This window comes from Schistocerca gregaria, chromosome 9 (genome assembly GCF_023897955.1).
Source record: "Schistocerca gregaria isolate iqSchGreg1 chromosome 9, iqSchGreg1.2, whole genome shotgun sequence".
Classification (NCBI taxonomy): domain Eukaryota; kingdom Metazoa; phylum Arthropoda; class Insecta; order Orthoptera; family Acrididae; genus Schistocerca; species Schistocerca gregaria.
In genome coordinates this window covers 213,793,163-213,865,251 of record NC_064928.1, presented here as the reverse complement: position 1 = coordinate 213,865,251, position 72,089 = coordinate 213,793,163, and positions in this window count along the sequence as shown.

The window sequence follows — 72,089 nt, the reverse complement described above, 5'->3', positions numbered from 1 at the left end:
TGAAATTCTAAACAGAATTGTTATGAAAAGTGATGTAAAATTGTATATGGATATAGCAGATAGCATTGGAAGTTTGCTTGATTTTAGTAATCAAGTTGTTGAATCTAAATAAAAAACTGAAGCTAAAGGTGTTCCTAAAATTATTCTGTTTGAATTGATCAATATAAATTTAAATCTCGCTGATGGAATGTTTGTAAAGCATACTGATCATTTTCAGAAAGAAACTGATATTATCACCTCATTCACGTCTAATGCAGAATTTGGTGGATCAATAATTCACAAACCACATTATCCTATAAATATTCCTATTTTTGTTCCTAATCAGGACTTAGGAACAACTGTAACTGATGAAAACGATAATTTAATTGTGCTACTGTAACAGTTGAATTAGAAATGTCTTAATTAATTTTTTCCTTTATAAATCACGAATAAAATTGAGAGTTATCAGTTTTGGTCCTTCCCTGTGAATGAGAAAACTAAAAATAATTTGAATGCTTCAAATAAGGATACAGAGATTGAAATAAATAATGGCGATGTGTGGCTTCATCCAAATCATGCATAATTGTACATGAATTTCAGTATTATTGGAACTGATGGAACAGATTATCCAACATACGATGGGAAATCAAACAAGTGGTTAATCGATAATTAAGTAACAGTAAATAAAGGGAATAATATTTTATCTAGAATTGAACATCCTTTTATTTCCTCATCAGTTTTACTACATCTGACTTTATCTGTTACTGGCAAAATAAACTTTGAGGGACATATTCTTAATACTGGAAAAATAAAGAGTAAGAGAAATGAAGTTCTTCACCTGTCGTCAATGCTTGGTGGGTTTTGTAAGGATTACAAAATAATTATGTGGGAATGAGGTTTAACTGTAGTTTTTACGTGCAGTTCGACTTCTGGAGACGCAATTCTTCGCTGGACTGACAGAAATGATGGTGCAATTAAAATAAAGGACACTCTTCCAAAAGAAGGTAAAATTGTTGTAGAATCTATGGAGATTCGTGTTCCTATTGTTAAATATGAACCTAATAACGAGCTTGAACAACGAAAAAATTTTCTGAAAAATCCGAAAATTGCGATCTCTTTTTATGAACTTCAAACTGAATAAGTTGCTGGACTGAGTGGAAAGAACAAGTTAGATATCATGAATTACTATAATACTGTGGAGATTGATATTTCATATTTCGTATTTGTTATGTTTCATACAAATCTCAGAAATAATCAATTAGTTGACTATTCATTATTCGATCACGTTAAACTACAGAATATATATTTGAAAAACGGTAGGAACGAAATTTTCCCACAGGAGATGTGGAATATTAATCCACCAAATAATTTTCTAAAATCATATGACGCATTTCTCGATTTTAAACGAATTACTCTACTTTGTGACTGACAATTCTCAATTTTTCACAAAATCAACTTTTATTAATGTAAGTTCAAAAGGTTGATGACTGAACATACAAATGAAAGGTAACGATAAAGAAAAAAGTCTCCTAATTGAGGCAACAAAAGTTCACTTCTAATTTTCCACAAAGGCTTGTGGTAACACTCTCACACACTAGTCACTGTCCAATTCCGAGACGAAGACGCAATCTGCAATGGTCGCCGTACACGACGTCGGCATCCGGCGTGAACTGAACTACGGGCCTCGTTCTAGCCCCTAAATAGCTGTCTCCTGCAGACCTTGGCTCCAGCTCCCCTTGCAGGAAGTAGTGCTCGGCATGTCTGTTTCCATTATCTTGTATGTAAATAGCTGTTGTTTACCATGGTGCTTTTGGGTACACCTTGGGCATAGATAACCTCGTCCTCTATGGTGTTATATGGGTCGCCGGCTCTCAGGAGCTACCTTGTCTCCAGTTTAACACTCTACTAAAATCAGATATTGATATTAGACCATTTAGTTTCATAACGAATTATCTGACTTATGTAATCAATATGACTCGTAGAAGGAATGCTGTAACTACCCAGAAAACGACTATGAAACTTTGTGCAACTTTTAACGATAAACTTCCGAATGATACACTTGCTTATGTAGTTACATATGGTAAGAAGAATCTTACTTACAATGCACAACATGGAATACTTACTGAAAATTTTTAATTATGTAACTGAATAGAAAACTAGAAAAAGTTATAGAGACACTGGCGTCGTGTTTACATTTCATTTTGAAGTGTTTTCGGAAAGTAAAAATTGAAAGGAAATAATTTACCTTTGTTAACCAATTTAATTTCTTACGTTCACCTAGGGAAATGAGTCACTAAATTTATTTTCTTAGATCCACCTTTTATATGAAATAAAGAACTCAGAAATCGTTTGGTGAACGAAAAAATGAGGTAAAGAGCTAAAATCGGTGGAGTTATTAAAAAATTGAGGTATTGAGCTAAAGCTCAAAATCGGTGGGAATGATTTAAATAGACTGAATTTAACAAATCGGTTGAGTTAATTAGAAAATGCTGTGTTGAACTAGTTAGTGAGCTGGAACCTACAAAACATATCTACTCTAATTAATATGGGTCAGAGCTTTGTCTATGATAGAGTGCAGCTTTTTAAATTCAGGGCATTTTGATATGCACTTGTACTATAGTTCTCGTCATGTAGGAAAGCGGCCCCATTTTCAGCCATTCTGCGTATCCCTGACCATTAACTGCCAGGAGCCAATAAGATTCTTTCTCTCACGGAGAGGCTAGCCGCGAGCTACAGACTAGACTGCGAGAATCTTTCTCCCGCACGCTGCGCTTTTGCCGAATTTCGCGAAAATGGAGTTTGATTCACAGTGCTACTTTCTTGTAGCCGTGTAGCTGTGAACATGTATCTGTAAACGTATTGGTGTGATTTCCAAATGAATTTGTCAGGCGATGGCAATAAACTTGAAGTTTCTCATAGGCAATGTTACTGGAGTATCGTCTTCATTGTGCGACCGGGATTCGTGATTTCCTGTCAGGAAGGTCAGAATATGTGGTAATCGACAGAAAATTATCGAGTAAAACAGAAGTGATATGCGGTGTTTTCAAGGCAGTGTTGTAGGCCATCTGCTGTTTCTGATCTAATAAATGATTTAAGGGACAATCTGAGCAGCCCTCTTAGACTGTTTGCAGATGATGCTGTGATTAACCGTCTTATCGAGTCATAATATGATGAATACAAATTACAAACCTATATAGACACGACATCTGTGTGGTGAGAAAAGTGGCAGTTGACTCTAAATAATGAAAGGTCTGGAGTCATCCACATGAATAGTAAAACAAATCTGCTAAATTTCGGTTTATGGGATAGAATACACAAATCTAAAGGTTGTAAATTCTTCTAAACGCTTAGGGATTACAGTTACGAATAACTTAAATTGCAACGATCACGTGGATTATGTTGTGTCAGAAGCAAACCAAAGACTGCGATTTATTGGTACAACACTTAGAAAATGCAACAGGTCTATTAAACAGACTGCTTACACCACGCTTTCGCCCTCTTCTGGAGTATTGCTGTGCGTTGTCGGATTCACAGCGTGTGGGACTAATCGAAGAAGTTCAAAGAAGGGCAGCACGTTTTGTATTATAGTGAAAATAGGAGAGAGACTGCACAGATATGATACGCCAACTGGGATGACAATCATTAAAACCAAGGATTTTTTCGTTGTTGCAGAATCTTCTCATGAAATTTCAGTCGTCAACTTTCTCCTCAGATTGTGAAAATATTTTGTTGGCACCCACCTACATAGGGAGGAATGATCATCATAATAAAATAAGAGAAATTAGAGCTCGCAAGGGAAAAGATTAATGTGTTTATGTTTCCCGCTTGCTGTTCGAGAGTGGAACGGTAGAGAAACAGCTTGAAGGTGGTTCGATGAACCATCTGCCAGACACTTAATTATGAATTGCAGCGTAATCATGTAGATGATTCGCAAGCAGTCGAGGAGGTTTATGATCCGCGTTTACAACTTTTTCAAATGTGAATCTGAAAGCGATACTTCTATTTTTGACATTCTGAAGATTGTAGAACGCACTGCAGAAGCACGTGTCGGCAAGAGAATTACACAGGGAATAGTAAATAAAAGTGTCGGAGCTGTAGAAATATCAGGAAAATTTGTTTTCGTGTCGCTTGGAAAGCATCGAAATCGCAAGAAATCTGTAACACAAATAGATTGTTTTAAGAACGATATTTTTGAAATGCGGGTAAGAGGGGAATATCTGACATCACAAAACCTCACTACAGTTATGCCTGAGCAAACTGGCATCGAAGATAGCTCTTCGCCAATGCAAGGAATCTGTTAAGAAAAGAGTTTTTAATTGAAAGAAGTGACATAGTAGCAGCACCAACCACGTTCATTATAAAGATGCACAATACAAGAGGAGGAGGCAGTTTTTCAGTGTATTACTCTGATAAAACACGGGTGAGCGAGAATCATTCCACGGATACTTGCTGAAAATGAGTGATGGTACTGGTGGTTATAAAGTTCGCATAGGAAAATGTTCTTGGGTATTTATTCTGCATGCTGGCCCTTCTTCTGACTTGGTCGCTAACACTAAACTTGTATTTAGGTGTAAGAAAAACAGTACTGTGTACCATTCGAAGGTAAACGCTGTCACGTTCAAAAAGTGGTTCACTGAACAATTCTTGCCCTACCTGGCTTCGAACCCGGTCGTCGATTACAATGACCGACTTCGAAGCAAGGTATGGCAAGAATTCTTCAGTGAGCCGTGCCACTTACCATTCAGTTGTTACAGAGAAAAGACCTAGTACAAACACCGGGAAAGGGGATCTTGTGATCTGGCTGATAAATAAAAATATCAGTACAATCCCATAGAATTAATTTGTGCACAGGTTACAAGCTATGTGGGGAAAGCAACAAAACATTCAAGATAACAGACACAGAAACGCTTGTGCGCGAAGCAATAGATGGCAGCCCCCTTCGGCGTGAGAACACTACGTGGGGCACGATGAAAAGTTACAGAAATAAGACTTTGACAAGGAGGTGAAGAAGAATAAAAGCCTTGAACCTATCATCCTAAATTTACAATCAGATAGTGTGGACGTGATATTACGATGTAGACGTCTTGGTTTTAAAGACTAATGGTTTAAAATGCTTCCGTCAACGTATCAGTTGCATACACAGTAATGAGAACTTCTTAGCTTTTACTGATTAGGAATGTGTAGCCTACGAAGCAGTCAGACGATAATTTCAACGTGTTGCCCAAGGAGAAGTTTAGCTTTTCCCGCCCTCTTGCGTGTTCTAATTACTCGCGAGAATGCGGCCAGATAAATTTGTAAATAACTCCAATACTTCGACAAGTAAACCCGTGTCATTTTCAATTCATGAGTTGGAAATTGCCTTAAAATGTAAGGGAGGATTAGCTGTCAAGATGTCGGTGGTAAGCTCCGCGGGATTAATAGAGCGGTCTCAGGCGCTGCAGTCATGAACTATGCGGCTGGTCCCGGCAGAGTTTTGAGTCCTCCCTCGGGTGTGGGAGTGTGTGTTTGTTCTTAGGATAATTTAGGTGAAGTAGTGGGTAAGCTTAGGGACTGATGACCTTAGCAGTTAAGTCCCATAAGATTTCACACGAATTCGAACATATTTTTTTTCTTTTTTTTCCTTTTGTCGGTGTTATTCCACATTATCCGTCAGCATTCCATCGAGTTATTCACAGAAGATGGTTAATTATTTGCTTGTTCAGTGGATCATAAATCCGTGCTTCCACTATAATGTCGAGCGAATTAGCTTAAACTCATTATACCTGTTGCCAGCGAAAAATACGTTAACATTCGAACAGTTTTTACGATAGTCTTTTGCACTAGTCTATGTTTATGCATATTGATTTACGTTGAAGGGCAGTGAACCACAGCCACATACGCATATTACACACATTTAAAACCATTATATGAAGTAGAAGCAGTTGTCAAAAAAATAAACCGGGTGATCAAAAAGTCAGTATAAATTTGAAAACTGAATAAATCACGGAATAATGTAGATAGAGAGTTACAAATTGACACACATGCTTGGAATGACATGCGGTTTTATTAGAACAAAAAAATGGTAGTGTTTATTTATGACATCATGCAAGTGACATAAGAAATATTTAAAACGTAAGACACTGGAACTAGTATTCAAGGAGTTTAGTCCAATAATACATAGACATCATGGAATCAATACTTCAGAAAAATATGCATTATACTTAGGACTAGAAATATATCTTAAACTGGTAGCATTATTTAGTTGTATACTGGTAACAGTAGGGACTGGCAACAATTTTTTTGTGCTGGCAATGCATTGCGTTGCGATCGATAGTCAATTGCTGGGGCATGAAAATATTTCCTTATGACTTATTGCTGGAAATAAGGATTAATGACGTCATTCGTCAGGAGTCAGCTGTAGCATATGTAACAAGTAGAGTATATGTGGTCACATCTATGAACGATACACACAACTGGGTAAAAAATGCAAGTATTAGAACAGGTTCCATAACTAAGTGCATATAGTATATTAATATCATGAAAATCTTCTCCTGGAAAAAATATAAAGTGGATTATTGAGCTGAAAGAACAAATGTATATTATGCTGAAAAGTAGTAAACTTCGAATTAACAGGTAATGAAGTGTTTACTTAATATGTATGTACTCTAGCTGTCTTCCCCAAAACATTCAGTCATTATAGTAAGTGACATAAGACATACTGTCAAAATGAACTTCAACAAATACTTAAATAACTACATGTTGTTGTTGTTGTTGTGGTCTTCAGTCCTGAGACTGGTTTGATGCAGCTCTCCATGCTACTCTATCCTGTGCAAGCTGCTTCATCTCCCAGTACATACTGCAGCCTACATCCTTCTGAATCTGTTTAGTGTATTCATCTCTTTGTCTCCCTCTACGATTTTTACCCTCCACGCTGCCCTCCAATACTAAACTGGTGATCCCTCGATGCCTCAGAACGTGTCCCACCAACCGATCCCTTCTTCTGGTCAAGTTGTGCCACAAACTCCTCCCCAATCCTATTCAATACCTCCTCATTAGTTATGTGATCTACCCATCTAATCTTCAGCATTCTTCTGTAGCGCCACATTTCGAAAGCTTCTACTCTCTTCTTGTCCAAACTGTTAATCGACCATGTTTCACTTCCATACATGCCTACGCTCCATACAAATACTTTCAGAAACGACTTCCTGACACTTAAATCAATAATCGATGTTAATAAATTTCTCTTCTTCAGAAACGCTTTCCTTGCCATTGCCAGTCTACATTTTATATCCTCTCTACTCCGACCATCATCAGTCAGTTTGCTCCCCAAATAGCAAAACTCCTTTACTACTTTAAGTGTCTCATTTCCTAATCTAATTCCCTCAGCATCACCCGACTTAATTTACATTCCATTATCCTCGTTTTGCTTTTGTTGATGTTCATCTTATATCCTTCCTTCAAGACACTATCCATTCGGTTCAACTGCTCTTCCAAATCCTTTGTTGTCTCTGACAGAATTACAATGTCATCGGCGAACCTTAAAGTTTTTACTTCTTCTCCATGGATTTTAATACCTACTCCGAATTTTTCTTTAGCTTGCTCAATATACAGATTGAATAACATCGGGGATAGGCTACAGCCCTATCTCACTCCGTTCCCAACCACTGCTTCCCTTTCATGCCCCTCGATTCTTATAACTGCCATCTAGTTTCTGTACAAATTGTAAATAGACTTTCGCTCCCTGTATTTTACCCCTGCCACCTTCAGAGTTTGAAAGAGAGTATTCCAGTTAACATTGTCAAAACTTTCTCTAAGTCTACAAATGCTAGAAACGGAGGTTTGCCTTTTCTTAATCTTTCTTCTAAGATAAGTAGTAAGGTTAGTATTGCCTCACGTGTTCCAACATTTCTACGGAATCCAAACTGGTCTTCCCCGAGGTCGGCTTCTAAAAGTTTTTCCATTCTTCTGTAACGAATTCGTGTTAGTATTTTCAGCTGACTTATTAAACTGATAGTTCGGTAATTTTCACATCTGTCAACGCCTGCTTTCTTTAGAATTGGAATTATTATATTCTTCTTGAAGTCTGAGGGTATTTCACCTGTCTCATACATTTTGCTCACCAGATGGTAGAGTTTTGTCACGACTGGGTCTCCCAAGGCTGTCAGTGGTTCTAATGGAATGTTGTCTACTCCTGGGGCCTTGTTTCGACTCAGGTCTTTCAGTGCTCTATCAAACTTTTCACGCATTATCGTATCTCCCATTTCATCTTCATCTACATCCTCTTCCCTTTCTATAACATTGCCCTCAAGTATATCGCCCTTGCATAGTCCCTCTATATACTTCTTCCAACTTTCTTCTTTCCCTTCTTTGCTTAGAACTGGGTTTCCATCTGACCTCTTGATATTCATACAAGTGGTTCTTTTTTCTCCAAAGGTCTCTGTAGGCAGTATCTATCTTACCCCTAGTGAGATAAGTCTCTACATCCTTACATTTGTCCTCTAGCCATCCCTGCTTAGCCATTTTGCACTTCCTGTGGATCTCATTTTTGAGACGTTTGCATTCCTTTTTGCCTGCTTCATTTACTGCATTTTTATATTTTCTCCTTTCATTAATTAAATTCAGTATTTCTTCTGTCACCGAAGGATTTCTACTAGCCCTCGTCTTTTTACCTACTTGATCCTCTGCTGCCTTGACTAATTCGGCCCGCAAAGCTACCCATTCTTCTTCTACTGTATTTCTTTCCCTCATTCTTGTCAATTGTTCCCTTATGCTCTCTCTGAAACTCTCTACAACCTCTGGCTTAGTCAGTTTATCGAGGTCCCATCTCCTTAAATTCCCACCTCTTTGAAGTTTCTTCAGTTTTAATTTACAGTTCATAACCAATAGATTGTGGTCAGAGTCCACATCTGCCCCTGGAAAGGTCATACAATTTAAAATGTGCTTCCTAAATCTCTGTCAGAATCTCCAGGCTTCTTCCATGTATACAATGTTCTATTATGATTCTTGAACCAAGTGTTAACTATGATTAAGTTGTGCTCAGTGCAAAATTCTGCCAGGCGGCTTCCTCTTTCGTTTCTTACCCCCAATCTATATTCACCTACTACGTTTCTTTCTCTTCCTTTTCCTGCTACCGAATTCCAGTCACCTATGACTATTAAATTTTCGTCTCCCTTCACTATCTGAATAATGTCTTTGATCTTATCATACATTTCTTCAATTTCTTCGTCATCTGCAAAGAAAAACTTCATTATTCATCTTACCATATTCTTCATGTAACTATTCATCATCATTTATTATCATCTGCAGAAAATAGATACTTCATTGTTCATTATTCATATTCATATTCCCATTTTCCTCATACAAATATTCATTATCATTCAAAACTTCATATATTATAGAGTTTCTTACTTCTATCATATTTCATCACTAAAATTAACATGTGTAGTTCTGTCTGACATCCTGAAATAATTGCCTCGTATTCTGAAAGAAAAATAATTAGTCAAGACTGCTTTATACAGTGTGTATAGTATATTCTTGTTAATTCTGATCCATTTACTCTTCATGACAAAGTATTGCATCTTCTTTCTTTCTTTGTGGTGGTAAATTTTCCATGTCATAGAAAAACAATGTGGTTGTATAATTTATTTCCTTTACATGGTATTGTTTTCTGAAAATGATGAATATGGATTAACATCTTGCATTTAAATCACATACCCATTAAATGAAAACTTGTTTCTAGTCATATAACTAATCATACAGCATTGCATGGCAGAAAACTTATAAGGTCAAAAACATGGACAGTTTTCAAGTGCAAAAATGTACACACAATATCATTACATAGTAGCAAAAAAATCTAGAATAGTCAAGATATTGAGATATCATAAGGCAAAATGTCAAAGTCATCTGGTGTTCGTTATATCTTCAAGTTTTCATAGTGCATACAGACAAAAATTCTACTTTCGGTAGGAAAACAATCATATATACATAAAAATGAAAAATGTGCACGGTCTGATATATAATGGCAAGAAAAGTGACCTGCTGACCTTACCTTGCCGGGCACTTTCCAAGAAAAAATATAATCATCATCAGTAAATGATCATATAAATATCTGGAAATGGCATTACAGTGTGATAAATCATGAAGTATGTTCATTCAGTAAAGGGTTTAATATTGAAAATATGGTGATTGCCCTTGGTTTTTCTGGTTCTCAGAGTTTCGACATGTACTACATTGGGGTGAGAAATGCTGTGAATTATATATGGACCTGCGTATAGAAGCTTACATTTACTACATCTACTTTTTTCTCTGTTGGTTAAATAATGTGAGCGTACTAATAACTTCTGTCCAATGTGAAAGTCACGGCATGTACAAACCTGTTTTTGCTGTCTTCTCCGGCGCTCTGCGGCACGTTGGATGTTGTTGAACGCAATGTCAACTATTTCATGGAGGCGTAGTCGACGAGATGTAGGAAAAGATACTAATTCTTTAATTTTGTTGAGTAGTTCAACATTTATTAATATAACAGTCGGAGAAAACGTAGTAGATTCATTTGGTATGGAGTCAATTACATCCTGGAACGAGAGTATGTGTGTGTCCAAATCAATATGTTTTTCATGGCTGTATATTCTACATAGTTTACCTATTTCTTTCATCAGTCGTTTAGAAGGGTTCGAAGAAGCGTGATACCTGGATATATAGATCGGAGAAATGTTTCTAGCTCGTAACATACGTGTCCATATCGCAGATCGAAATTGTGGTCCATTGTCGGAAATTACTTTCAATACATGTCCTATATGAAATTAAAAATGTTTTACAATTGCATTCGAAATAGATTTAGAAGCAGCTTCGCGTAACGGAGTGAAGGTAACAAATTTCGAAATGAGTTTAACAGCGACAACGATGTAACAAAATCCTCTATTAGATCTGGTAATCAGACCAAAAATGTCCAGAGCGGCCATATGTCCCAATTTAATGGGTACAATGGGATGCAACGGTGGAATATGTGAAGTTATGTCTGATTTAGCTTTCTGGCAGATTTTACATGACGCTAAAACTCGTCGAATACGTTTCTCCATGTTCGCAAAATAACAGTTCTGTCTCAGTACAAGAAAACATTTTCTGGCCCCATAATGTGCGTAACTTAAATGAGTATACCAAATTTTTGTTAACAGGTTCGTCAGGAATGCATAATAGCCAGTTGTTTATGTCAGGATGAGAGTGGCGAAACAGAATGTTCTTGCGTACAGTATAATGGTTTCTAATGGTAACATTACTCCTATCTTGCCAAAGGTGTTTAATTTCTTTCCAAATGTTGTCTTTGCTCTGCTCTTGTGCTATGTTTCGTAATGACTACGAAATGAAATTTTCAAATGGAACTTGTTGAATATACAGGGTGTTACAAAAAGGTACGGCCAAACTTTCAGGAAACTTACCTCACACACAAATAAAGAAAAGATACTACGTGGACAGATGTCCAGAAGCGCTTAATTTCCATGTTAGAGCTCATTTTAGTTTCGTCAGTATGTACTGTACTTCCTCGATTCACCGCCAGTTGGCCCAATTGAAGGAAGGTAATGTTGACTTCGGTGCTTGTGTTGACATGTGACTCATTGCTCTACAGTACTAGCATCAAGCACATCAGTACGTAGCATCAACAGGCTAGTGTTTATCACGAACGTGGTTTTGCACTCAGTGCAATGTTTACAAATGCGGAGTTGGCAGATGCCCTTTTGATGTATGGATTAGCACGGGGCAATAGCCGTGGCGCGGTACGTTTGTATCGAGACAGATTTCCAGAACGAAGTTGCCCGACAGGAAGACGTTCGAAGCAATTGATGGGCGTCTTAGGGAGCACGAAACATTCCAGCCTATGACTCGCGACTGGGGAAGACCTAGAACGACGAGGACACCTGCAATGGACGAGGCAATTCTTCGTCCAGTTGACGATAACCCTAATGTCAGCATCAGAGAAGTTGCTGTTGAAAAAGTAACGTTGACCACGTCACTGTATGGAGAGTGCTACTTGAGAACCAGTTGTTTCCGTACCATGTACAGCGTGTGCAGGCACTATCAGCAGCCGATTGGCCTCCAAGGGTACACTTCTGCGAATGATTCATCCAACAATGTGTCAATCCTCATTTCAGTTCAAATGTTCTCTTTACGGATGAGGCTTCATTCGAAAGTGATCAAATTGTAAATTTTCACAATCAACATGTGTGGGCTGACGAGAATCCGCACGCAATTGTGCAATCACGTTATCAACGCAGATTTTCTGTGAACGTTTGGGCAGGCATTGTTGGTGATGTCTCGATTGTTCTTCCACCTACGCTCAGTGGAGCACGTTATCATGATTTCATACGGGATACTCCACCTGTGCTGCTAGAACATGTGCCTTTACAAGTACGACACAACATGTGGTTCATGCACGATAGAGCCCCTGCACATTTCAGTCGAAGTGTTCGTACGCTTCTCAACAACAGATTCGGTGACCAATGGATTGGTAGAGGCGGACCAATTCCATGGTCTCCACGCTCTCCTGACCTCAACCCTCTCGACTTTCATTTATGGGGGCATTTGAAAGCTCTTGTCTACGCAACCCCAGTACCAAATGTAGAGACTCTTCGTGCTCGTATTGTGGACGTCTGTGATACAATGCGCCATTCTCCAGGGCTGCATCAGTGCACCAGGGATTCCATGCGACGGAGGGTGGATGCATGTATCCTCGCTAACGCAGGACATTTTGAACATTTCCTGTAACAAAGTGTTTGAAGTCACGCTGGTACGTTCTGTTGCTGTGTGTGTCCATTCCATGATTAATGTGATTTGAAGAGGAGTAATAAAATGAGCTCTAACATGGAAAGTAAGCGTTTCCGGACACATGTCTACGGAACATATTTTCTTTCTTGTTACCAAAATGTGTTTGCGATTGCTGATAATTTTGACGATACTGATGATTAAAATTTTGTCTCTTATCAGACTTAGGCTGGTATTTCTTGTCATTTCGGTAGTGTCTAATGAAAACTGTCACTTTCGGTAAAACTTGTCGTATCAGGTTTTCTTTACTCATTCCTAATCCTAGATAGATCGATAGTTGGAGAGCTGTTTTGATAGATGTATGCGATAGTAAATGAGTAGGCAGCAGTGAAGAAAACTAAACATGAAATAGCACTACTACGGCTCGGGGCCCTGTGTGTAATGAATCCCCTGAGGTCACTTACGCGCTGCATATAAATTTTAGTTTCTGCATTACAAGCAATGCCGGTGAAAATGCAAAAGTAAATCGTTGTATCCAACCCAAAGGGTGAATCTGTGTTCTGTCATTCTTAAATACCTTAAATTTTCTCACGCATAGAAATTATCGTCTCTATATGTCTGAGCAGGTTCAGGATTACATGAGAATCTGTTTGTCTGTGATTGTTCGGAATCTAAATAACATACTCCCTGTAAATTATCTAAGTTATACTGGTTGTGTGAGTGTGACAAATGTTCAAGATGTGGCATATGCTGTGACGTGTTAGAGGCTGAAACATTTTTCATTTCTTTCACTTCTTGCTGTAGAGATGACAACTTTCTACGTAAAGTATTATTGTACGAACTTATCTCAGTGATTGTCTGCTGTATGTTTTGGAATTCGGGTGTTTGATTAAACGAAACTGGTGGCGTATCGTCTGATTTGGTGTCATTGTTATTTTCGATAAAATCAATACGACTGGGCAATTCATCGATGTTCTTCAATCAGTGCTTTTACCTGATTGTCATCTTTAGTGTCACAATCATTAATTTGTTTTTGGATTTCACGTGTGGTTTTGTTCAATTTCTTAACGTCTGCTTAATGGCATCAGGATCCTGTATTAATTCTAATTGTTGAAGTCTGTTGACCGCTGTCTGAAAGTCTACTGTGTGTGTGTGTGTTTTTGTTTTAAGATCGGAGATTTCATCATGCAATTCGGTGTTCAACTGTTTGATAGTATTGATTTCGTCTGATACTGTAGCAATGTTATTGTCTACGTATGGTTTTGCTTTCGTAAGCAGCTTACGCTTATCTTCCTGTCTGTGTGCAGTAATTGTTTCCATGACTTGTTACTTTACTTTGTTGTGTTCCTGTATGAATTTACGATAACACGTCTCACTGTTTTGTAAATGGTAATTAAAACGCTCGTCAATTTGGCTGTTCTGTTGTTCCAGTTTCTTGCGACTTTCGCATCCAGTGTGCGTGAAAGTTCTGCTGACATTAATTTAAACTCGTCGCGTAAGTATGTTGTGTTTTCATAACATTGTTTAGCGACTGCAATAATTTCATTTCTAAGTAATTTCGTTGTGGTTGCATGTGTATTACTTAATTCTTGTGCATCAGATCTAATTTCTTTACTACTGTTCCTAGCACAAGCATTAATTTCCTCACATAATTGTTCTTTAGTCTCATGACATTGCACGGCAACGGCCGTAATCTGTTCATTAATCTGTTTAAAGTCCTCATTAATTTGTCTGATCGACCTGTCGTGTTTTTCATTCGACTGTTTTGTTTGTTCGATTCAATAAAGTTGTCGTGTTTTTCATTCAACTGTTTGAGATTTTCATTAAGTTGTTTGTAATTGTTGTCTTGTTTATCATTCGACTGTTTGAGATTTTCATTAAGTTGTTTATTCGATTCATTAAGTTGTTTGTTAAGTTGTAACAATAATGCCACAACTTGATCCATGCCAAAATTAACGACTCTATTTTCTGTGCTGTGTGATGATGTATCTGCATGTGTCACGTTTTGTGTAACCATCTAGTTATTGTCTGACTCACGAAAAGTTTTGCTAATTGGATGTGCACTATGGCTCACTACATCAGAATCAAATAAATCTGATGTATTTTGACTATATTGTTCATTTTCGTTAGAAACATTTATCTGTTCACTGTGAAAATTTTGCAAATCAGATGTGTCAAACTGGGCAGCGTTCATTGAATCGGAACGTGCCGCGTCATCAATTGTTAAATTTACTGTAGACATAATTGAATTTGTTTGCTCATCGTTAGGATTAAAATCATTACTAGTGGTCGGTACGAACTGATTGTCTGTAATTAGAGGATTATCATCAAGACACTGAGTGTCGCTAGCATTATCAGTCAAATTATTCAAGTCGGCTTTTTCATTCATTGCGCATCGCGATGTACTGTTAGCAGTTTTACGTGGCGGTTTCACAAGTGAAAAGTAAGCACAAAATCAAAAAAAACAAAGCAAAAATGGAACAAATACAATAACAACAAAGAGCAATAAATTGCCGAAGATCTGTGAAAGAAAGAGTAACAAATTAGTAAATGCGTTGCGCTAGATGCAAACTACATTTATATAACTCAGAAATTCACCAAAAAATACGATCCTGGTCGGTTGTCGACAAGTGTAACCTCCCAAAAGTCAAAAATGTAGTTACATAATCACATTCAGTGTAATTACCTAACAGTTTATTATTCTGTGACCTGACAATAATAATGTGAATAACCTCCCAATAAAAAATGTGACTCACTTATAACCTTTCAATAATTAATTGACTGTGAATCTAAACTGGTAAATTTGGACGTCAGCAATGCTGCGTCATGGCCCTGAAAGGTCATACTGAATAAACTGAAAATTCTTACCTCAGTAAGGTTGCCGAATAACACGTATAATCTGCTCCTATAAGAAATTTGTCTGGAACGGCCCAGTGCAACGCTGGCCGATACATTTGTCATGTATAAAAAGAAACAACTGATTTTTCTTTACAATAATCGGGATGACCATGGATTGGAGAAATTAGTAAATTCCTTAAATTGAGATGAATGATGGTTCAAAAGTTATTTTTATAAGAAAGATTATTATTAAGAGATTTTTTAAAACATTTACATGGGACTTGATAAACAATAGTGCATATGCGCGAGGCTGCTTTTACCTTATACTACATCACTCAGGCACCGCCATCGCTCCCCACGACCGGCCAGCCAACTCCTTACACCAGACTGCTAGCAACTACCACTACTACTGCTACACCATTCCTACTGCAGTCAACACTGCTCTCTGGTCTGAGGTTCTCTTATACCTTACATATCGCAGGCAGCGCGTGAGCAATCCATCGAAATTACATGAGCAATCCATCGAAATTACATCTGCTCGATTGCGCTAGCAACAAATTCCTTAGTCATGGACCTCTTACAATGTGAATGGGTATCACTTGTGTCATACGTCTGTAAATGAGATTTCCACACTCCTAAACATCCCTAGGTCACTGTTTCCTGTTGATAATGAAGTGGAAAATTGAAGGGACACGTACAGCACAAAAGCGCACAAGCCGACCTCGTCTGGCAGAGACCGCCGACAGTTGAAGAGGGTCGTAATGTGTATTAGGCAGACATCTATCCAGACCATCGCACTGGAATTCCAAACTGCATCAGGATCCCCAGCAAGTACTATGACAGTTAGGCGGGAGGGGAGAAAACTCGGATTTCATGGTCGAGCCATACATCACGCCAGTAAATACCAAACCACGCCTCGCTTGGTGTAAGGAGCGTAAACATTGGACGACTGAGCATTTGAAAAACGTTGTATGGAGTGACGAATCACGGTACACAATGTGGCGATTCGATGGCAGGGTGTAGGTATGGCGAATGCCCGGTGAACGTCGTCTGCCAGCGTGTGTAGTGCCAACAAATTCGGAGGCGGCGCTGTTATAGATTGGTCGTGTTTTTAATGGAGGGGACTTATACCCATTGTTTTGCGTGGCACTATCACAGCACAGGCGTACATTGATGTTTGAAGCACTTTCTTGCTTCCCACTGTTGAAGAGCAATTCATGGATTGCGATTGTTCATAATGTACAGCCTGTGGCGGAGTTGTTACACGACAATAACGTCCCTGTAATGGAGTGGCCTGCACAGAGTCCTGACCTGAATCCTATAGAACACCTTTGGGATGTTTTGGATCTCAGACTTCGTGCCAGGGCTCACCGACCGACATCGATACCTCTCCCCAGTGCAGCACTCCGCGAAGAATGGGCTTCCATTCCCCAAGAAACTTTCCAGCACCTGACTGAATATATGCCTATGAGAGTGGAAGCTGTCGTCAAGGCTAAGGGTGAGCCAACACCATATCGAATTCCAGCATTGCCGATGGAGGGCGCCACGAACTTGTAAGTCATTTGTAAGTAGCCTGTTTATGTGTTTGTATGTTGGCAGTGCTATGTAGCGCTCTGCATTAATAACTCTGACAGTGCTGTGTGCACTCTGTAAGAGACTCTGTGGCTGGTCGGACTAGCTATTGCAGGTGAACAGCCACCAGTGATGGAAGTTGGGAGTGAGCAGGCAGCAGTGATGGAGGTTAGAGGTCAATAATAAGCAGTGCTGGAGGTTTGCAGTATTAGCACGAGTGAACAGTCTGAATGTGTATCCTCCATGGAGGTTTATTACTGATGATTATATAATTTTTTGAACTGTTTGGCACATGATTAAGTTAAAATCTGCTAAATACATTGTTTGATTTGTAACAAAATGTTAAGTTATTTGTGTAATAAATCTGCTATCAGTGGAACAATTCCAGAATGGCTAAAATATGCTGCGGTTAAGCCTCTTTGCAAGAAGGGGATAAAGAGATACCATCAAACTATCGATCAATTTCACTTCTGCAAGCTTTCTCAAAAATATTTGGAAAGGTTGTGTTTAAGCGGCTCCTAAAGCATCAGACTGCAAATAATATATTGTCCAATTCACAGTTTGGATTTCTTAAGGGCGCTGATATAGAGAAAGCTATTTACACTTACAGTGTCGTCGTACCTGCCTTGTGCTTCACGTCTGCTGTGCAGCGAGCTACCTTAATTTAAGTATTAACTGTATTTTTCTTACTTGCCACTTCTTCTTCCTTGTGTTTTTGCTTTTAGGAAGCTTTGATTGTCGAGTGCTAGTAATAATGTTCCATAGATTTCGTGTTTGTTTTGAATACAGTCAGAGAGACTCCCTTTAGTCAGCCATAGTGCCAGTAGTGCTAGTGTTTGTTTTGAATACCGTCCAGAGACAGGTAGTGCTATTTTCATTGTTTTATACAAGATGTGGTTAGCAGTCACAGTTTAGTCAATAATCAGCCGCCTTTAGTGAATTAGCAGTCTAGTTAAAAGTTGATTAAGTCTCTTCAGTAAATTGATTCCTTAGGATGGATAGGATGTGTGACTGCTGTGTACGGACGCAGGAGGAGCTGACCACTGTTCGCGAACAGCTGAGCGTGTTGATGGGCGCAGTCAGCCGTCTTCAGGCTGCTGCCTCGGAGTGTAGCGGCAGTGGGGAGTCTGGTGCGTCGCAAGGTACACCCCAGGTGTTACTTGCGTCACCCACTGTCCCTGCTGTAGAGACATCTTTGCCGGTACCGGGCGCGGTTGGACCACCCTCTCCCCAAGGGGAGTGGCGGGTTCAGCGGCGTTCGCGGCGCACGAGGCGGAGGGTAAATGTGGAGGCTGGCCGTGTGGCATCGCCCGCTGAGCCTGTGAGTGGACATGTGGCCGCTCCTTCAGCAAGGTCCGACCAGGCACATGTGGGGAGGGGTTTATTAGTTATTGGGAGCTCCAACGTTAGGTGGGTGATGGAGCCCCTTAGGGAAATAGCGGAAAGCTCGGGGAAGGAGGCCACTCTGTCTGCTTGCCGGGGGGTATCATCCGAGATGTGGAGGAGGCACTGCCGGCAGCGATAGAGAGCACTGGATGCACCCGACTGCAAATTGTTGCTCATGTCGGCACCAATGACTCCTGCCGTCTGGGTTCAGAGGTCATCCTCAGTTCGTACAGGCGGTTGGCGGAATTGGTGAAGGCGGAAAGCCTCGCTCGCGAGGTGGAATCAGAGCTAACTATTTGTAGTATTATTCCCAGAACCGATCGCGGTCCTCTGGTTTGGAGCCGAGTGGAAGGCTTAAACCAGAGGCTCAAACGATTCTGCGGAGATCTGGGGTGCAGATTTCTCGACCTCCGCTATCGGGTGGAGAAATGTAGGGTCCCCCTGAATAGGTCAGGCGTGCACTACGCGCCGGAAGCGGCTACATGGGTAGCGGAATACGTGTGGAGTGCACATGTGGGTTTTTTAGGTTAGAGAATTCCCTCCCTAGGCCCGACAAGACGTCTCCTGAGACGCGGCAAGGGAGGAGTAGGCAAAATGCAACAGGGAATAACAATATTAATGTGCTAATAGTAAACAGCAGGAGCGTCTATAGAAAGGTCCCAGAACTGCTCTCATTAATAAACGGACAGAATGCCATACTAGGGACAGAAAGTTGGCTGAAACCAATCGTAAACAGTAATGAAATCCTGAACTCGGATTGGAATGTATACCGCAGAGACAGGCTGGACAGTGCAGGGGGAGGCGTGTTTATAGCGATAAGAAGTGCAAAAGTATCGGAGGAAATTGACGGAGATCCGAAATGTGAAATAATTTGGGTGAAGGTCACGGTTAAAGCAGGCTCAGACATGGTAACTGGATGTCTATATAGGGCCCCTGGCTCAGCAGCTGTTGTGGCTGAACACTTGAAGGATAATTTAGAAAATATTTCGACTAGATTTCCCCACCATGTTATAGTTCTGGGTGGAGATTTTAATTTGTCGGATATAGACTGGGAGACTCAAACGTTCTTAACGGGTGGCAGGGACAAAGAATCCAGTGAAATTTTTAAAAGTGCTTTATCTGAAAACTACCTTGAGCAGTTAAACAGAGAACCGACTTGTGGCGATAACATATTAGACCTTCTGGTGACAAATAGACCCGAACTATTTGAAACAGTTAACGCAGAACAGGGTATCAGCGATCATAAAGCGGTTACTGCATCGATGATTTGAGCCGTAAATAGAAATATTAAAAAAGGTAGGAATATTTTTCTGTTTAGCAAAAGTGACAAAAAGCAGATTACAGAGTACCTGACGGCTCAACACAAAAGTTTTGTCTCAAGTGCAGATAGTGTTGAGGATCAGTGGACAAAATTCAAAACCATCGTACAATATGCGTTAGATGACTATGTGCCAAGCAAGATCGTAAGTGATAGAAAAGAGCCACTGTGGTACAACAACCGAGTTAGGAAACTGCTGCGGAAGCAAACGGAACCTCACATCAAACATAAACATAGCCAAAGCCTTGCAGACAAACAAAAATTACGCGAAGCGAAATGTAGTGTGAGGAGGGCTATGCAAGAGACGTTCAATGAATTCGAAAGTAAAGTTCTATGTGCTGACTTGGCAGAAAATCCTAAGAAATTTTGGTCCTATGTCAAAGTCGTGGGTGGATCAAAACAAAATGTTCAGACACTCTGTGACCAAAATGGTACTGAAACAAGAGGATGACAGACTAAAGGGCGAAGTACTAAATGTCTTTTTCCAAAGCTGTTTCACAAAGGTAGACTGCACTGCACTTCCTTCTCTAGATTGTCGCTAGGGTATCGCTGCAAAATACCTGTGCAGTAAGATGTCAGTCTTCATCTGTACATTAATGATCCCGCATCTGTTACATTGCTGATTGTAAATTTGTTTTGTTTGTAAATGCTACAAACAATTCAATAAGTAGCAAGTCAAGTACAGATTTAGAAATAGCTGCTACTCAAATTTTCACTGACTTTATGTGCTTTAAAGCTAATTCACTGTCATTAAACTTTGAGAAGACCCACTAGATGCCTTTCAGAACCTGTAGCGATTTCCTTCCAGCATGTGTATAACATATGAAGACGTGCAGATCAAAGAGGATGACAGTGTTGATCTCGATAATAAATTCAGTTGGGAAGGGCATACCACAGAACTGGTTAAGCATCTAAACAAGTCTGTATTTGCAGTGAGAATGATGTCACATGTAGGAGATATAAATACAAAAAAACTTGCATACTTCGCTTACTTTCATGCTATTATGTCATATGCTATCATTTTCTGTGGCAACTTATCAAACCGAGCAAAAGTTTTTAGGGTGCAAAAGTGTGTGATAAGAATCATTTCTGGTTTAAATTAAATAATATCATGTAGAAACCTGTTCCAGGAACTTTGTATTCTAACCACAACTTCTTAGTATATTTATTCCATAATGAAATGTGTTGCAAGTAATACATCTATATTTCCAACCAATAGCTCAATTAATAGTATTGGTACCAGGAATAAGAACAATCTACAAAAAGACCTAAAATCGATTACCTTGGTACAAAAAGGGGTCCAATATTCAGGAATACACATTTTCAATAAAATGCCAGCAACCAGTAAAAACTTGGTTTCAAATAGCGCACGGTTTCAGCAGAGCTAGACTTTTTGATAGGCAACGCCTTCTACTCCATAGGTAAATATCTTAACAGAGACTGTTAAGCCATTTTAAGTAAAAATATCTGTTAGATTTCAGTTTTGGCTGCACTTTGTCACAACAGTTAAGGTTAGGTATTTTGAGAATGATAAATTTATTAATAGTGCATAACAGTGTATCATTCTGATAGTGTGTTAATAGTGTAAATATTAGCTATTCCAGTTTAGCCCATTGTATTCACTTATTTCGACAATCTCCTTACAAATTATCAGGGTAGTAAGTATTATATTGAAATGTTTTATGTTTTTATTTTACACTCTTTGACATGTTCCACACCCATGAAAATCATCACATGGGTCGACAGAACGAAAACTGAATCTAAGCTAATCTAAAAGGATGCTGATCGAACATTACTTAATTATTGGATATATAGACAATATTTGTTAGACATTTATTCCCAGAATATCGCATTTTGTATCTAGTAAAGGCTGTAATTTCATTTCATATGAAGCTTACATTACATTGTGCAGAAACAAATTAGTTTTAACTTTCATAAAGAAATGCAAAGGTAACACATCAATAAATCTGAGCTGTTCCTTAAACAATAATAAAGTGTTTAAAATTAAAATCGTCTTGTTTATAAACATCATATCAAGGTAAGATAAAGTGTTACATTTTAGTCCATGTGACTCCAAACATTTTGCAGCATTTTCCGGAATTTATTACCAGTTTCTAATTGCAAACTCCTAAAAGCTTTGCCAGAACATATTATGCGCAAACTATCAGTAACAGCAGAGTTAATTTTGATTCCACATAAACACTGAATCATCATTAAGAGCTACCAGCTACTTTTTTTTCTGTTATACCATCAATTACTGGTTAACTAGCACTTTAGGTGACCTTCCTGTTACCTAGGTAAGTTTGATATAATCATGCAGTTAAGAACTGGAAATATCCTCTCACCAGCTAAACATTGATACCTTGCATAAGAAGTAGGTACTCTTGTCGTTTGGGAGTAATGGAAACTAAAAATTTATTTGTGTGCTCCAAGTCTGACTTTCATAGGGAGGTAAGTACTAATTGTGTTCACAGATAACAAAAATTGTAAACTGGTTAACATGCTGTGGCAAGATTATAACAGTGACTTTCTGTCATAGAACTTTCAGCAGGAATACATCATTGATGTCACATTATTTTTAGAACAGTAGCTTTTATTTTTGACACTACTGGTGGACATTGGGCTCAAACCGTTTCATTCTGTGGTGGTATAAAACAGTTCAGATATTGGTGAATACATCTCATAGTTGGATATAGATTATATAGTTGTGTGTCTTCCAGCACCTGATTGAACGTATGCTGCGAGAGTGGAAGCTGTCATCAAGGCTACGGATGAGCCAACACCATATTGAATTCCAGCATTACCGATGGAGGGCGCCACGAACTTGTAAGTCATTTTCAGCCAGGTATCTGGATACTTTTGATCACATAGTGTATGTGTATCGGGGTACATTAATCCAAATTTAAACAGAGCAGTCATCTCACACAGTGTGTATTGTACAATATCACTAACGTTACACCTGTAACATGTCATTTGCGGGTGGTACTCGTGAATTTATTTTCTTGTAGCGTCATCAGTCTGATTTTGCATTTAAAATTTGAGTTACCTTTGGCTTTAACTGTGTGTTCTATTACAAGGCACAAGTCAAAATTACCATCTTCTCAGCAGTAGCAGACGAACCATTCTCCATAGAATATCTCCCCTCGCAAGCAAGTGGAGTCAGCTGCTAGTAAGAATCCATAATTTCTAGAAACAAGTAGGCCTCCAGCATCAGATCAAAGACCTTGTAAAGTGCACGAAATCAGGTATCGTTATTGCTTCAGAAGATCCGAGGACTAAGGGGTAAGCTTAACGAGTTGCTTATTTGTGTTGAAGAATTAGAGTTGAGCATACCAGTTGATATGATCTGCCTCTCTGAACGTCATGTGGTCATTGTTGTAGATATGTTAAATATTAGCGTCTAACTTCTGTAGTGAAAATATGGAGAAAGGAGGAGTTGCTACATTTGTCAGAAACTGTTTTGATTTCAAGAATATTGATATTAATAAATTTTACTCAGAGCAGCGCTTACAAGCTTGTTCAACAGAAATAGTATTTCATAATAAGTCCTTTATAATAGTAGGTGTATACAGATCACCTTCAGGAAATTTTAACCTCTTCATAAAAAAATCTGGAAGCTCTGCAGTAACACAGTCACTCAATTTAGTTCCTACTGGAGCCCAACTCAAAGGAAGATGTGTCATCAATACATTCAAAGTTTGTGTTTAAGTTTACCACCCACATGGCCACTGAGCTGCTATTCAGTTTGCCTAGTGTTTGTAGTAGACCTCTCGTGGAATTGTCAGGCCTTGCTCCAGATACATGACGGTCACTTACTCCATGCCCCACCTCCATTACAGTTTCCACAGGCACCTTCCTAACTATGCCCACCTCCCCACCCACCTCCCCACCAACCTCCCCACCCACCTCCAGTCACACCTTCTCCTACACCTATACTGACACTGCCATTTACAGCTATCTCTCCAAATCCAACTCCACCTACACCCCCAACTCCACCTACAAATCCCCCTCCACCTCCACCTCCACCTCCACCTCCACCTCCACCTCCACCTCCACCCCCAACTCCAACTACCGAACTATGACCACTACCTCCCCACCCACCGCCCCATCCACCTCCCCATCCACCTCCCCATCCACCTCCACCTCCAGCCGCACCTTCTCCTACACCTATACTGACACTTCCATTTACAGTTACGTTTCCAAATCCACCTCCACCTCCACCTACAAATCCACCAACTCCACCTCCAGCCGCACCTTCTCCTACACCTATACTGACACTTCCATTTACAGTTACGTTTCCAAATCCACCTCCACCTCCACCTACAAATCCACCAACTCCACCTCCAACTCCACCTCCACCTCCACCTCCACCTCCACCTCCACCTCCACCTCCACCTCCACCTCCAACTCCACCTCCACCTCCAACTCCACCTCCAACTCCACCTCCAACTCCACCTCCAACTCCACCTCCATTTCCAGCATCATCTAAACTTTTTTCTCCATCTCCACACGGACCTCCTTCCCTGCAGTCACCTTCAGTCCAGTAGTTCTCGTTCAGTTGAACTACCACCCCTGCAAAAATATGCAAATTATTGATCAGGTGAAAGGAAGAGAAGAAGAGCTACATTTCTGCTCATTAGCTGAGGTTCTTTATAATATTTTCAAGCATTGTTTCAACAAGCATTAAACTAGTAAAATGAGTAAAAGTTTCGTTAATTTTTGAAAGGATATTTGTAAACTGAAGTGATGGAATCAAACATAAGAACTTATAGTATAGTTTACAGCAAAAATGAACCACTAGTTTTCATTGCACTAAGCTGAACACAGTAAGCAAAAGATGATAAGACTATTTTGGGGGAATGTGCTGCAAAAGGATGTGAAATGGACAATATGGGGCAACGGTTTTATAGGAAAGGAGAAAATTGGGAGAAGGTAAGCTTTGCCATTGAGTGGAAAAGGAGTAGTCTGTTCTTTCCTGAAGGAAGGATAGAGCTGTGAGAGGATTTTGTGGTAAGGTAATGCTAAAGTTTCGTTGGGATTGGATATAGAGCGTGGAAAAGCGTAACAGTAGAAGCACAGAGTAAGTGCGCTAATGAAGAGGGGTAATTGTTGTTGACATTTAGGTGGCGGCAAATGTTGGAAATGCAATGAGGTTTAGTATTGGAGAGCAGAGTGTGAAAGTTGATATATTCTTGTAAAGGAAGATTAAGCTTAATGTCCCATCAGCATCGAGATCTACATTTACATCTACATAGATACTTCACAAGTTACTGTAAGGTACCCTTTACCACTACCTGTCATTTCCCCTCCTGTTCCACTCGCAAATAGAGGGAGGGGAAAAACGATTGTCTGTTTGCCTCCATATGAGCCCTGATTTCTCATATGTTATCTCCATAGTCCTTACCTGTGATGTATGTTGGTGAGAGCAGAATCAGCCGGCCGCTGGTTGCCGAGCGGTTCTAGGTGCTTCAATCTGGAACCGCGTGACTGCTACGGTCGCAGGTTCGAATCCTGCCTCAGGCATGGATGTGTGTAACGTCATTAGGTTAGTTAGGTTTAAGTGCTTCTAAGTTCTAGGGGACTGTTGATCTGAGGTGTTAAGTCCCGTAGTGCTCAGAGCCAGCAGAATCATTCAGCAGTCAGCTTCAAATGCCGGTTCGCAAAATTTTTTCTTAGTAGTGTGTCCCGAAAACAACACCACCTTCTCTCCAGGGATTCCCATTTGAATTCCTGAAGCATCTGTGTAACACTCTTGTTTGATCCTAGCAGCGCTCCTCTGAATTGCTTTGATGTCTTCCTTCAGTCTGACTTGGTACGGATCCCAAACACTTGAGCAATACTCAAGAATAGGTCGCACCAGCGTCCTATATGCCGTTTCCTTTACAGGTGAACCTCTCTTTCCTAAAATTCTCCCAATAAGCTGTAGTCGACCATTTGCATTCACTATCACAGTTTCCAAATGCTTGTTCCACCTCATACCGCTTTGCAATGTTACACCCGGATATTTAACGCCTTGACTGTGTCAAGCTGGACCCTAGTAATACTAGTAGTGGAACAAGGTTCTTGTCACCCCACTCTTCATTGTTACAAGACGTATCCAAGATGGCGGCGATGACGTAATCCAAGGTGGTGATCTGTAAGCTTGGCAACAGTGCATGACATCATCCAAGATAGAAGACTTTGGCAGGAAGGTAGATCAATTGGGCTACCTCCTATAACATAATCCACCCTCCCCTCCCCTCCTCCCAGAAAATGGTGGGAGGTTCAAATTCCATCAGGACAATGCAACACACCTTGACTAACCTAAGAAAATGGTGGAAAGATAGGTCACTTGGGCTACTTCCACTAACCTAAGCCATCCGACCGCCACCTCGTCCTCGGAAATGGCGGGAAGGGGACTCGACCTGTGCTGGACATAAGTCTTTATTTTACATGCACTATTTATTTAAACAATTATAGGCAGGACCACCATCAAGTGTAGCCACCATGAGGTCAGGAGTCTGACTGAGCTAGTACACAGTACTGCCACCAGAGGGCGCTGTCGTCCATTCCGTGATGTAATCCAAGATGGCGGTCTGTGGTGGGGGGAAATGACGGGAAACAGTGTGGCCGCCATGCGGTCCAGAGTCCGTCTGACCTAGTGCATAGCACTGCCACCAGGGGGCACTGTCATCCGTTCCATGACATAATCCAGCAGTGTGTTCCCCGTGGGGCCTGGAGGCCAACTGACCTACTACACAATACTGCCACCAGTGGGAGCTGACTTCCATTCCGTGACGTAATCCAAGATGACGGGGAAATGGTGTGAAACAGTGTGGTCGCCATGTACTCCGGCGTCGAACTGACCCCGTACACAGTATCGCCACCAGATGGTGCTGTCATCCATTCTGTGACGTAACCCAAGATAGTGTCTGGTGGGGAAAATGACCCAGCCTGCACTGGGTTGCTGGAGGGAAGAAGTGTACTTTATTTACTTTGGAACAATTTATTTAAGGATAGATTTTAGATAGTATATTTATCACATTGATACAAAACACAACATCTGACATGCTTGGGGTCACACCAACAGCCTACAGACCTGTAAACGACTCGTAAATTACCAAAATAACGCTCTGCAGACACGCAAACAACTCCTAAATGACCGCAATAATTTCAGTACACAGCACACAGGCATGCAAACCCCTCCTAAATAATGCAGTACACTGATGTGCAGACACGAAATCCATTCGTAAACTGTCCAAATAACGCCCAGCACAGCCTACAGACCTGCTCGCAAAATAATGCAACTGACACGCAAACAACGTGTGCAGGCACCTCCCGCCACCCGCTGCACACCGGACTGCACTGGCAGCCTCCACAAAGTGATGCGGCCGTCACCTGCCGAGCCACGCACAGGTTCCCGTTTGGGTCTCTCGAGCGTGAGGCGGTGGCATCCCTTTCACACTTGACACCTGAGAAATTCCTCTCGAAATACGTGATCACCTAAGCACCGTTGGTGACCCGACAGGACGGGAGCGAAGACCTATTTGCAGAGCACAGACGCTCCGACGGCGCGTGTTCTTTGACGCTGCCACAAGCCACTGCTAGACGCAAGCAGGTGTGAGCCATCACTCTCACGCCACTGCTGCCTACAGCAAGCAGGTGAAAGTTGGGTATGCAGTCAGAGTTCTTCAAGTGTTATACTGACTTCACAGAACTCCAAGGCACGCTCACACCGGTCCCATACACGAGATGCCTCCGAGCAGCATGTGTGTTTATCATTGCTGACGTGATGCCTGCGGGTACTGATGTCACAGAATAGCACAGGGTGCGTTGTTCCTAGTGATACTAACGGGACATGAGAGCTGTGTCTAGCCGTGCACACGTACCGAGCATGGCTGATGCATCGCGCGAAATGTTCGCCCTGCCATCAATACACGTCTCAGAAATGTTAAACGTTCTCACCGCTAAAAGCCAGTACACACTCGCTAAAACACAGTTAATCATAAAAGCATTCTTGTTGCTTGGAAAGAGAGCACTCCCTAAGCACACACGGGGGAAAATCAGAATAATTACGCAATGTAAAACCTACAACGCCTCTCGGTGTTAATAAACCAAAATAGCTCCCAAATTAGCTCCCATGCCCTCGAAATATAAATTCAGAAAATTTCCCAAGCCCCTTCACAAGTAGTAATTTGCGAAATAGAAATAAGAAACAAATAGAGGGAAATAGGTAGTAGAAAAATAATAGAAAAAGAAAAGAATTTTAATCATAAATTTTGCAAGCATGGGGGGGGGGTACGATAGAAATGGTTAAATTATTAGTTATTCTTATATATGAGAAAATCAATATTATAGTCACAGAACGTAGGTATTGAACACCAAAGATAGCATTTACTAAAGTATAAATAGACATACAACGCAATTATGATACTCCAGTCTCTATCCTCTAGTCTGTTCGAAGTCAATTACGACGTACAGCTTTAGGAAGCAACAATAGGAAGTTTATTAAACCAGGGCGCAAGAATAAATCGCGACGAGATTGTTTTTTGGGAAGCATTCATTTCAGATCAGAGTTATAACTTTTGTCATATTGGCGGAACGGGGAGGTGATCAATAATCTCTCTGACTTTAACGTCACTTCGTGTGAAGATTTAAATATTTTACGGAATTAACGATTTTTGGACAGATTCGGACTTTGTATTGTGACAGTGGAAAAGCTTTACTTCACGCGACTGGCAATCATAGTTGGTGACAGTTTATGGATATTAAACGGGAACAATCTTTTTATCGAAAGTATCTCTGATAGTGACGGGATTCCAGATTAGATACATATTCAAAGAACCCCTTTGAATGCGATCGTGTGAATGAACTGATTTATTAATAATTATTGTTAAATAAAATAACGTGTTAATTTGAAACTGACTATTCGTCTTGAACTTTACTTCGATTTAGGTTCATAAATAATTAGGTTACGTGATTTTCACCAAGAATAAACTGCAGAGTAGTAACTGAAACAAGTGAACGAGAATCTATTGAAAACACTAGTATTAATTTACTTATGGTTTTTTCCTTCAGAACTGGGAAGACAATGCGTGTAGTGAATCACTCGGGTTAATGTAACAACTAGCCGTGATAAAACAAAACCCCTCAATACCAGTCAATGTGTAGATAAATTAACATTGCTACTTTCATGCAAGATACGGAAGTCGGGATAGAAAAAAGGGTCGCTACAGCTAACAGAATCCGAAGCACTGTCTTACAGAAGAGAAAAGAAGGCCGGAATTTTCGGTATCCTACAGCTACAGCTCTGGAGATGTCCTAATGCCACAGTGGTGGAAGAGGGACGGCATCCCCGGCAGAGATGGATGGTCTACTTTAACTTGTCTTTGAACATACGCTTTCTCAGAACTTTCCATACATACCTTGCCTCCATCATCTTCGAATCAGTTTGTAGACGCTCCTAAGTTCCGGCACAAAGCATGTCTTGTGAATGAATAGAGCATTATGATTACTTTTTGTACAGATCACCATATTGCTCAGACAATGAAACCCTGCAAAGTGGCCTACAGAACGTCAAACAGATAAAGACTCTTACCCAATTACATTGCTCTCCCACTGAGGACAGGAGCTTGAAAATTATAGCGCAAAACATATCTCCAACCTAGCAATATATCACCGAGTACCGTGTCGATGCAGTAAACATACAACTCGTGTCCTGCGCCATACAAAATCAGCCCTTTTACATCATTCATACACATACCGCGAATACAGACCGCAACGTATACAATCATCGCAGCACTAGATATTTCCCTGCGATGTCGACGGTCATCCACCCCCAATGGGTGACCAGAGTGCTGTCGGGGACCGAAGTCACTCTCAGAACTGTTCTACAAATGTGGGCTCCTTCCCCCTCGGCACAAACGCATTATTGTTTCTGGTCTTGATATGCTTCCTTGCTTGCTTTTTCTACGCCCATCTCCAGACACATGTATTTTCGCAAGATTTGCCATAATATTATGCCATTTTTCACGGTACTTCACGATATCAAGCACACAGCAGTATAATACCGATCGTTCACGCAACATAATTCCGAAGATATAGACTGGAAATTATTTCTCTAAAAACCCGAAACTTTAGCTAGGTGGGGCGTGCTGTAAACTACTGACTAACTAGAAACGTCTGCGAAGACATTTACGCGGGAACCCGAAAAAAATAGAGAAAACTGATATTTCCACTCGCAAATACCGATGTTGGTGATGTAGCAGATTCCAAATCATCCCAATAATTTACAAGCTCCACTAAGGTGTTTCTCATGTCTAGCGAACCAACAAACGTATCTTCCACATGTTAGATGCACACGCCACAATCGATCTTCTCTCAACTAAATAAAGATGTGAAATGTGCAGAATCAGTCAACCGAACAATTTACATGGGAGGGAATAACACTCCAGTGAAAATACTCCTCCATATTCAATCTTCTCAAATTTCCACTCGATCACGAAAGCTACCCAACACAATGGTTTGCTAATCGGTCGTCTAGAGGACAATACGGTTAAGTCATCTATAGTCCTACACTCCAACACGCCTCTCCATTCGGGCAGCTCCTACCGTTAACGGGAAACGTGAATCATCCCTGCACAGGTCACTGGCTCTGCACGCCAAGCACGCACAGGTAGAACCATCATCCTAAGAAATCGGTCACATACATATTTTATCCCTGTACTTACAACTAAATATCTCGATTGAAAGCGCTTCAACACTGAGTGAAGTATCAGACATACACCCTGTTGATGGCTGCGGCTCTGGAAATAGAAATATCAGTACCATTCTTATGACATACACTTCCCTTTGCTATCACAGCACTCGATGTTAGATCCATACCTTCCTTATGTATGCACATACTTATTTCTTTTGCACATGTCGGAACACAAACACATATTTTATAAGCCTGATGCTCAAGGCGAATCTATCTACATCTACATCCATACTCCGCAAGCCACCTGACGGTGTGTGGCGGAGGTTACCTTGAGTACCTCTATCGGTTCTCCCTTCTATTCCAGTCTCGTATTGTTGGTGGAAAGGATTGTCGGTGTGCTTCTGTGTGGGCTCTAATCTCTCTGATTTTATCCTCATGGTCTCTTCGCGAGATATACGTAGGAGGGAGCAATATACTGCTTGACTCTTCGGTGAAGGTATGTTCTAGAAACTTCAACAAAAGCCCATACCGAGCTACTGAGCGTCTCTCCTGCAGAGTCTTCCACTGGAGTTTATCTACCATCTCCGTAACGCTTTCGCGATTACTAAATGATCCTGTAACGAAGCGCGCTGCTCTCCGTTGGATCTTCTCTATCTCTTCTATCAACCCTAACTGGTACGGATCCCACACTGCTGAGCAGTATTCAAGCAGTGGGCGAACAAGTGTACTGTAACCTACTTAAATTGTTTTCGGATTGCATTTCCTCAGGACTCTTCCAATGAATCTCAGTCTGGCATCTGCTTTACCAACAATCAACTTTATATGATCATCCCATTTTAAATCACTCCTAATGCATACTCCCAGATAATTTATGGAATTAACTGCTTCCAGTTGCTGACCTGCTATTTTGTAGCTAAATGATAAGGGATCTATGTTTCTATGTATTCGCAGCACATTACACTTGTCTACATTGAGATTGAATTGCCATTCCCTGCACCATGCGTCAATTCGCTGCAGATCCTCCTGCATTTCAGTACAATTTTCCATTGTTACAACCTCTTGATATACCACAGCATCATCCGCAAAAAGCCTCAGTGAACCTCCGATCTATCACGCATCTCCTACTACTAAGTATAATGCTTCGTCAATAACTTATCGCTGGCGATACAAAATAATACTGACCGAAAATCAACGGTTGGTGGACATGTCTCATAAGTTTTTCTTGCGAGTGCTACTACTGTGTTTTAGATGTTTAATCGTCTTACAAACCGCCAGATGTTAGAAAAGTCTGATCCCGACAATTACATATGTCACTGTCACAAGCAGTCTTGGTTCTACACGTGCACACAAGTATCCATGTTGAAAGCTATATCGGCTTTATAAATTAACGTATGGCATTACCTGCCAATCATGTGGTTTTTTCAGACAAATACCGAGACAGTGATCGCTGGAGTGTATATTATCAGACCTGCAGTCCGGTTAAATGTAGCCCACGATGCAATCTCGTCATAAATTCACTGAATACTGAAAGCGATTCGGCTAAGGAGCGTGGTATGAAATCGGTATTTGCAACCCCGTCACGTTCTCCAGTATTTGTAACGTATTCTGTCTCTACACCATGTCAGAGGCTCTGCAATATATCCACTGAGTTACAGGTGATGACTGATTGAGAAGGATCACAGAGAGTAGTAGATGGTGTGCTGATTGAGGTCATAAGAAATGTACACTAGCTTTTCAGATCACTAGTGTTATGCTATCCAATACAAATCATGTCTCTGATTTGGAATCAAGCCTTTCCATTCAGCCACATACCTGTGCTGGATCCTATGGAGAAGTCTTTTGATGATTACACCACAAGTGAATCATATTTCTGGTACTCTCATATCCCAAAATGAGTCACCATTCTCGAACCTATCCGCTACAGTAAAATTCCCGCCTCGTTTTAGGTAGCCCCTATGTATCCCGCAACTGCTCCCTCAGACTCTGGGTTCCAATGTAAGTCGGAAGTGAGTAGGGGTCAGAGGAAAACTATATCTACCACCTTCTGCAACCCGTGTAGAAACAGGCGAAGCTGAGTTACTGCGACAGAACTCTGTTTCGACCATTCAACGGAAACGACGCCTGCTCCTGCAACACAAGGTAGTATAAAAGACAGTACGGGAACTGGGCGAAGGATGTGGATTTTGCTACTGCATTGTGGTTCCTCTCCAAACCACAAACAGGTACTATAGATCTATGTCTTCAGGGACCATTCGCGTCTATCACCTCAACATTCTATCATCGTTATTCTACTCCATCCACCAGAGAAAAATTACGAAGTATAAAAGCTCCACTAACTTCATCCAATAGAAAACTCGATAAGACTTTTACCGCATCTCTCTCCTCCCATATATCGAAAAGAAATACCACATGGATGCCGGCATCGAGCACATGTAACGATCCTATTAAATATAAAGGTATTGATCCACTGCACAGACCAGTTTAAAGTTTCATCACCTGTACTGTAGGAAGATGACCGTATCCTGCACACCATACTGTAAGTCGCAAGAGACATCCATCATCAAGGTACACTACTAGCCATTAAAATTGCTACACCACGAAGATGACGTGCTACAGACGCGAAATTTAATTGACAGGAAGAAGATGCTGTGATATGCAAATGATTAGCTTTTCAGAGCATTCACACAAGGTTGGTGCCGGTGGCGACACCTACAACGTCTTGACATGAGGAAAGTTTCCAACCGACTTCTCATACACAAACAGCAGTTGACCGGCGTTGCCTGGTGAAACGTTGTTGTGATGCCTCGTGTAAGGAGGAGAAATGCGTACCATCACGTTTCCGACTCTGATAAAGGTCGGATTGTAGCCTATCGCGACTGCTGTTTATCATATCGCGACATTGCTGCTAGCGTTTGTCGAGATCCAATGACTTAGCAGAATATGGAATCGGTAGGTTCAGGAAGGTAATACGGAACGACGTGCTGGATCCCGACGGCCTCGTATCACTAGCAGTCGAGATGACAGGCGTCTTATACACACGGCTGTAACGGATCGTGCAGCCACGTCTCGATCCCTGTGTCAACAGATGGGGACGTTTGCAAGACAACAACCATCTGCACGAACAGTTCGACGACGTTTGTAGCAGCATTGACTATCAGCTCGAAGACCGTGGCTGTGGTGAATGCACATTGGAATCGTCTATTCGTCAACGCCATACTGGCGTATCACCCGGCGTGATGGTATGGGGTGCCTTTGGTTACACGTCTCGGACACCTCATGTTCGCATTGACGGCACTTTGAACAGTGCACGTTACAGTTCAGATGTGTTACGACTCGTGGCTCTACCCTTCGTTCGATCCCGGCGAAACCCTAGATTTCAGCAGGATAATGCATGACCGCATATTGCAGGTCCTGTACGGGCCTTTCTGGATACAGAAAATGTTCGACTGCTGCCCTGGCCAGCACATTCTCCAGATCTCTCACCAATTGAAAACGTCTGGTCAATGGTGGCCGAGCAACTGGCTCGTCACAATATGCCAGTCACTACTCTTGATGAACTGTGGTATCGTATTGAAGTTGCATGGGCAGCTGTACCTGTACACGCCGTCCGAGCTCTGTTTGACTCGATGCCCAGGCGCGTCAAGTTCGTTATTACGGTGAGAGAGGGTTGTTGTTGGTACTGATTTTCTCAGGATCTATGCACCCAAATTGCGTGAAAATGTAATCACATGTCGGTTATATTATAATATATTTGTCCAATGAATATCCGTTTATCATCTGCATTTCTTCTTGGTGTAGCAATTTTAATGGCCAGTAGTGTATATCAGATAGCACACTACATATTTCTATCACTTCAAGCACAGTGCTTAATTTACGGTCTGTCTCTATGCTGATGGGTGTCACAGAGCATTCTCGCAGACTTAGGGTAAAATTAGAGACACAGACACCCCTCACACTGTCATTGACCATCCTAAGTGCGAGTCTGAGAACGTTATCTAAATGTCTGCATAGTATGTATCGGATGTGGGACATGGGTGTCAGCCCAGTACTCATCTAGTGGGATGTGGAGATCATCTATAAACCACGCCTAGGTTGACCGTCCCACCAGCTCTCATCGTTAATTTGTGAAGCGGAATCATTCCAGGTCAGGATCAACTCCTTGAGACCTGGAAGTGCCGGATCAATTCCCTCATCTGACCAGGTGGGTTACTATTCTTCAGGATCCCCATCACAAACTACAGTAAACAAAGTCGAAACATTTCAACAAAAATTGGTGAGCCGTGTATCGACTCATGCTACATCTTGTGTTTGGATTGCATTGGTTTTCCTTGTCTTCCCCTTGTCTGTCATTAAGTGACTGCTTGGCTGTCATTTGCTATAAATGATTTGATTGCCGTTAGCGGCGAGTTTAAAACGCTGTTTATTGCCGTACTGCTAGTTTCTGTAAGATATGAATAAAACATTTGTGTGAGAAAATTCCAACTCGACAGTAAACTACTAGAAATTTGGCCCCGTTTCCCAACTTGTGGTGTGGCTTGTAGTAACCGTAACCACTGTGTGTGTCAATTGGCAAGTGTAAACACTACAGATTATACTTGCACTAACACAAATGAGAATATGCGAGGCCAATATACGCTTTGCGGCAAGCACATGGGCGCGTAACTAAGCCTGGCGGCAAACGTAAGTGCCGTGAGGCAGGCAGAGGGGTGTGCTCCAACAGTTACCACAGGCCTTCAGAATTACATCTCTGGAAGCCCTCTGTGCAGGCTTGGGCAACTTGCCCGTCGATATTACCATTAGGTACCATTCTGCTACATACTGGATAAATGGGATTCACTTACAAGATAAGAACGATCATTGAAGAAGACCTCATGAATGAACACCATCTTAACATCGTAAAATGCTATAGTTCCGAATGCTCTGTCCAGTCACACTTGTCAAAAGCCTTAATAACCACCTTTTGCAGTGCTGGAAGCGGGGCAAAGAGGTTCTGGGGGGGGGGGGGGGTACTGACAGGTATGTGGAGCCATGCCAACTCCAGTACAGTGACCAGGTGCGCTGGGTTTTATGGCTGAGGTTCCATCGCTTGTACAAATGGTTCAAATGGCTCTCAGCACTATGGGACTTAACGTAGAACTTAGAACTACTCAAACCTAACTAACCTAAGGACATCACACACATCCATACCCAAGGCAGAACTCGAACCTGGGACCGTATCGGTCGCGCGGTTCCAGACTGAAGTGCCTAGATCCGCTCTGTCACAGCGGCCGGCATCGCGTGTACAGTGAAACTGAAGTGGTCCCATAGATTCCCTGAAAATTTGGTGGCCAGGGGAGTACATTGCACTCGTCCTGGTGCTCTTCAAACCAAACAGGAACACTGTGAGCTCTGTGACACGTTGAACTGTCCTGCTGGTAGATGCTTCTGTGCTGAGGATTAATGAACTGCATGTAAGGGTGAACATGGTCCCCAGAGATAGATGCACACTTCTGTATGACGAGAATGAAGAGATCACCCAGGGAATCCCACGAAAGCCTTCCCCAGACCGTGATGCTCCCTATTGTGGCCTGGACTCTTAGATGATTGTTGTAGGGTGTTGCATTCAGACGTTTCACTTTGTGCCTTCCAATGGCCATCTGTCCGATGGAGTATAGACCGTAATTCATCCATAAAGATCACTTGCCACCACACAATGGACGTCCAGACACGGAATTGGCGAGCAAATTCCAGCCTTCATCGCTGATGAACAGCAGTCAGCATGAGCTCATGAACCAGGCGCCAGTTGTACAGGCCGATACACAGTCATGTTTACTGAACAGTCATTGAGGAGACACTTCTATTGCAGCTCCTTGGTTCTTCTGGGTGGTCAGTTTCTAACAGTTTTACGTCTATTCGCCTGTACAGACCTCTACAGTCATCATTCACTGCTGTCATCTGTGGCCCATGGTGCACCACTGTTACCCCAGCGCCAGTTTTGGATAGAGCCATTCTGCCATGCCCCTTATACTTAACCATGGCACATGGCGGCACACGAACAGTTTACAAACTTAGTCGTTTAAGAAACGCTTCCACCCTAGGTCCAAAAGCCAATGATCATACTGTTTGGGACCTCAGATAAATCGCTCCATTTCCGCATTATGATAATGGCTGCACTGTTTTCCGTGTCCCCCAACACGCGTTATGTATCCTCCACTGTTAGTGCTGCTACCTGTCGTGTATGAATGGTAACTGCATGTTGTACCGAACATAGGCAGTGGTCATAAGAACGTAACTCGACTGTGTAAGACATGGGTCTTATGGAACACATATCAGAGGAATACCCACCTGAGCCAAGAATGCACATATGGGTAACTGGCTGCCTTGAACATGTAATTCTAAACTGCATCTCACATACACAGGCCAGATGACAAAAAAGATGCCACACATCAACACTTACAACTCCATTAGGAATCCAAACTATGGGTATACCTAGGCAGAAGAATGTGCCAAGATACAGGCCGTACAGAGCCGCAGCCAGACTAAACATTACCATGACACTAAATGACAGCAGGACTGATAGAGAAAATCATCATACAGCGATACAGATGCAGCTGTGTCTACAACTGAACTCAAGGTCACACCTAAAACAAATGTGGCTACAAAACTGCATAAAGAAGTAAAATATTTTTACAGATAGAAAAACAGTGCAGAGATGGTTACAAAGAAACTTGTGAATAAAGAAAATTATGCGCAGAAATATATAACTCAATGTTCTCACTCCAAGATCTACCTTCCTTACAAGTTGCATGAAGAATTGATAGTAATAACTACTGTACTAGTTATCTTTACAATGTATTTGATAGCAATCTGTAAACAGAATTACTGTTTCCTTATGGCCACTTTAAAATTGTAAATAAGTAATTAATTTAGAAAACTCACCTTAATGCACAATTCAATTAGTTAAACAACTTTTAATATCAAATCAGATTACAAGAACATGATGCAGCTTAGGAGCTCTCCATTCTGAGCATTGATGGTAGTGTGCAATCACCTTATCTATCCTTTCTTATATTTCTGTTATTTCCCTCTAAATTACTAACATTTTTATTTTATACCCTGGCTTATCTATAACTATTTTAATTTTCTTTACAACTTATTAACTATGACTTTGACACTTAATTGGTGAAAACACTATGTGCCTTTGTTTTGTTTTTATTCTTTAGTAAACGATTTATATAAAAACAAGAATATTGTCAAAATTCTGGAAACTGGCTAGTTTGTAGTAGCAAACGACCCACTATAGAACCAAGGTGTGAGTCACTCTGTAATGTTAATAAATAAATAAATAGAAGCATGAAAAGATTTTATGATATGTGTGAATCACCAGTTCTGATATCGGGAAGAGATACATGGATTTTTAATGCGAAATCTATTGAATAACTGATGGTTGTCCTGTCAAGAATGAAGTTGTTACTTGGAGGGACACTGGAGCCCATAAAAATATACCAGGGACTAGGCTGGTATGGAAAACATGATTATGACTATAAACAAAACTGTATGTAGATACGCGAGAAACCAGTCGTGTTCATAGATAAAAGATGGATTTAGACTGACCTGTGCTGGATTCTGAAGAGATTGGAGAGGACAGAGACGGTGAATTAAGGGAAGCTGAGTGAATGACATCAGAAAGTGCTACACTGATGCAAAATAGAGTACTGTTAATCAGTGAGAAGTCTCAGAATGGTACTGGCTGCCAAATGGCTGAAGATGTTGATGTGGAGATGGTGCACCGTCTCCACAGTATACTGCTACAAAAGTCTGCTCTGGCAGACAGAAACTCACCTTTGATGCCTTTGCAGGGTGGTCGGCTGCACACAGCTGATACTCCATCTTGTGAGCAGTAGCACCGCTCACATCGGATCCTGAATGAGGTGCCTGGAATACACTTCTGACGTGACTTTTCACCCTGGCCCGCCCGCGCTATTCCGGTTGCGCAGTCCTCGTCTAGAGAGACACAACAGAAGAAAAGGAATAACTACATACAGTCCTTGATGGTACAACTGAAATACGTCTCTGCAACTATAAGAAATTGCGTATTTTTGTCGATAAGCGTTTTTCGTTTTACTGAAGTCAAATATGAACTGTTTGTAATGAAAGATATTTACAATTGGCTAGCTGTATAGATAGAAAAATACACTCTAATCCAAAAAAAGACATACCATCAATAAATTATAAAAATGGGATGGAAATCGGTAGATGTACATGTACACTACTGGCCATCAAAATTGCTACACCAAGAAAATATGCAGGTGATACACGGGTATTCATTGGACAAACATATTATACTAGAACTGACATGTGACTACATTTTCACGCAATTTGGGTGCATAGATCCTGATAAATCAGTACACAGAACAACCACTTCGAGCCGTAATAACGGCCTTGATACGCCTGGGCATTGAGTGAAACACAGCTTGGATGGCGTGTAAAGGTACAGCTGCCCATGCGGCTTCAACACGATACCACGGTTCATCAAGAGTAGTGACTGGCGTATTGTGACGAGCCAGTTCCTCGGCCACCATTGACCAGACGTTTTCAAATGGTGAGAGATCTGGAGAATGTGCTGGCCAGGGCAGCAGTCGAACATTTTGTGTATCCAGAAAGGCTCGTACAGGACCTGCAACATGCGGTCGTGCATTATCGTGCTGAAATGTAGGGTTTCGCGAGGATCGAGTGAAGGGTAGAGCCACGGGTCGTAACACATCTGAAATGTTACGTCCACTTTTCAAAGTGCGGTCAATGCGAAAAAGAAGTGACCGAGACATGTAACCAATGGCACCCCATACCATCACGCCGAGTGATATGCAAGTATGGCGACGACGAATACACGTTTCCAACGTGCGTTCACCACGATGTCGCCAAACACCATGATGGTGTAAACAGAACCTGGATTCACCCGAAAACTGACGTTTTGCCATTCGTGCACCCAGGTTCGTCGTCCAGGAGACCATCGCAAGCGCTCCTGTCTGTAACGCAGCGTCAAGGGTAACCGCAGCCACGGTCTCCGAGCTGATAGCCCATGCTGCTGCAAACGTCGTCGAACTGTTCGTGCAGATGGTTGTTGTCTTGCAAACGTCCCCATATGTTGACTCAGGGATCGAGACGTGACTGTACGATCCGTTACAGCCATGCGGATAAGATGCCTGTCATCTCGACTGCTAGTGATACGAACCCGTTGGGATCCAGCACGGCGTTCCGTATTACCCTCCTGAACCCACCGATTCCATATTCTGCTAACAGTCATTGCATCTCGACCGACGCGAGCAGCAATGTCGCGATACTATAAACCGCAATCGCGATAGGCTACAATCCGACCTTTATCAAAGTCGGAAACGTGATGGTTCGCATTTCTCCTCCTTACACAAGGGATCACAACAACGTTTCACCAGGCAACGCCGGTCAACTGCTATTTGTGTATGAGAAATCGATTGGAAACTTTTCTCATGTCAGCACGTTGTAGGTGTCGCCACCGGCGCCAACCTCGTGTGAATTCTCTGAAAAACTAATCATTTGCATATCACAGCCTCTTCTTCCTGTCGGTTAAAATTTGCGTCTGTAGCACGTCATCTTCGTGGTGTAGCAATTTTAATGGCTAGTAGTGTATTTATAGTTTGGCTTGCTTTATAGATCGAAAAATACACTCTAATACAAAAAAGACATACCATCAAGAAATTATAGATATGGGATGGAAACCGATAGATGTACATGTACAGACAAATGAATGATAATTTCAGAAAAAAACTGGACAATTTATTCAAGAGCAAGTCAATAACGCATTGGACCACTTCTGGCCCTTATGCAAGCAGTTATTCGGCTTGGCATTGATTGACAGAGACGTTGGATGTCCTAATGATGGATGTTGTCCCAAATACTCTCCAATTAGCGCGTTAGTTCGTCGGAATTCCGATCTGGTTGGAGGACCCTGCCCTTAATGTTCCAAACGTTAATACGGGAGAGATCCAACGACCTTACTAGTTAAGGTAGGATTTGGTAAGCATGAAGACAAGCATTACAAACTATCGCCTTCTGTGGGCGGGGATTATCTTGCTGAAGTGTAATCCCAGGATTACTTTCGATGAAGGGCAACAAAACAGGGCATAGAATATCGTGGACGTACTGCTGTACTGTAAAGACGCCGCGGATGACAACCAAAAAATTCCTGCTATGGAGTGAAATGACACCCCATACCAGCACTCATGATTGTCAAGCAGCATCGCAGGCTACCCTAAGGCTGGTGTCCCAACGCTGGCTATTACCCCTAACGGCTGAGGGACTAACCTGTGGATTTAGTAGTCTTTGCCATATGAGCACAAAGGTGACCACGACTCAGAATATGTCCGAGATGCCTAGCCTTATTCCAAAGTAACTGGTATCCCGACTGTCGGGACCACTTACTTGGCCACTCATACGTTGCCCGTGGTTCATGAACTAGGACATGACTACAGGAACCCACACCATGAACAACATACACTGGCGTGTTATTTTCAAACAACTTAAAAAGCATGTAACAATAAAAATCAACAGCTAAAATTATATGGTGTCAGATTACAGGACTAGTAAAGAACAAAAATATACAAATAACATGACATCAAATATAACAGAATCTGTCATCAGGCGTAGGAAGTCAGGGATACAAAGTTCTTAATTTACATAAAATATTACAATGAAACCAAGAAGTCAAATACATAAATAGTGGTAATTATACAATATATGTCACGATATAACAGGTCAAAGTGCCATGAAACACATTACGTGTTATAAAAATTTTTTTACGGTGCAGACTAACAATTTTTTATCGTATTTAACGACGTGATGATACACACATCTCATTCGTCTCGTTGGGACATGTGAACACTTTTTTTTCTTAATTACAAAATTCATCGTAATTATGAAAGCAGAATGTTTTAAAATCACATTGTGGATGCTCAGATTGTTTAGCGCACTCGTGAGTAATAACTATTGTTACAAATTGCAAAGAATTAATTATATGTTGGCTAGAGACAAGTGTACGAAATACGCTAGCTTAGTTGATACCTCCACTATCACACCTATTATTTATAGAAAAAATTTTCATATGATACAAACAGAACTTGGGCACAAGGAAACAGTGTTCTCTTTAAAGTATAAAAAAAGTATAAAGCCTTCTTGCTTGCCAAATCCTACCTTGGACAGCTAGGTTGCCGGATCTCTCTACAGTTTGAAGCTTAATGGACATTGCCCACCAACCACCTTGTGATTTGTCCACCTAACGTAGGCCATTTGCACAGAATTTGGCACGATATCCCTCTTGGGGACATCCGACAACTCTGTGAATCATTGCTAAGTCGAATAACTGTTTGCATAAAAGCCAGACGTGGATTACCGCGTTACTGACTTGTTCAGTTTGTAAAGCCCTTTTTAATTACGGCATTTTATGTCCAATTTCCTCACAGAAGGGCTAACGCCGTCTGCTTGCAAGTGTTGCTCCGTTTCGCACTGTTGTTTTCTGTCTGATCCGACATTTCTTTCCAAAAATATACACTTCTTGAAGTATTATTTTAATTATCATGTCAAAAGTACAGAAATATCAATATATATACAGGATGGTCGCCGGCCTAGGTGGACGAGAGGTTCTAGGCGCTTCAGTCCGAAACCGAGCGACTGCTACGGTCGTAGGTTCGAATCCTGCGTCTTAATTGAGGACGTAGGTTGCAAGTGCTACTCTGAGATGAAGAGGTTAGCACAGGAAAGGAATTCGTGGCGGGCCGCAACAAACCAGTCAGTAGACTGATGACAAAAAAAAAAAAAAAAGTTCGCTGGCCGGAGTGGCCGAGCGGTTCTAGGCGCTACAGTCTGGAACCGCACGACTGCTACGGTCGCAGGTTCGAATCCTGCCTCGGGCATGGATGTGAGTGATGTCCTTAGGTTAGTTAAGTATAAGTAGTTCTAAGTTCTAGGGGACTGATGACCTCCGATGTTAAGTACCATAGTGCTCAGAGAAATTTGAACCATTTGAACAGGATGGTCCATTGATAGTGACCGGGCCAAATATCTCACGAAAAAAGCATCAAACGAAAAATCTACAAGGAACGAAACTAGGCCTTAAGAGAGAGGGCGTATACAAAATCCCGCGAGGCTGTGGCAAATCTTACATCGGCCAAACAGTTCGCACTGTCGTAGACCGATGCAAGGAACACGAACGTCAAATCCGCTTACGCCAAACCAGACATTCGGCCATAGCAGAACACTGAATTGAAACCGGACACAGCGAAATTCGAAGAGACAAAAATCCTGACGGCCACAAGTGCCTACTGGGAAAGTATCTGCAAGTAGGCCATAGAAACTCGCGTAACAGATAACCTCATCAACAAGAACACCGGGTTTCAACTTAGCAAGACCTGGAAACCATTATTAAACACCATCAAAGAGCAACGGCGCGAGCGGACGCGAGATCCTTCCGCGCTGCGCCAGCCGGGGTACGACTCGGGACCCCGCGGACATAAATACCACGGACACAGCGCAGACAGATCACGCACCAGGTTGTCGCCGCCGCCTTGGAAGCAACTTGTCGTGTTCCTGTACCTGTTGGTTGTGCAGTGCTTTCTTCAGGAATAAAACACTGCACACCTAGGGACCGCTAGTGAGGGACTTTGCGAGTCAGGGCCCCCTTCTCATGGGACAAGCCCGCGCTCGCAGAGGCCAAGGCTAGCTTTCCTTCCTCTATGTGCAAATCTCCTCGCCTTTACTGGCACTATGTCTCACGCGAAAGGCGCCCCGCTCGTCCGAGGCTTCGAAGAAGAAGCAAGAACTCGACGCCAAGAGAGACACTGACCTGCATCACACTGGCAATGCAACGTCCAACCAAGCCGAGCTTGAAGCTTATTACCGACTTGATGCCAACGATTATCATGTATTCTACGCCAACAGAAGAACTTCCTGGCCCTGCCAAGAGGAAAAAGACGGACGAGACAACCCCCAACTCGTCAGTTAGCGAAAACCGACACCAGAAGTCCCGCCCCATCGCCGATGAGGAGGGATTCATTCCAGCCACTCGGACGGCTCCTGCCCGAAAGATTACGAGTGCTGCTCCTATATCAACAAACAACTCTTTCGCGGCTATGGACGCCGCATCAAACGACCAAAGTGACACCTTGGCTACCACGGCCCACACTTCTACCAAAGCACAGAGACCTCCTCCTATCATCATTGAATTCAAGGAGACGTATAAGATACTATTGCAAACTGTTAACGGCCTTCTGAGCAACCCTTTCCAATTCATAACAGCTGGTAAAGACCTCTATAAGCTTCAAACCGCAACTACTACGGATTTCATGAAAGTCACAGAGGAAACCTCAAAAAGGCAATGGGGATTTTATACCCATTCACCTGACAAGCCCATCAAAATAGTCATTCGAGTTTCTAGTGCGATGATCTGAGGGAAGAACTGGAAGCCATCAGAATTGTCCCCAGGTCAATGTCCAGAGTACAGTCGCCTAGAACTCATGAAGACACCCGCCTCTTCATGCTAGTGCTCACCAACACACCAAGTAACCGAAAATTACTGACAATGAAGACCGTGGGCAACACAGACGTCACGATTGAGGAACCTGGGGGCAAACGTGGCCCCACCATCTGCTACCGATGCCAAGGCATCGGCCATGTGGCCAGACACTGTGCAATGCCCTTCAAGTGTGTGAAGTGCGGCCATGAACACACTTCTGAAGATTGCCCTAAGGACAAAGACACTCCTCCCACATGGGTCCGATGCAACAAAACTCATCCTGCTAGCTACCTTGGCAGTGAAGTCATTAAAGCCTATATGACTAGACAGAAGGCAACCATTCACCAGGGCCTAACTTATGCTGCTATTGCAGCTGCCAGGAGAAATACAAATGTAGCAACAACCAACACCAATAATGGTTCATCCTCTAAGGCCAATGCCTCCACTGCAGGCATACAGAGAATCAACCTGCACCACCATAGGCGTACTCAGTTTATTCCCCATCGCCCAGCTCCACCTCCTCCGTCCACTGCTGCACCTCAGCAGCACATAATCAGTGTCGGACCGCCAACAACTCAGGCACAACACAACACTTCCCGCCAAGAGTTTAATCTGACCTCAGTCATACAAGTCATGACGAAAGCTATAACTGATGCTCTTCAGGCTATCATGGCTACTATTCCGCAACAGATTTCTGGTGCAGTTCAAGTTGCCCTACAGGCCATTCCAAAGCCAACCTCCACCACCCAATATGGCAGCTAGATTTGGGATAACTGTGTGCACATGGAACGCCAGTGGAATTCGCAATCAAGTAGGAGAGTTCCGTCAGTTCCTCCAAGATGAAAGAATCGACGTGTGCCTGGTCACCGAGACACACTTGAAACCCGACATCCAAGTACGAGTCGCCAACTACAGCTGTTTCTGGACGGACCGGCCGACTGCTGGTATACAGTATATGTAAGAAACTCCTTGATGCATCACCAACTGCCACTTCCAGCATTAGCCACAGTAGAAGCCACATCGGTTGCAGTCCAGACATGAAGAGGCCGCATACAACTCATTGCAATGTACAGGCCTCCCCATGGCCATCTAGAAGAAGCAGACTTTGAGGTGCTACTGTCACAACAAGGAAATCTTTTTCTTGCTGGTGACCTTAATGCCAAAAATACTAACTGGAATAGCCGCATCACTAACATCAGCGGACGCCGTCTCCTGCGAATAGCAGAAAGAAACCATGCCATCATCGTGGGACCATACGACCCCACTTGCTTTCCGACCTCGTCGGCATCAATAAACCTCCTAGACATTATCTTGATATTCGTGGAGTCAGCTGGGAAATATATCGTCAATTGCTTGAAAGAGACCTTCTGGATACACCAAACCCAGAGACAGCAGCAGCAGAAGCCACTCTATTATACCTAGCATCTAAAGCATTAGACGCTGCAACAGAAGCTACATCTCCGAGATGGTCTACACAACCAAAAGCTCACCAACTGCCTCCACCTATCATAGCAGCCATCAGGGAAAAAATCGAGCATTCAGAGAATGGCAGGCAATGCACAATCCAGCCACAAAGCGCCTAGTAAATCGACTACAACGAGAAATTAAGGCAGAAGTAGAAAAACACAGGAATCAAGTCTGGGCAGACAAGCCTCCACTGCTACAATTACAAGACCAATCGGCCTGGAAGATGACGAAGTCTCTACTAAGAAGCGGACAGAAGTTACCCCCACTACATGTGGGCAACCATATAATTAGCGAACCAGATGCCAAAGCAAATGCTTTGGCAGATGTATTCGCAAATAACTTCACACTGATGAATGACCCTGCCGACGCAGACCACATTGGCCTAGTCACCGAGAGACTTCCAAGATTCCTCGCCAATCGAGTCGAAGATGACCATATTCAACCGATCACGACAGCAGAAGTTACAAAAACGCTCGAAGAATTAAACGGAAAGAAGGCTGGAGGACCAGATCTTCTAACAAATGAGCTGTTGAAGCAATTACCACCTACTGCAGTACCATTAATAGCGGCCGCGTTCAATGAGATCCTGGCAACTGGCGACTTCCTTCTCACGTAGAAACATGCAAAGGTCGTCGCCATACCAAAGGCAGGAAAGGACCCTCGATCACCTGCTAGTTACAGACCAATCAGTCTTTTACCTGCCACATCGAAACTTTTTGAACGTTTATACATAAAGAGACTTCAACAGCATGTGGAAGCAGAGCATTTGATACCAGACGTCCAGTTCGGCTTCAGCCGAGGCCTTTCCACCACCCAGCAGCTACTACGCCTAGTTGAGGAAGCATTCAGTGCCATGGGAAAAAGAGAATTCTTCGGGGCTGTATTTCTGGATGTTTCTCGTGCCTTTGGTTGCATGTGGGGCGAGGGACTCCTGTATAAACTCCTAGATACGGGGGTCTCCGAGTCACACACAACACTCCTGAAGAGTTATCTAGAAAACCGGACATTTCATGCCCGCACTCAAGATGGTATATCGTCCACCAGACCAATCAAAGCAGGAGTACCTCCGGGCAGTGTTCTAGGACCACTGTTATACATCTTGTATACATTCGACCTACCATCGACGGCGAGAACACACCTATCTTAATACGCCGATGATACAGCCATTTACTCCCGAAGTATGAATGCTGCACACCTCCAGGCAAGACTGAAACAAGCACGTAATAAGCTGAGTGAATGGGCAACGAAATGGCGCCACAAAGACGCAGGCAATAGCAATCTGTAGAAGACCACTTCCACCTAACATCCAGCCCATTGAGATAAGGGGCACCCCAGTTCCGTGGTCAAAAACAGCAAAATACTTGGGTGTGACCCTTGATAGGCGATTGACATGGCAACCTCATACATAAGATATTCGAGAGAAAGCAAGGACAAGAATGGTACAGCTCTACCCATTATTAAATCCAGCGTCAACACTACCATCAAGACTAGGGGTGATATTGTATCTTACACTGGTGCGACCAGTCTTAGACTACGCTGCTGTTGTGTGGGGCAATGCTGCTCCAACCCACATACAACAGCTACAAAGAATTCAGAATCGTGCTCTGAAAACAGCACTCCATCTGCCATACCGGTTCCCAACGAATGAACTTCACCCAATCGCAGGGGTGCCCTATTTGAATGACCGATTCAGAACCACTACAAAAACCTTATATGAAAACACACAACAGTCAGATAACGAACTTGTACGACAACTCGGACACAGGGTGCACTACCTCTCCTCCACCAGATGGCCCGATGACCTATGCGAATAATAAGACTACACATCTTGTGTATATATTTTTATGTAATTTTAACAATTTTAATAAATTTAACAATTTTTATAATTTTACTTTCAATTTTAATTTTTATTCATTTTAATCTTAAAATTTATTTCGTTTTAATCATTTTTTAAATCTTATTTTATTGTATTTATCATTTACTTATTTATTATTTATTATTACACTCCTGGAAATGGAAGAAAGAACACATTGACACCGGTGTGTCAGACCCACCAAACTTGCTCCGGACACTGCGAGAGGGCTGTACAAGCAATGATCACACGCACGGCACAGTGGACACACCAGGAACCGCGGTGTTGGCCGTCGAATGGCGCTAGCTGCGCAGCATTTGTGCACCGCCGCCGTCAGTGTCAGCCAGTTTGCCGTGGCATACGGAGCTCCATCGCAGTCTTTAACACTGGTAGCATGCCGCGACAGCGTGGACGTGAACCGTATGTGCAGTTGGCGGACTTTGAGCGAGGGCGTATAGTGGGCATGCGGGAGGCCGGGTGGACGTACCACCGAATTGCTCAACACGTGGGGCGTGAGGTCTCCACAGTACATCGATGGTGTCGCCAGTGGTCGGCGGAAGGTGCACGTGCCCGTCGACCTGGGACCGGACCGCAGCGACGCACGGATGCACGCCAAGACCGTAGGATCCTACGCAGTGCCGTAGGGGACCGCACCGCCACTTCCCAGCAATTTAGGGACACTGTTGCTCCTGGGGTATCGGCGAGGACCATTCGCAACCGTCTCCATGAAGCTGGGCTACGGTCCCGCACACCATTAGGCCGTCTTCCGCTCACGCCCCAACATCGTGCAGCCCGCTTCCAGTGGTGTCGCGACAGGCGTGAATGGAGGGACGAATGGAGACGTGTCGTCTTCGGCGATGAAAGTCGCTTCTGCCTTGGTGCCAATGATGGTCGTATGCGTGTTTGGCGCCGTGCAGGTGAGCGCCACAATCAGGACTGCATACGACCGAGGCACACAGGGCCAACACCCGGCATCATGGTGTGGGGAGCGATCTCCTACACTGGCCGTACACCTCTGGTGATCGTCGAGGGGACACTGAATAGTGCACGGTACATCCAAACCGTCATCGAACCCATCGTTCTACCATTCCTACACCGGCAAGGGAACTTGCTGTTCCAACAGTACAATGCACGTCCGCATGTATCCCGTGCCACCCAACGTGCTCTAGAAGGTGTAAGGCAACTACCCTGGCCAGCAAGATCTCCGGATCTGTCCCCCATTGAGCATGTTTGGGACTGGATGAAGCGTTGTCTCACGCGGTCTGCACGTCCAGCACGAACGCTGGTCCAACTGAGGCGCCAGGTGGAAATGGCATGGCAAGCCGTTCCACAGGACTACATCCAGTATCTCTACGATCGTCTCCATGGGAGAATAGCAGCGTGCATTGCTGCGAAAGGTGGATATACACTGTACTAGTGCCGACATTGTGCATGCTCTGTTGCCTGTGTCTATGTGCCTGTGGTTCTGTCAGTGTGATCATGTGATGTATCTGACCCCAGGAATGTGTCAATAAAGTTTCCCCTTCCTGGGACAATGAATTCACGGTGTTCTTATTTCAATTTCCAGGAGTGTATTATTTTATCAAAAGGTGAATGAATGAGTGTGAGAATGTGTTAACTGTGATATGTATGTGTGAGTACGATGTATATATTGTGTGAAAGTGTGAGCGAATTAAAAAAATATATAAAAAAATAAAAAATAAAATAAAAAAATAAAAAATAAGAAAATAAAAAAAATATACCACACAGCTAATGTATTTTTAAATCATTTAAAAGCAGAAAAAAATATGACAACCAAAAAGCTATTGTTTTAATGTCAATTTATGTTATTGAAGGCGTAGCCGCATGGCTTGAACTTCTATTCTCAGACTGGGCAATCCTTGATGCCCCAATATATTCTGCAGCGTGGCAGACAGATCATTCCATCAGCACCCCCTGATGATGGCGGAACGGTTATTCGCCGAAATATCGTGGAACTTCGACGATCGGATCCGGCTGGACACCCGAGAATCCTGGACACAGGTGTGAGATTGTTCACATGACCACTGATACCAGCAGCGTTGCACAACTGTCGGCAGCGCGGCCAACTTGTGGGGCAGTTCTCCAAAAGGAGCATCTTGCTACTCTGAAAGCCACATTTTGACCGCCTTCAAACTTGCTATTCGCTGTAGGAAGCAGATGTGCGTCTCCATAGTATGGTCGCCTGCTCGCTCCAAACGTTTGTACACACTGAAACTTCTGACTTTGAGCGTTCCCCATTAAAGGGTAGAGACGTTCGCACGACACTTAGCCTTCTGGCTGTGACACAGATGGCGCTCTGGTGGCTGTGACATTACGCTCACGACGCTGAAACCATTATACGAGGATAATCCCAAAAGTAAGGTCTCCTATTTTTTTATAACTACATAGACCTGTTTATTTCTACAGTGGTTTACATCAGTTTACAGCTTGAACATTTAGCTATTTTTCGACATAATCACCATTACTGTCGATGCATTATTGTAGACGCTGTGGCAGTTTTTGTATGCCCATGTGATACCAGCTCGCCGCCATGCTGTTCAGAAAGTTATGAACCTCTTCTTTCACCTCGTCGTCGGAGATGAATCGCTTTCCGGCCAAATGTTCTTTTAACCTAGAGAACAGGTGATAGTCACTGGGCACCAAGTCAGGACTATAGGGTGGATGAGTGATTATGTTCCACTGAAACTGTTGCAGGAGAGCAACGGTTTGCCGATCGATGTGTGGCCGAGCGTTGTCATGGAGAATGTGTACGCCCTTGCTCAACATTCCTCTTGCCCGTTTCAGTTTCTTCTGAATCTCACAGTACCTGTGAGCGTTAGTTGTGGTCCCCGCGATTCAGCTCCGACGACGAGGTCAAAGAAGAGGTTCATAAGTTTCGGAACAGCATGGCGGTGAGCTGGAATGACATGGGCATACAAAAACTGCCACAGCGTCTACAAAAATGCAACGACAGAAATGCTGATTATGTCGAAAAATGAAGGGAAGAAGTGTTGAAATGCTTTCTACATCTATATCTACATGGTTACTCTGCAAGTCACACCTAAGTGCCTGGCAGAGAGTTTATCGAACCATTTTCATACTACTTCTCTACCATTCCACTCTCGAATGGCGCGTGGGAAAAAGGAGCACCTAAATCTTTCCGTTCGAGCTCTGATTTCTCTTATTTTATTATGATGATCATTTCTCCCTATGTATGTCACTTTCAACAAAATATTTTCACATTCGGAAGAAAAATTTGGTGATTGAAATTTCGTAAGTAGATCTCGCCGCAAAGAAAACCGTCTTTGTTTCGGTGACTGCCACGCCAACTCGCGCATCATATCAGTTTCACTCTCACCCCTATTGCGCGATGACAGGAAACGGGCTGCCCTTCTTTGCATTTTTTCGATGTCCTCCGTCAATCCTACCTGGTAAGGATCCCACACAGCGCAGCAATATTCCAGCAGAGGACGGACAAGTGTAATGTAGGCAGTCTCTTTAGTGGGTTTGTCGCATCTTCTAAGTGTCCTGCCAACGAAGCGCGGTCTTTGTTTGGCCTTCCCCACAATATTATCTAAGTGGCCTTTCCAATTCAAGTTGTTCGTAATTTAATTCCTAGGTATTTAGTCGAATTGACAGCCCTTAGATTTGTGCGATTTATCGTATATCCAAAATTTATCGGATTTCTTTTAGTACCGATGTGGATGACCTCGCGCTTTTCTTTGTTTAGTGCCAATTGCCACTTTTCGCACCATACAGGAATTCTCTCTAGATCATTTTGTAATTGGAATTAATCGTCTGATGATTCTACTAGACGGTTAATTACAGCGTCATCTGCAAACAATCTAAAGGGGCTGTTCGGATTATCACCTAGATCATTTATGTAAATCAGGAACAGCAGAGGGCCTATGATACTACCATGCGGAACGCCAGATATCACTTCTGTTCTACCAGATGATTTGCCGTCTATCACTACGAACTGTGACCTTTCTGTGAAGGAATCACGAATCCAGTCACACAACTGAGACAATACTCCATACGCACGCAATTTTATTAATAGTCTTTACGTTAAGAACAGAGATTACTGGCTATTAATTATGATATGTTGGAGGTTCGATTCCCTTTACTTTTATTACTAGAAAGAATCGATCTGCTAAATGCCTGCCACATGTGGGAAGGAAAGTGACGCCGGTGCAGCACGGATTGAACAAAGGTAGCTAATGTTGTTTATGCGTCACGCCATCATGACTGTACTGTACCTATTATAAAACCATTTTTAACGTTAGTTGGACTTGTTGAAAGATAGTTTTCTTTATGACTGCTTGTATGTTTTGCCTGGTTTTCAGTTTAATCTTTTACAACGAAGCTGCACTTGCCAACTTGTTTTCACTAAAGCATGCTTGTCTCAAGGACATCGTGAATTATGCGGAGCAGCTACATATTACTTGTCAGTTTATTAAGAAGTAAAGCAATGTATCTTTCTTCAGATACGAATTTTTTAATTCCTGTATTACGTGCCAGTCTTCATTTGCTTAATACTGCAAGTTTTTCCTTAATTCGCTGATACTGCGAAACCTGACATTTTGGCTAAAGCTATCTTGATGAGAGTTTGTATGCTGGAGTCTTTTCTTTCGTGATTCGTAGAAGTGAAGGGTTAAGTCCTTGTAAGTAATTTTGGCTTGTTCTTGAACTAAAATTTGTTTGGGCTGTGAGTCCATGTAGGTTGGGTCTGGTATGTTGAACTGAGTTAACGTTAAATTTAATAAAAATTTTATTTAATGTTTTATGCTAAATGCTCCATGCTTTTAATACCGATGACCCAGTACTTTGTGAGAGCATTCAGTCATTTTCTTCTTTACGGTAAATGCAAAATTAATTCATTGTTAAAGTGTACTTATCTAGAACAGTTTCGTTCAGTATTATTGCAACTAATTTCCATTCTGCTTTCAAACAAGCTCTATTAAAGCTTTCTGTTCGTTGCTGAATTTTGTCTGCAATTGTGACAAACACTTCAGAGCCATCTGCAAGACGAAGGTGGTTCATATATCTTCTATGACATGAATTCACTCCTTACATTCCCAGTTTACAGATACAGTAATTGAAAACTTTAAATTTCCGTAGCAGTTCCTTTAAATTCATGGTTTAAATTTAGTTTCACCGATTCTGCATGACAAACCTGCCAACTCCGTTTGGACTGTGCCATATACAGCAGAAAAAGTCATGACACACTGGAAAAAGGGATAAGTACAGACACGTGGCAACATAAAGTGGCCCGTAAAGGATTCTACAGCTCATTTAAAGGACGTTCCGCACGGAACTAAGCGCGGCATTGTGGCCTATTGTGTGTCGGGAACGGCCTCCTTGACGGCAAGCAACAAACGATTGTGTAGGCAGTGCGGTACTAGACCATTTTGCACCAAGAAGGACTGCCACAAACAACTACGCGATGCCGCACTGCCTACACGGCAATTCTTTTCCTACCACCACGAGGGCCGTTCCTGGCACAGCAGAGGTACAATATTGCGTGTTGCAGGCTATGTCTGTGGACGCCAGTGTAAAAATGGTTCAAATGGCTCTGAGCACTATGGGACTTAACATCTGAGGTCATCAGTCTCCTAGAACTTAGAACTACTTAAACCTAACAATCCTAAGGACATCACACACATCCATGCCGGAGGCAGGATTCGAACCTGCGACCGTAGCGGTCGCGGGGTTCCACACTGTAGCGCCTAGAACCGCTCAGCCACTCTGGCCGGCCACGCCATCATGAAGGCCGTTCCCTGGCACAATCAAGGTACAATATTGCGGTCCAGCACAAATTTTCATTCTACAGCTACTGGTTGTCCATATTCGCGAATACATCTCAAGAAACGTTTGTGATGACGATGATGTTTGGACTGTGGGGCGCTCAACTGCGTGGTTATCAGCGCCCGTACAAATTCCCAACCTTTGCTGAGTCCAGTCTCGCCACGTGTATGAATGACGATGAAATGATGCAGACAACACAAACACCGAGTCATCTCAAGGCAGGTTAAAATCCCTGACCCGGCCGGGAATCGAACACGGGACCCCGTGATCGGGAAGCGAGAACGCGACCGCGAGACTACGACCTGCGGACAAGTAACGTTTGTGTAGGAAATGTGGCATGAGTGCATTTTGCACCAAGAAGGACTGCCACAAACAACAATGTGATGGTAAGTCTAAGCATGTACCTCTATAGCAGCAACGATTTGCTACAAAACTACAAGTATTTGTGTAGGCACTGTGGCATGAGCACATTTTGTGCCTAAAAGGACTGACACAGATAACTGCATGATAGTAAGTCTAAATAGGCACCGGTTACAGCAGTAATGGTTTCCTAAAACTCCTACAAACAAGATTCGCTCGTCAAGTAATTTCTACATCGGCATCTACACACATCGATTGTAAACAATAATACTGTACCTTGCTTACGGTTATTCGTAGCACTGTCCGCGTATTTCTATTCTATTCAATCACACGTCCAATACCAGAATTACTGGGTGCAAAGCTCATGACATTCTAAAAAGATGTACACAAATGGTCAGAGGGCAATAAAAGAACGTACCCCCATGAACCATGGACCTTGCCGTTCGTGGGGAGGCTTGCGTGCTTCAACGACACAGATAGCCATACCGTAGGTGCAATCACAACGGAGGGGTATCTGTTGAGAGGCCAGACAAACGTGTGGTTCCTGAAGAGGGGCAGCAGCCTTTTCATTAGTTGCAGCGGCAACAGTCTGGATGATTGACTGATCTGGCCTTGTAACAATAACCAAAACGGCCTTGCTGTGCTGGTACTGCGAACAGCTGAAAGCAAGGGGAAACTGCAGCAGTAATTTTTCCTGAGAACATGCAGCTTTACTGTATGTTTAAACGATGATGGCATCCTCTTGGGTAAAATATTCCGGAGGTGAAATAGTACCCCATTTGTATCTCCGGGCGGGGGCTACTCAAGAGGACTTCATTATCAGGAGAAAGGAAACTGGCGTTCTACAGATTGGAGTGTGGAATGTCAGATCCCTTAATTGGGCAGGTAGGTTAGAAAATTTAAAAAGGGAAATTGATAGATTAAAGTTTGATGTAGGGGGAATTAGTGAAGTTCAGTGGCAGGAGGAACAAGATTTTTGGTCAGGTGAATACAGGGTTATAAATACAAAATCATAGAGGTAATGCAGGAGTAGGTTTAATAATGAATAAAAAAATAGGAATGCGGGTAAGCTACTACAAACAGCATAGTGAACGCATTATTGTGGCCAAAATAGACACGAAGCCCATGCCTACTACAGTAGTACAAGTTTATATGCCAACTAGCTCTGCAGATGATTAATAAATTGATGAAATGTATGATGAGATAAGAGAAATTATTCAGGTAGTGAAGGGAGACGAAAATTTAATAGTTATGGGTAACTGGAATTCGAGAGTAGGAAAAGGGAGAGAAGGAAACATAGTAGGTGAATATGGATTGGGGCTAAGAAATGACAGAGGAAGCTGCCTGGTAGAATTTTGTGCAGAGCATAACTTAACCCTTTCATGGTTTATGGGTCATATATGTCCTACTAAGTTTGAGCGCCAGTTCGAGTGTCGGGATATATGTCACCCAGCTCTGCACGGTGCTGCCATCTAGGGACGACTGTACTGAACCTGAGAAAAAATGGGGACTGCACTGCAAAGGCAATATAGAAGGCCGTGAGCATACATTATTTGTAAAGTTATTTAACGGTTTGAAATATAATGTGTTGCTGTAACTCTTCAGGCTTTCCCGGCGAGTACTTGACATGTCGAATAATCGGGTCTACCGCCGTATGTTTGTGTCGCTCTGGCACAATATTTCGGCCACGTATCTCGTTGCCTTCTTCAGGTGCTACCTGAGACTGCCGTGTTGGAGGATCTTGTCCAGTATGTATGCCCAGAGGGCGCTGGGTGCTCTCTTTGCCGTCCGCACCCGCCTGGCGCTGCTTGTAGTGTGTTGTCTCTTCCCCCGTGTTCCCTCGGACGTCCGCGCCCGACTTGGGCGCCATCTGTGGCAGCTCTCTGAGGCCTGTCCTGTGTCGGGCGTTCCGTTCGCGGTCCGCGCCCTACCAGGTGCTGCTCCTGAAGTTTTTACCCCTCCCTGGTGCTCCCACAGACGTCCGCGCCCGGCTCGTCCACCATCTGTGATCGTGACAGTTGTCTGGAGCCAGACCCGCATGTGGCGTTCCGTTCGTGGTCCGCGACCGCTTGGCGCTGCTCCCGAGGTGTTGGCACTTCCCTGGTGCTCCGACGGACGTCCGCCCCGCCTAGTCCACCATTATGCAGTTGTGGCAGCTCTCTGAGGCCCGTCACGCGTCGGGGGCTCTGTTTGCGGTCCCCGCCCGCCTGGCGCTGCTTGTATGGTGTTGTTTCTTTCCCGGTGCTCCCTCGGACGTCCGCGCCCGACTTGGTGTCCATCTGTGGCAGCTCTCTGAGGCCTGTCCTTTGTTGGGCGCTCCATTCGCGGTCCGTGCCCCCCTGGCGCTGATCCTGCGGTGTTGGCACTTCCCTGGTGCTCTGACTGTCGTCCGTGCTCGGCTCGTCCATCATCTGCGGTCGTGGCGGCTGTAAGAGGCCCGTCCTGCGTCGGGAGTTACGTTTGCGGTCTGCACCCGCCTGGCGCTACTGCTGCAGTGTTACTACTTCTTGAGGAGTTTGTTGGTTCATTTCGTTGAGCCCTGATAAGCTCCATAGCCGGACTCCATGCCTAGTTGAGCTGGTAACCGCTGTCTCGGTTTGTTAGGTTGTCTGTGACCTTGATCTCGATGGCCTCCTTTATGACACTGTCCCAAAATCTTGGCGTCTGTGTCACAATTTTGGTGTTGTTATAGTCCATTGAGTGGCCGAGCTCCAGACAGTGCTCCGCTATGGCAGATTTAGTTGCCCATCCAAGTCTGGTGTGCCTCTGGTGTTCTTTGCACCTGACGTACACCGTCCAGGTTGTCTGGCCAATGTATGACTTTCCACACTGGCACGGGATGTTGTAAATGTCTGGTTTACATAGCCCCAGGTCGTCCTTCACACTCCCTATCATGGTCCCAATTTTGGAGGGTGGACAGAAGATACTCTTTATATCATATTTTGAAAGAATTCTGCTGATTTTTGCAGAAATAAGTCCAGCATATGGCAGGTATGCCATCTTCTTCGCCTCCTCTGGCTCCTCTTGTGTAACCTGTGGTTGACTGGTAGTATGAAGTGCCCTTTGGATGTCTGTGGAGGAATATCCATTTCTGCTGAACACCAGCTGTAGATGTTCCATCTCTGTGGCCAGACTTTCCCTATCTGACAGAGCTCCAGCCGTGTGAACTAATGTTTTCAAGACTCCATTCTTCTGTGCCGGTTGGTGGCAGCTACTGGCTTGAAGGTATAAGTCAGTGTGGGTGGGCTTACGATACACACTGTGCCCCAAAGTGCTATCTGCTTTCCTCTTGACCAGGACATCCAGGAATGGGGGTTGTCCATCCTTCTCTAACTCCATAGTAAATTTTATACTTGGGTGGCATGAGTTTAGATGTTCCAAAAAGTCATCTAGCTTCTCCATACCATGGGGTCAAATGACAAAAGTGTCATCAACATACCTAAGAAAGCACTTAGGTTGGTAGGTGGCTGATGCAAGTGCCTCCTCTTCGTACCTTTCCATGAAAAGGTTGGCTACCACTGGTGATAAAGGGCAGCCCATTGCCACTCCTTCCGTTTGCTCATAAAATTGACCCCCATAAAGAAAATATGTTGAGGTCAGTACATGCTTGAACAGGTCGAGCAGGGCACCATAGAACTTCTCTCCAATTATATTGAGTGAATCGGTGAGTGTCACTCGTGTGAAGAGCGACACCACATCGAAAATGACCATGATGTCAGAGTCCAAGATGTGTAGCTGCCTCATCCATTGCAGGAAGTCCTCCGAGTTCCGAATGTGGTGTGCACATTTGCCCACATATGGTACCAATATCTTCTACAAGTATTGTGCAGTGAGGTGTGTCGCTGCGCCGATGTTACTGACAATAGGTCGAAGAGGGACCCCCTCCTTATGGACCTTGGGGAGTCCATACAGTCTGGGTGGTACAGGTGCTTTGGGATAAAGCTTCTTGGTGACCTGTTCAGGTAGACCTGTCTTCTTCAGCAACTTCCGAGTCTTCTTGTCCATCTTGTCAGTGGGGTCACCATCTAGTGGTGTCACCATCTAGTGGTTTGTAAGCAGTGTCTTCCAGAAGTTGTTGCACCTTCCTATCATACCCCAACTTGTTTAAGATGACCGTGGAGTTACACTTATCAGCTGGCAGAACTACAATGCTGTCATCCTCCCTTAGCTGCCTGAGTGCCACCCTCTCCCGGCTCGAGATGTTGGATTTGGGGGGCTTTGTCCTGGTGAGTGCCCTGCAGGTCTCCCTGCGGATCTCTTCAGACACGTTGGAAGGTAGCGTGTTGATGACTTGCTCAACCGAACTGATGAAGGCGGCAACAGGTACGCTTCTGGGAGTCACTGCAAAGTTGAGGCCCTTGCTGAGTGCTTTTGAGGTTTCCTCATCGAGCTGCTTGTCGCTCAGGTTGACCACTGTCCGTGTGTCCCCATCCTGTTGTACCTTCTTGTTAAGGCGCTCAAACTTGGCCTGTTGAAATGCTGTTGATTTCCTCATGGTGCATTCCGCCAAAGACCAGGAGGCACCATCAACCTGGTCCCAGTGTTCACGGGTCAGGGTAGCTGCTATGGAAAGGTGGAGATACAGCAAATCCCTGGATGTGACATCTAGGAAGTGGCGCATGTCACGCACTCTTTCTCTTACCAGCGCAAGGCTGGCTCGGTGTTTGATTCTGTTTTCAGGGACGACCGAGGGAACACCAGGGAAGGAACAACACATTACAAGCAGGCGGGCGTGGACGGCAAAGAGAGCACCCAGCGCCCTCTGGGCATAAATACTGGACAAGATCCTACAACACGTCAGTCTCAGGTAGCACCTGAAGAAGGCAACGAGTTACGTGGCCAAAATATTGTGCCAGAGCGACACAAAAATCCGGCAGTAGACCAGATTATTCGACATGTCATAATGTGTTGCTGTTTTATTCTTTTTCACACTGAAAATAATACAGTTAAAGCTTGCTATTAATGAATTACCATTACTATTTTGCAGATACTAAAAGACAGTGAGATTCTCCATTATCTTTTCTCGCTGCCAGGTGATCCTGAGATTCAGAAGCTGAAGCTGATTACCTTGAAGAGAACAATACTTCTGATGCAGTGTCATCTAGAAGTGGTACGCCACATGAGGTATCAGAAAATCGAACAGCAGGTGGTAGTTCAGACATTTCACAAATGATAAATAAGACTGAAAGTAGAATTGCAAATGTCTTTCCTGATATTTTCGCTGATGAGAACTCTTATGAAAAGGCTGAACATAATGCATGTGTTATAAACACTGCAGAGACAGGAGATCAAGATGTAAGTGATTCTGACAGTGACTGGGGTGGTGATACTACATGTTTTGAAAACATTGTGATTCTGTGTAAGTAGCCAAAATCGAAAGTAGATTTCAATGTAACAGACAGTGAATGTGTTTATTTTGAGAAACTTTTTTGCAGAAACATTATGGAGCACATATGTTTTCAAACAAATTTATATGTTGCTCAGAAGAAGTGTCAAATGGAAAGAAATAACTGTTCCTGAACTGAAGGCATTCATAGGCATGCTCATAATAATGGCTATCCGTCAACTACCAGCAGCTGACAATTACTGGAGTTCAGATGCAATGTTGGAAGTTAGTTCAGTTTCAAACGTCATGACACTGTCAATACACAAGAAAAGCGTACAGAACCTGCACTGCAATGACAACAGTGTTATTCTTCATCCAAAAACAGATCCAAACTATGACAAATTTTATAAAATTAGACCCATTATTGCAGCATTAAACAAAAACTGTTTTGCAGTATATGAGCCACTTCTACATTAGCAGTAGACGAATCAATGGTGGCATTCAAGGGATGTACGTCTCATAAACCATATATGCCCATGAAGCCAACAAAGATTGGCTACAAAATTTGGTGTCTTGCAGACTCGAAAAGCAGTTTTGTTTCAAATTTTGAAGTGTACACTGGTAAATACAGCAGCCCAAACAAGGCTTCAAGAATTACCAGATGCGTGAACGATTGGTTCTGGAACTGTGTCAACCATTTTTTTTTACACAGGCAGAATCATTGTTTATTGTTTTCGATAATTTCTTCACAACTTTTTATTGATGAGAGGACTGAGGAACAAAGGCCTCTATAGTTGTGGATCTGTAAGAGGAAAAAAGGAAAGGACTACCAGGAATATTAGAAAACAAAAAAAGTGATCTGAAACGTGGAGAGTTTCATTTTGCAGTAAAGTGTGGTGTAGCTCCTGTGAAATGGCAGGACAACAAAGCAGTTTGTCTTCTTTCCACATAGAAAAATCCAAAAGATTTCAAATTTATTGAAAGAAAACTGAAAGAGGGGTCTAAGGTAACTGTATCCTGTCCTGAAGTAGTAAGTAATTACAATAACACAATGGGCGGCGTTAACCGATTTGATCATCTACATGAAAGATATTTGGTAGGTAGACGATCCATAAAATGGTGGCATCGACTATTCTATTTTTTTCTTGATCTGGCTATTATCAGCTCTTCATTGTTCATGGGACATGTGTTTCCCACTTCCTGTTGTGAAAAAATGAGGACTTAAAAAATATTTTGGTGGTGAAAACATAATACTTGGACTGAAAAGAAAACGTTACCACCTTAACATTTCTAAAAACTGTAAAAAATGAATTTTATCGATGAAAGGGTTAATCATAGCTGATACTTGGTTCAAGAATCATGAAAGAAGGTTGTATACATGGAAGAACTAAAAGGTATCAGATAGATTATATAATGGTAAGACAGAGATTTAGGAACCAGGTTTTAAATTGTAAGGCATTTCCACGGCAGATGAGGATTCCGACCACAATCTGTTGGTTATGAACTGTAGACTGAAACTGAAGAAACTGCAAAATGGTGGGAATTTAAGGAGATGGGACCTGGATAAACTGACTAAACCAGAGGTTGTACAGAGTTTCAGGGAGACCATAAGGGAACAATTCACAGGAATAGGAGAAAGAAATACAGTAGAAGAAGAATGGGTAGCTTTGAGGGATGAAATAGTGAAGGCAGCAGAGGATCAAATAGGTAAAAAGACGAGGGCTAGTAGAAACCCTTGGGTAACAGAAGAAATATTGAATTTAATTGATGAAAGGAGAAAATATAAAAATGCAGTAAATGAAACGGGCAAAAAGGAATACAAATGTCTCAAAAATGATATCGACAGGAAGTGCAAAATGGCTAAGCAGGGATGGCTGGAGGACAAATGTAAGGATGTAGTCGAATTAAGTCGGGTGATGCTCAGGGAATTAGATTAGGAAATGAGACACTTAAAGTAGCAAAGGAGTTTTGCTATTTGGGGAGCAAAATAACTGATTATGGTCGAAGTAGAGAGGATATAAAATGTAGACTGGCAATGGCAAGGAAAGCGTTTCTGAAGAAGAAAAATTTGTTCACATCGAGTATAGATTAAAATGTCAGGAAGTCGTTTCTTAAAGTATTTGTATGGAGTGTAGCCATGTGTGAAGTGAATCTTGGACGATAAATAGTTTAGATAAGAAGAGAATAGAAGCTTTCGAAATGTGGTGCTGCAGAAGAATGCTGAAGATTTGATGGGTTGATCACATAACTAATGAGGAGGTATTGAACAGAATCGGGGAGAAGAGGAGCTTGTGACACAACTTGACTAGAAGAAGGGATCGGTTGGTAGGACATGTTCTGAGACATCGAGGGACCACCAATTTAGTATTGGAGGGCAGTGTGAAGGGTAAAAATCGTAGAGGGAGAAAAAGAAATAAATACACTAAACAGATTCAGAAGGATGTAGGCTGTAGTAGGTACTGGGAGATGAAGAAGCTTGCACAGGATAGAGTAGCATGGAGAGCTGCATCAAGCCAGTGTTAGGACTGAAGACCACAACAACAACAACAACACATAAAAAACGAAATCCACTGCTCTACAACTATATTGTTGTCGTCAAATTTCTGGAAACAGTAACTACCGAAAAGTATATAGATGTGGGCAACTATTCAGAGTGACCTAAAGTGGAATGACCACATAAAACAAATAATAGCAAAAGCTGATTCACTGGAAGAATATTAAGCAAATGTAATGCACCTGCTAAAAAAGTGGCTTAGGAGGCCTTTTTCGACCTATGTTGAGTAGTGTTCATCAGTCTGAGATCCTAACCAGGAAGGACATAGAACGGATACAAAGATCCAACAAAGAGCAGCGCGTTGCGTCAAGGGATCGTTTACTCCACAAGAGGGCGTTACAGGGACGCCCAACATACTCCAGAGGCACACGTACAAGAGAGGCTTTGTGCATCACGGAGGGGTTTGCTACTGAAATTTGGAGAGAGAACTTTCTAGGAATAGCTGCAAAAATATGGCTTACTCCCACATATGTCTCGCGAAAGGACCGCGAGGAGAAGATTAGAGAAGTCAGAGCCAATATAGAGGCTTACCGACAATCGTTCTTCCCATGCGCCATTTGCGAGTGGAACAGGGGAGAGAGGATCACTTACTGGTACCAGACGTTCCCTCCGTCACACACTATGAGTGGCTCGTGAAATATTGATGTACATGTAGAGGTAGGAGACCGGTCTATCCGGTGTAAGCCTGTTTACTTCTGCACAACAAGTGCAACCAACATTCACTTGACCCTGCTTATTCTGACCAGCCCTCGGTCTTCCCCTGTCTCTCTTACCTTCCCTCCCCCCTGCCTTCCACAACTCAGACACACACACATTTCCCTCCTGTACCAAATTAACAATTCCTTCATCCTTTAGAAGTGTCCTATCAACTTATCCCTTCTTTCAGTCATGTAGGGCAATAAATTTCTTTTCTCGCCAACTGAATTCAGTATGTCTCATTGGTAATGAGATCTATTCATCTAATCTTCAGTAGTACCACATTTCAAAAGCCAGTATTCTCTTCTTGTCTACACTGTTTATACCGTCAGAAAATGCTTCGCAACACTTTCATTTGATATTAGATGTTAGCAAATTCCTGTTTTTCAGAAATGATTTACTTCCAGTTTCCTGTCTGCATTTTATATTCTCTCTGCTCTGGCCACCATCAGTTATTTTACTACCCAAATAGCAAAACTCATTTACTATCTCAGTTTCCGATTTCCTAATCTAATTCTCTCTGCATCGCCTGAATTAATTCGGATACACTCCACCGACCTTGTTTTAATATATGGAATAAAAACAACAACCAGTTTCGGAAGGTAGGATTCAAAAGATCTTGGCCTAGGTTTCTTCTTCTGAAGAAGCCCCATTCATATGGGTTGAAATCCAGGTCAAGAACTTTTGACTACTACCTTCTGCAACTGGTGGCTGTTTTTATTCCACATACCACATTTCCACAGTTGCTACTGCAGCCATGCTTAAATTTCTAGATCTTGTTTTACATTTGTCAACGTTCACCTTATAATGTTTATTCAAGATATCCATTTCATTCAACAATTCTGCCAAATCCTCTATGGTCAATGACAAAATTAGAGTGTCTTTAAAGTTTTCTCCCTGAACTTTAACTCCCTTTGCAAATTTCTCCTTCCTCTCCTTTAGTACTTGCTCAGTGTACAGACTGAATAACATTGGATATATACTTCAACCTGTCTCACACACTTCTCATTCCCTTTCAGGTCCTTCAACTCTTGTAACTTGAGTCTGGTTTCCAAACCATTTCTAAATAACCTTTCGCACCGACTATTTTATAATTGACATTGCAGTGTAGTGAACATCGTGAAAAGCTTTCCCTATATGTGCTAACGCTATAAACGTAAGATTGCATTTCGCCAACCTGTCTAAGATAAGATGAAGGGTCAGTATTGCTATGCATGTTCCTACATTTCTCCAGAACCCAACTGGTCTTCCTGGAAGTTAGGGTCTTCCAATTTTTTTATTCTTCCATTAATAATTAGTGTCAGCAACTATGACGTACTGAACTGAGTGATAACATGTTCGTCAGTTAGCGCCTGCCTTCTTCGGATGTGGAATTATTATGTTCTTCTTCAAGTGGGATAGTTATTCCCCACTTCCATTTATCTTGCACACCAGGTGGAATAGCCTCCCATGGCTGACTCTCCTAAAGGGTCTCCATAAATCTGAGGAATGTTGTACACTGCAGCAACCTGTTCGCAGCTTATAGTCATGGGTGTTGTGTCAATTTCTTCTCACAGCATCATATCTCTGGTAGCTCACCGACCATAAATTGTCATAAATGCACGAAGCTGGAACTGAACTGTAGAACCACCAGCTACAGGTAAGTGCAAGTGTTATGCTTTACGAAATATAACACAGCTCATCATCTTGTGGTGTTGCAGTTCTTCTTATGTCCGTGCTTGTTATGAAAATAGGATCAGGAGCTCCACCTTATGTGAGACACCTTTTCGGTTTCGTTTTACCCAGACATGTTTCAGCACTTTTTGTGCTATCTTCAATGCGTTGTTTTATTTTCTTACTTACATGGAGCTGTTGGGTATTTATGTTGGTAGCTAGTCTGGTACATAGTCTATAACAAAGCCATGACAAGTTGTAGATTGTGTAGCGGACTAGCTACAACAGCTTCACATAAGTAACAAAATAAAATAATTTGCTGAAGATAGCACAAAAAGTGCTGAAACATGACTGGGTAAAACGAAACCGAAAAGGTGTCTTATGTAAGGCGGAATTCCTCATCCTATAACCAGCTATTGCAACTTTGTGAGGTAAGCTGATCTGTCAGTGTGTGGAAATGGTTGACTCAACAGTAACCATGCAGTAGATGGCATAAGCCTTTCCACACCGGCGGCCACACGTATGTTTAGTATATGTGCCACAACAAATAGCAAAGCCCAAGCAGGCACTGCTCAGAAGCATAGGTTTGCCCGTGAGTGCATACCTGCCCCTGAAGTAGGCAACCTGCACTAACAAAATGTGCTACAATCTGTCTTGCCCCACTACTTGTGGCACCAGATGTTTATGCACAACTCAAGCAATTCTAGCAAATTATGGGATGGTGGTTTACTGTCGCACATCTGCCGCCAGGTATGTGTTCCAATGGATACAGTTCGCAAACATTTTCTGGTCGAGACATCAATATCAGTTCACTATAATGCCCCTCGAAACCATTGTAGATCATTTCTGAACTTTCAAAATTGACGTTTATCCTGTTGGAAGATGTCCTCGCCACAGGGGGAAACTTCCAGCATGAACCGATAGAGGTGGCCTGCAATATTGTTCATGTACACTCCTGGAAATGGAAAAAAGAACACATTGACACCGGTGTGTCAGACCCACCAAACTTGCTCCGGACACTGCGAGAGGGCTGTACAAGCAATGATCACACGCACGGCACAGTGGACACACCAGGAACCGCGGTGTTGGCCGTCGAATGGCGCTAGCTGCGCAGCATTTGTGCACCGCCGCCGTAAGTGTCAGCCAGTTTTCCGTGGCATACGGAGCTCCATCGCAGTCTTTAACACTGGTAGCATGCCGCGACAGCGTGGACGTGAACCGTATGTGCAGTTGACGGACTTTGAGCGAGTGCGTATAGTGGGCATGCGGGAGGCCGGGTGGACGTACCGCCGAATTGCTCAACACATGGGGCGTGAGGTCTCCACAGTACATCGATGTTGTCGCCAGTAGTCGGCGGAAGATGCACGTGCCTGTCGACCTGGGACCGGACCGCAGCGACGCACGGATGTACGCCAAGACCGTAGGATCCTACGCAGTGCCGTAGGGGACCGCACCGCCACTTCCCAGCAAGTTAGGGACACTGTTGCTCCTGGGGTATCAGCGAGGACCATTCGCAACCGTCTCCATGAAGCTGGGCTACGGTCCCGCACACCGTTAGGCCGTCTTCCGCTCACGCCCCAACATCGTGCAGCCCGCCTCCAGTGGTGTCGCGACAGGCGTGAATGGAGGGACGAATGGAGACGTGTCGTCTTCAGCGATGAGAGTCGCTTCTGCCTTGGTGCCAATGATGGTCGTATGCGTGTTTGGCGCCGTGCAGGTGAGCGCCACAATCAGGACTGCATACAACCGAGGCAGACAGGTCCAACACCCGGCATCATGGTGTGGGGAGCGATCTCCTACACTGGCCGTACACCTCTGGTGATCGTCGAGGGGACACTGAATAGTGCACGGTACATCCAAACCGCCATCGAACCCATCGTTCTACGATACCTAGACCGGCAAGGGAACTTGCTGTTCCAACAGGACAATGCACGTCCGCATGTATCCCGTGCCACCCAACGTGCTCTAGAAGGTGTAAGTCAACTACTCTGGCCAGCAAGATCTCCGGATCTGTCCCCCATTGAGCATGTTTGGGACTGGATGAAGCGTCGTCTCACGCGGTCTGCATGTCCAGCACGAACGCTGGTCCAACTGAGGCGCCAGGTGGAAATGGCATGGCAAGCCGTTCCACAGGACTACATCCAGCATCTCTACGATCGTCTCCATGGGAGAATAGCAGTGTGAATTGCTGCGAAAGGTGGATATACACTGTACTAGTGCCGACATTGTGCATGCTCTGTTGCCTGTGTCTATGTGCCTGTGGTTCTGTCAGTGTGATCATGTGATGTATCTGACCCCAGGAATGTGTCAATAAAGTTTCCCCTTCCTGGGACAATGAATTCACGGTGTTCTTATTTCATTTTCCAGGAGTGTAGTTCACTGCTGCCTTGTTGCCCCGATTATCACCATAGACCCTATGGAAGCCCAACTCTGTATACCTCATAGCTTAATTCTGCCCTCACCGACCTGTGTCTGCAGTGCAGTATATCTTCCGTGCAGCCATTCGCGTGCATGATGGCGTGAAACGACCTCAAGATCGACCTGGTGTAGCAAGAAATGCGATTCATTCGACAGGCGACACGTTTCTATTGATCCACGATGAAAACTTAGTGATGCTGTGCCCACTGCAGTCATAACTGACAATGTTGTTGGGTCAATACAGTAACAGGTGTGGTTCGAGTGATCTGCTGCTCCATGTTTAACAATGGCCTTTGAATGGTGTGCTCCAAAGTGCTTGTGCCTGCACCAGAGTCACATCTGCCATGCATCGCTGCTTATTCTAGATTACACAGTAGCTGATCCTCCGGCTACTATGTTTTGCGATGAGATGTGGTCGGTCTACTCGTTACTTCACCGTCCTTGAACCACTTTCTGTAGGTGCTCTGGACAGTAGTATGCCAACAGACGACCGGCTTTTCCGTTTCAGACGCATGGTCACATCAATGTGCTCTTTGTCAAAACCGCTCGTATCAGTGGATTTCCGCATTTGTGGCCCTTTTCTTCGCTATGATGACTGCCCATTCGTCTCCCTTCCGCTTCCACTCTTTTCTTACTGCGTGACGTGCTCGCAACACCACCATACTAGCGGTGGACCATGGTCATAATGTTTTGCCTCATCAGTGTACGTCTCAGTTTTACTGTCACAGGCTCAAGTTACAAAGTAAATGGGTAGTGTGTGGACTATGTGAAGAAGAGGTTGTTCATAAATACGTTTGACAAGCTGTAACCTACATCACATTGCTTAGCAAGTATTTAATGCTAATTTTTTAAAAAAATGTTATTATTGGCAACTCATCTAATCAGTATTACTCTCATACGATATAGTGACAACAGTAATGGTCTTTCAGAAATAATTTAGTTTTGTGACCAGAGCGCAGTACTGAATCCCAACGTCTTTACCCTGCAGAAAATTACATTTTCACTTTCAGGAGGTGATCACCGTAGGTTGGGAACCATTGTTCTAGAATGTGTGGCATGCTCCCACCGCCCGACTAAAGGTTTGCCTTTCTTCAACCCATCTTCTAGCATAAGTGGTCCAGTCAGTATGGCCCAATGAGTTCCAACATTTCTCCGGAACACAAATGGACCTTCCCTGAGGTTGTCTTCTGCCAGTTTTCCCATTCTTCTGCAAATAATAGCAAATAATACATGCCAATATTTTGCAACCTATTTCGAATTTCAGACAATCTGTTCTCTGATTAAGTCACTTTGAGATACGTTGACTGCACTTGTTAAAGAAAGTGGTACGCCAAATCACTTGTGCGTAGGCTTCAATGTTCTCCAATTCTTCTGATGTCCTGTTCAGGAAATGCAGTCTCCTTCTTCTTCTTCTTCTTGTTTTAAGTGTGCAGCAACGATGGATGGGTTATAGTCGCTTATTGGCGTGTGATCTTTAAAGAGGAAGGAAAGTTAGCACACAGTTTACAGAACACATGAAAATAAGCGGCAATAACCCATCCACCTTTGCTGCTCTCTTGAAAGACACCAAACACAAAATACCTATTATAGAAGGATCCCTTCAAATATTACACAAGTTTCAGAAAGGAAACAATCATGGATGTAATGGAAGAAATTGAAATTTATACTCATCGAAGAGGCCAGTCGCGCGCAGTTTTAAATGAGCAATAAGACCTGCGAAATTGGAAATTCCTTGACAGCTTTTTACCAATTCTGCGACGAAGCATTACAGAACCATAGAATGTAAAATTATCTGTACCCTCTTTAATAAATATGACTGTAATGCGAAACATCGCGCAACCATAAAGCAGATTTTATCCGACTCTCATAGTTTTCATTAATGTTTCATTACACTACCGTGATTCATTTTGCATGTAAGATCTACATAACAACTATTCAAAAACGACGTGCTCCCGCAATAAGAGAACAAATTCTTACAAGTTACTATGAACAAATTACATACAATCATATTAACACAATGATGCACGATATTTAAATATAATTGAGAAAAAAGTGTCTGTAGGTTAATTAACAAATATATAATAATACATTGTATAGTACATAAGACATGGACCTTAAATATATTAGCTTTGCAACAACTGCTCGAAAGTAACGTGCTCCTAAAACAGCGAAGAACTTCTCTAATCTATTTTGTGAGCAATACGGGCAGTCATAGGAGCAAGGACATACATGGCATAATATACCACTAAAGAATCATTCATAAAGTAAGTTATAACGCGCCTAGTCTATCTACAGATGTGTCTCGTTCCTATGTCATAATCACAAATCTTACTAATGTATCCAATGCATAATGCTTGCGTTTTAGATACCTGAAAATGGACTAAGGCCGAAATTGTACAATCGTACGCGAAATAAAGAGAATGACAGACGAAGACAACAAGAAATCATTGCAGCTACAGGCCATATCGCATCGAAATAAGGTCGTATAGTTTTTTCAAAAAATTATCTGTTTTTGTATTCTACACTTCACATAAATGCTCTTACAATACGCACCCCCATTTACAAAATTTGATTTCTCCAGAATTTGAATCAAGGGCGTCCACATGGTGCATCCATGATCGTGTGGGATGTGTTCACATGGAACTGAGGGACGGACTGGATTCTCTGCTCCAACTGAACCGACCGTTGACTGGCAATGCTTATGTTCGGCTACTGGGAGACCATTTGCAGCTGTTCATGGACTTCATGTTCCAAAACAACGGTGTAATTTTTATTGGTGACAATGCTCCAGGTCACTGGGCCACAACTGTTTGGGACTGGTTTGAATAACATTCTGGACAATTCGAGTGAATGATTTGACCATGTAGATCGCCCGACATGAATCCCATCGAACATTTGTGGGACATCATCGACAAATGTACAAAATTCCGCACTGTCAACAATTTTGTCATTACGGATATCTATAGAGCCAGCATGGCTCAGTATTTCTGCAGGGAACTTGCAAAGACTTCCTGAGGCCATGCCACGTCAAGCTGATGCTCAACGCTGGTCAAAACGACCTCCGACACGATATTAGGAGGTATACCACGACTTTTATCACGTCAGTGTCAGTTTGAGTTTTGAATTTCACATACCACAAATACAATAGTGGCCATTAAAATTGCTACACCACGAAGATGACGTGCTACTGACATGAAATTTAACCGAAAGGAAGAAGATGCTGTGATATGCAAATGATTAGCTATTCAGGGAATTCACACGAGGTTGGCGCCGGTGGTGACACCTACAACGTGCTGACATGAGGACAGTGTCCGACCGAATTCTCATACACAAACAGCAGTCGACCGTCATTGCCTGGTGAAAGGTTGTTGTGATGCCTCGTGCAAGGAGGAGAAATGCGTACCATCACGTTTCCAACTTTGATAAAGGTCGGATTGCTGCGGTTCATCGTATCGCGACATTGCTGCTCGCGTTGGTCGAGATCCAATCACTGTTCGCAGAATATGGAATCGGTGGGTTCAGGAGGGTAATACGGAACGCCGTGCTGGAACCCAACGGCCTCGTATCACAAGCAGTCGAGGTTACAGACATCTTATCTACATGGTTTTAACGGATCGAGGAGCCATCTCTCGATCCCTGAGTTAACAGATGGGGACGTTTGCAAGACAACAACCATCTGCACGATCAGTTCGACGACGTTTGCAGCAGCATGGACTATCAGCTCGGAGACCGTGGCTGCTGTTACCCTTGACGGTGCATCACAGACAGGAGCGCCTGCGACGGTGTACTCAACGACGAACCTGGGTGAACGAATGGCAAAACGTCATTTTTTCGGATGAATCCAGGTTCTGTTTACAGCATCACGATGGTCGCATCCGTGTTTGGCGACATCGCGGTGAACGCACATTGGAAGCGTGTATTCGTCATCGCCATACTGGCGTATCATCCGACGTGATAGTATACGCTGCCATGGGTTACACGTCTCGGTCACCTCTTGTTCGCATTGATTGCACTTTGAACAGTGAACGTTACATTTCAGATGTTTTACGACCCGTGGCTCTACTCTTCATTCGATCCCTGCGAAACCCTACATTTCAGCAGGATAATACATGAACCCATGTTGCAGGTCCTGTACAGGCCTTTCTGGATACAGAAAATGTTCGACTGCTGCCCTGGCCAGCACATTCTCCAGTTCTCTCACCAATTTAAAAGGTCTGGTCAATGATAGCCGAGCAACTGGGTAGTCACAATATGCCAATCACTACTCTTGATGAACTGTGGTATCGTGTTGAAGCTGCATGGGCAGCTGTACCTGTACATGCCTTCCAAGCTCTGTTTGACTCAATGCGCAGGCGTATCAAGGCCGTTATTACGGCCAGAGATGGTTGTTCTGGGTACTGATTTCTCAGGATCTATGCACCCAAACTGTGTGTGAAATGTAATCACATGTCAGTTCTAGTATGATGTATTTGTCCAATGAGTAGCCGTTTATCATCTGCATATTTTCTTGGTGTAGCAATTTTAATGGCCAGTAGCGTGTAAAGAATTACAAAAATCATATTGTCGTGTGGTCCCCTTGTAAGCCAGCCGCTGCGTGGAAGCTACGCTAGGATATACGACTTGTGCATCGCTCGATCTGCGCAAAGATGCTGTTCTTTTTTTCTAAACGCTCTGTCATCTGATGCTCTTCTGTAATGTTTATTTCCGGCCAAGCCCTGCATACAGCATAAATTTCGACGACATTCTAGATGACGAGTAGGCGCAGTCCGCTTGTGATGTGATTAACAGCAAAACTCCACGAGCCGTTCCCCGGGAGATCGAATTGCGGTACAATATGAATCGATCATTATAGAGACAGCATAACTCTGTAATTGCATATTTTTCAGAAAGCATAAAAAACTATTTTTAAAAGACAGTTGCTTCGTCCTTTTCAAAAGTGTAGTTTGGTGAGTACATCTACATTTACCTCTACGTGCATATACTCTATGAGGCGTGGCACCTTATATCGCTCGTGTCTGAAGAGGGTTCAGCCGAGTGTGTATTTCTAATTTTCATCCACCAGAGCAAAGTAGCGGACAGAGACATTCAAGAAACAGGTCAAGAGAATGTTTTTTCTGAATTGTTCTGTTTATTTCTGGAAGTATTTTTTTCTTTATTTACATTTGTACAGCTATGTATATGGTTTTACTAGTGTGAGTCATGCGTGAATGTGGTCTAAAGCAAATATGTAGATCATTGTTCTTCTAATGAACTCTGTAGTGTGAGAAAGGTTTAAGACAGTGTGAATGCAGACGACGGTGAATTTTGTATCATAATATGTTAAGTTAGTTATTTTAAAAGGGAAGCTAGTCCGAGTTCAAATAGTTAATAGCGTAAAGTATAAACAAAATATCAGAATGTTAAATATTTATTCCGGGAAAAATTACAGTTCGAAAGTGTGCTATTTGTTGCTTGGTTAGTCATGTAATGCGCGGACTAACGCAGAAGAATAATGTTTTTCTATCGGCCTTAAAGATAACTGACCGATCACAACGGAGTATTCTTCGGGCGTCTTTACTCTTGGAGATAGAGAGTCCTTAGAGTAGTCTAAAGGGGTCGGAGCCCAGCCTTTCAATGGCACGGTCGTGTGTAGTATGAGCCCCGAAGGAAGTTATAATTTGCCGGTTTTACTTGTGCTACCTGTTTCAAAAGTGTTTTAAAGTGAAGGAATATTTATTCCTGTGTATTTTTTTATAAAGTACGGATTTTTTAAAGTAATTTTGTGTACGAGAAAAGACAGTAAATCCGCGTGGCATATTGAGCAGATCAGTGACAAAATACTTGAGTGCTTTAGACACCTATAAACTTAAAACCATGGGGAGCATTTTCATTTAAGAACAATCAGTGCTTAGTAGCTGTTCAGATTTCGGGTAACACATTACCATAAACTTGCT